The 72,089-nt window shown below is 44.0% G+C and overlaps 1 long non-coding RNA gene across 1 annotated transcript; it reads right to left on the reverse strand.

Annotated features, from left to right (window-relative positions):
- Positions 1-4,977: 4,977 nt before the first annotated feature.
- On the reverse strand, positions 4,978-39,879 carry LOC137618712 (uncharacterized). The gene is made up of 3 exons (XR_011039818.1): positions 39,501-39,879; positions 14,757-14,885; positions 4,978-6,625 (listed from the first exon to the last, which is right to left on the reverse strand). It is a non-coding gene; the product is annotated as an uncharacterized lncRNA (long non-coding RNA).
- Positions 39,880-72,089: the final 32,210 nt, after the last annotated feature.

Here is a 72,089-nt window from a genome sequence, read left to right on the forward strand (position 1 = left end):
GTTCGAACCTGTCTGACATAAGGAATCTTAGTACCACGTCTAAATTCCAACCAGGTGTAACCAAACGACGCTCCTTCGTGGTCTCAAAAGACTTAAGGAGGTCCTGTAGATCTTTATTGTTGGAAAGATCTAAGCCTCTGTGACGGAAGACTGATGCCAACATGCTTCTGTAACCCTTGATAGTGGGGGCTGAAAGAGATCGTTCTTTCCTCAGATATAAGAGGAAGTCAGCTATTTGAGTTACAGAGGTACTGGTCGAGGATACGGATACTGACTTGCACCAGTTTCGGAAGATTTCCCACTTCGATTGGTAGACTCTAAGGGTGGATGTTCTCCTTGCTCTAGCAATCGCTCTGGCTGCCTCCTTCGAAAAGCCTCTAGCTCTCGAGAGTCTTTCGATAGTCTGAAGGCAGTCAGACGAAGAGCGTGGAGGCCTTGGTGTACCTTCTTTACGCGTGGCTGACGTAGAAGGTCCACCCTTAGGGGAAGTGTTCTGGGAACGTCTACTAGCCATCGAAGTACCTCGGTGAACCATTCTCTCGCGGGCCAGAGGGAAGCAACTAGCGTCAACCTTGTCCCTTCGTGAGAGGCGAACTTCTGCAGTACCTTGTTGACAATCTTGAACGGAGGGAATGCATATAGATCTAGATGTGACCAATCTAGTAGAAAGGCATCTATATGAACTGCTGCTGGTTCCGGGATTGGTGAGCAAAATATTGGGAGCCTCTTGGTCATCGAGGTTGCGAAGAGATCTATGGTTGGCTGGCCCCAGGTGGCCCAAAGTCTCTTGCATACATCCTTGTGGAGGGTCCATTCTGTTGGAATTATTTGTCCCTTCCGACTGAGACAATCTGCCATGACATTCAAGTTGCCTTGGATGAACCTCGTTACTAGTGATATGTCTAGACCTTTTGACCAGGTGGGGAGGTCCCTTGCGATCTCGTACAATGTCAGAGAGTAGGTCCCTCCTTGCTTGGAGATGTACGCCAAAGCCGTGGTGTTGTCCGAGTTCACCTCCACCACTTTGCCTTGAAGGAGAGACCTGAAGCTTTTCCAGGTCAGACGTACTGCCAGTAGCTCCTTGCAGTTGAAATGCATTGTCCTTTGACTCGAGTTCCATAATCCCGAGCATTCCCTACCGTCTAATGTCGCACCCCAGCCTACGTCCGATGCGTCCGAGAAGAGAACGTGGTTGGGAGTCTGAACAGTCAGGGGAAGACCCTCTCTAAGGTTGATATAGTCCTTTCACCAAGTCAGACAAGACTTTATCTTTCCGGAAACCGGGATCGAGACCGCTTCTAGCGTCTTGTCCTTTTTCCAGTGAAAAGCTAGATGGTATAGAAGAGGACGGAGGTGTAGTCTTCCTAGTGACACAAATTGATCCACGGATGACAGTGTCCCTACCAGACTCATCCACAGCCTGACTGGGCAGCGTTCCTTCTTCAGCATCTTCTGGATGGATAGCAGGGCTGGGGCTGATCGTCTTGTTCAGCAACGTCCTCATCAGAGGGTTCCTCATCCGAAACTGATGAGGAAACGGCAACGGAGTGGGCAACGTCTGACTCGCTGAATCCGGTCGCACTGGTGGATGCGTGACGGAGCCGGACGCAATATCATGGAACTGCTGCACAGTCTGTGAACTGTCAACAACCATGGGTGCGCGAGGAAGTACAGCGTCAACCCGAAACTGTCTAGACTGTCTGGGTTGTGCAGTCAACACCCCACCGGGTTGCTGAGGTTGACGCACTGCGTCACAACAAGTCACCTCAGCTGGTTGTTGAACGTCCTGAACGTCAACAACCACCTCCGAGCGTCGCTTAACGTCAACGTGCGACTGGCAACCCACACTGGGTCGCATCGGTGGAGGAACCACCTCAACTGGCAGACGCGAGTAGGTTACCTCAGCGTCAACAGGGCGCACAACCAACCGGTTGGAAGGTTGTTGGCCAGAAGGTTCTTCTCCGCATTTAAGTCCTCTATCAAGGACGCAAGCTTGGACTGCATGTCTTGCAGCAAAGCCCATTTAGGGTCTACGGGAGCAGGTGTGGCAACAGACGGGGTTAGCGACTGAGGCGGAACCATTTACCATCCCTGAAAGCCTTGTTATGTGTGACATAATAGTACAGCAAAACTTCAAAGGCTCGACAAAAGTTGAGAAGTTGACCTGTAAACAACTTGGAGCGTCTCCTGGCTAGGCGCCAGGGCGAGTCTACCAGAATTGAGAAGTCTATCTGGGCAGAGGCATGAACTCCCAAGCCGAGAACTTCTCTCGTGTCCTATCAGACTCTCGCTCTATAAGCCAGTTTAAAAGAAGGGAAATCAAAGGCTGTATCCCTAAAACTCCTCCTGGTGCAATAACCAGTCGCCTAGCCAACGTAACGCTCTCTAGGAGAGCGAGAGAGCACTAGCTTAAAAACAACGGCTTCGAAGTAGCTAGGCCTAGTGTAAGTTCTGACGTTTAGGCGAACGAGGAGCAGCAGTTACAAGATCCGGACGAAGATCCTTAAAAAATCATCATGATTTAATTAAAGTCCATTGGAGGCTAAGCAGCTTAAGGCTCCTCTCCAAATGACAGAGTCCTCAAGGGAATATCAGTAGGAGGGAGAACAGCACTTTCTCATCTACAGGAACCTTGTCCGATAAAAGCTAGGTTATCTCAGTGAGTCTCTCACTGGTGCATTAGTAGCAGACCAGAAGGCAACGTCATGTAACTGCTTGACAGTCTGTGAATTGTCAACAACTGAACTGTCAACCACAACAGGTGCGTGAGGACATACAGTGTTCACTCGAGACTGCTTTGACTGTCTATACTGAGCAGTCAAAACAACTCTAGAATGCGGAGGTTGACGCACCGCGTCAAAACAAAACAACTTAGACTGTTGTTGTACCTCGCGAACGTCAACGGAAGGTTCCGTGCGTTACTGAACGTCAACATGCGGCTGGCAGGGTACACTGGAACGCATGGGTGGCGGGACTCTCTCAGCTGGAGTGCGGCAGAAGGTCGCCTCAGCGTCCACAGGACGCACAACCGTGTTGGTTGTAGGCTAGAGGTTGGTGCAGTGTCAACCTTCTCCGCACGAAAGTCCCGCATCAATGACGTTAACTGAGACTGCATGGTCTGCAGCAAAGACCACTTAGGGTCTACAGGAGCAGGTGCGGAAACAGACGGTGTGACTGCCTGATGCGGTACCGCTTTGCCTCTCTTAGGAGGTGAGCAGTCGTCGGAAGACTGCAGCGAGTCCGAACTGACCCAGTGGCTACAACTGGGCCGTTGGACTTGCGCGGAAGGGACCGACTTGCGCTTAATAAGCTGCGAAACCTTGGTCTATGGTTTCTTACGAGAAACCTCTTCCGCAGACGAGAAATAAATGGGCTCTCTCGTCTTTGTGTGGGTGGGGCGATCTTGGGTAGATACGCCCGAAACCACGGAGGGAAACGTCTGTTCGTTGATCAAGGCCTGCAAACCCATAAGTCGTTCGATATTACTTCTCCCCTGGGCTTGGGAGCTTGCAAGAGGTCCCGGACTAGGTGAACGACAGGCACGAACAGACGAACCCTCGGACGCAACACTGTAACACTTTGCGCATATCACTTTATCACTTCGATTTTCTGTTTTGCACTTATTTCACTGAAATCGAAACTTTTACTGATTTCTACCTGAAACACGCAATTCTACCCTCATTAAAAGGTAGTAATTGCGAAATCAGTCGTATAATGCAGCTCATTAATACTAGCAAAAAACAGAAAACATATATAAAGATAAAAAATTCAGTGGCTGGGAAAGAGACTAAACACTAGTTCAAATAAACTACGTTTACAATCTCTCACCGCACATAGCCTGGGGACAAGAATAAAACCCTAGAAACGTTTTACCTTCTTCCCCGTACAGCGACTAGGGACGAGAGTAACACGAGAAAAACGTTACCCGCTTGAACGGAACGTTTTCTCTCCTCTCTCTCCCTCCGTCTCTATCTCTCTCTCTCTTTCTCTATTGATTTCGCACCTAAGAGAAGAGCCCAATTATATGTCGTCAAAAAAACATGTTATTTGACTAAAGGAAAAAACTGAAAGGTTTTCCAAATAAAAAGTTCCTTTAAATTAGAATTTAAAACATTTAAGCTAAGAAAGAATGAACAAAACGTCAGAATCGATTTACTCTTACTGCAAAGTGAAACCGTGATACACTCTCTCTCTATCGTAACGATAGAGCGCATGTTGAACGTCCTGAACGTCAACAACTGCGTAGCATAAAAAACTAAACGTTAGTTCATCTTTGAAAACAGTACGAAGACTATCAAAGAAATTCTTTCATAAAACATTAAATTTAAAAAGTTTTAAATTCTTTAAAGGCTAAATACGATATAACGGGCTCAACGTTGATTAACTTTGGTTCCAAGTTAGGACCGCCTACTATCAGGAAAGGTCGCATATAAACAAAACATAAAAATTATCTTTATATGTTTATAATAAATGGAAAGTTAATCGAAGAGGCCTAATAAAGGCGGAGAGATATAAAATATATAGATCTATAACGTGTTAAGCAAAATTACTAAAAACCTAAACACACTTCCGTCTAAGGGAAGGGTCGGCCATTTAAAAGTGAAAGAGAGTCCATACTCTCTTTGTCACCCTAATTAAATCTATCCAAAACGAGTTCAAGTTTTGAGATGAAGATAAAACACCTGCATAGCGAAAGCTCAAAACTAGAATAGTGTACTTCACCAAATAGTTGTGAAAACAAATCCAGTTAGTAACAGCGTATTAGTAGGTCTTGCCGGTAGCCCGACAGAGAGAAAATTGGTTCTTTGTTTACTTGGAGTACTAAGTACCTGCTCGACAGATGGCGCTGTTGATGTACACCCCCACCTGCATAGCGATCGCTGGCGTATTTTGACCGTAGGTTTTTCTGTCGAGCAACATAGTTGCAGCTTATATGATCACCGGCTAAGTTTAATATTGAAAACTGTGGTTTGCCTAAACTGTACATTTAAATACAAAACAAAATAGTTTTCTGAGACCAAATGCTAAATCCCTAAACTAAACTTAACTCTAAAACACCACTGACAGAATCATATCCATTTACTCCACATTTACCCAGAGGCAATACACTGCAATGCTTCAAGTCTCGGTACTGACTAAATATCCTTACATTGTATAGACTGAGTCACATGACTGAGAGAACACAACCTATGAGAGACTGTCGAGAGAAGGTCCCTAACCAGAAGGCATTGCCTCAAGAGTAAATGTGTAACAACATACCATCATTTTACAGAAGGTCTTCACAGATGACTACCTTCACATCTTACTAATACCAACAGTGACAGACCAGTCAGGAAATAGGAGAGCTGGCTGAGAGCTTAGGAGGTTGAGTCAGTAGTCAGTTTAACTCATAAATAATTCTAATAACAAAATTTGATGCTCAAAAAGAATAAATTGTTTGACGTTTAAGTTACAGAGGCTCCTAAGTCCTCATAGGATTGGCCAGGAGAATTTGAGACTAAAAATAATCTTAATTTGAAATATAATTCTTTAGAAATCTATTGAAATAAGATGAATATTCTAGCAAAATTCTTTAAATAGACTCATCAACAAACAATCACTGAAATACATTTGATAAATTCAAAGTTCTAATGATTTCTCAAAATCAATTTCCTCAATGCTTCCCTTCCAATACCTTAGATCACATACCCCAACATTAATGATGATAATATTAAAAGATTCAACTTATTTAAATTTGCATGAGATTTTCAAAGTCAAAACTTGATGAAGGACTTCTGTGTCACTTCCAGAATCACTGAAAACATCAGATCTAAAATGTCAAAACTCTCGATTTGAAAACTGAAGTATTGTTGGAAAAGAAAGATTAACTTTTTCATTCAATGAATTCTATTAAATTCAGCTGAGAAATCCATAGAAATTGAATTGATCTATCAACCCCTCAAATTTTATGGGTCAATCTGTTCTATAGGTTCAAGGCATCAAAGCATTTACCAATGGATTTTTATAAGTTGCATAACAGCTCTCCAAACTTGGCCTAAAAACTTTATAGTATAATGAATGGATATCACAATCTCTCACATTTTAAACTGAATACTATAGATCTTTTTTAATCTGACCTCTTTTTGGGAATTTGTAAATTTTCTTTCTTACACAGAGAATTGAAGCCTTACTGGGAAAGCTGATATGAACCTGATACGGCAGCTTTAGTTACAGCCTCACTGGAGTCCAGAAGTTTTGTACCCTCTGGCAAAATTACCCACACAGACATTACTTCAAAAGTCAATATGTATGAAACTGTATTAAAATATAATTAACTTTACAATGAACCTGTAAATGGGGGCACTGAACCCTTAATTTGGAAAACATCTGTAATCCTGACTGGTCTGACACCATTGCTGTGTAAAAGTTAAGACTTTTGTAAGTATTTTAAAATGTCCAGATGTAAAATGAATCAAACTACACTAAGAACTAATTATATGTGGCTGAGATGGAGTGGTCTGGCTGGAATGTTCTGGAATCCTGGTGCCACAGACAGAGGATGTTAAGGCACCAAATTTCCATCAGTCATGGAAAAATCTGATTTAAAGATTGTTTGTGGTGACAATCCAGAAACAGGATTCACTTCCTGTAAGAGAAAATAAATACATGAATAAAACACTCTTTTGGGTTAGTTACAATAATCAATGGCAGACAGATTTTCAGAAAGCCTTAAGGATTAATTGGAAAATGGTCTAAACTATTAATAAAAAGCTTCAACATTTACTATCGTTAATGTATTTATCACTTTTTCATTATTAGTACCCTAGCTACAACCCTAATTGGAAAAGCAGGATGCTACAAGCCAAGGGCTCCAACAGGAAAGTAAACAAGTGAAGTATAGAAATAGAGAAATGTTCAATATACTATAAATGATATATAACAAGAAGCGTGATAAATTATATTAAGACCAGTAACAACATTAAAATGACAAATTCGTAGATAATTTGTATTTTTCCTAACTATAAAAACCTTAGCTATTTAATAGGGGTATTACTTTCGGCGTAGCTGAAATGACGAGCCATTAATTTTCAACGAGGGTTAACTACCCATACCGCTAGTTAGCGGGGGTAGGGGAGGGTAGCTTGCTACCGCCCCCCCCCCCCCCTTACACACCTGTGATTGAGCTCACTTTGCTTGTAGGTAGGACTTCAAGGGGGATAGGGCTGACGGGCAAGTTTGTTTAAATAGCTAAGGTTTGTATAGTTTGGAAAAATACAAATCATCTACGAATTTGTCATTTGTTCCGTAACTGGAATACAAACCTCTCTATTCAATAGGGGTGACTCACAAATTAGGTAGGGTGTACGTCCCAGCCAATCTGGCTTTTGACTTTACCTGGGGGCGCCTTATCTGAGTATGTCAGTACTAAAAAATTATGAGTCCCTGCACCTCGCCAAAACCTTGCTACGCAAGCTCCGCAGCTTACACAAGCTGTGTGTTGAGGTATATAGAAGTGTGAATGTCCAGGTAAAGTTATTCCGAGTTCTTCAGAAGGAGAAACTGTGTAACTAGGACTTTCCCGATACCACCTCGTCAGGGTAATGGGACGCAACAGTATCAGTCTTGATACTAGGTACACAAGGGAGCATGGTTTACCTGCAGTGTTTTATGGTCAGCTGCGCAGAGAACCCAGGATGCTGCTTCCCCCAAGAGAGGGATAAAGAAAAGAATAAGAGCCAGACAAACCTTTTCATTCATGCAGACTAAAACCGGGTAACAGTGCCCTCAACCTTCTGCTACTTGTCCAACAAGGAGCTTGAGGTCTTAAACCATCTGTTGTGCAACCACCACAGGACTGAAAGAGAATGTATTGAGTCTCCTGTGGGTCACGTCTTGCAGGTAGTGGGATGTGAATGTGGTCAGACGATTCCAAATCCCAGCTTCAAGAACCTGACTCACTGAGAAGTTTCTCTTGAATGCCAGAGACGTAACTATGCCCTTGACATCATGAGCTCTGGGGCGACGGGAAGGAGGAGGGTCTGGATTCAATGCAAGGTCTATGACCTTGCAAATCCATGCTGAGATGGTGTTCTTGGTGACCCTCCTCTTGGTCCTTCCTGTACTGGTGAAAAGTGCAGGCACACATGGACGGGTTGCGGCTGTTCTCTTAAGATATAGCCTCAAACTCCTCACTGGGTTTAGTAAGAGATGGTCTGGGTCATCTGTTACAGAACAGAGACTAGAAATCCGTAAGGAGTCAAATCGTGGATCCGCTATTCCCGGGTTCTGAGTCTTAGCAATAAACTTTGGAATGAAGCTGAATGTTACCTCTCCCCATTCCCTTGAATGGGCCATTTCATACGAGAGACCATGAAGTTCGCAGACTCGTTTGACCAAAGCCAAAGCTAGCATGAACACCGTCTTCCAAGTCAGGTGGCGATCGGTTGCCTGGCATAATAGTTCATAGGGAGGTCTCTTTAGAGACCTGATAACTCGAACCACGTTTCATGGGGGAGGTCTCACTTCTGACTGAGGACAGGTAAGTTCATAACAATGAGTATGAGTAAGGAAAGTTCTAGCGATGAAGGAATGTCCATTCCTTTCAGTCTAAAGGCGAGGCTTAAGGCTGAGCGATAGCCTTTTACTGCCGAGACTGACAGGCGCATTTCTTCACGCAAATACACGAGGAACGCCGCTATTGTTGGAATAGTGGCATCGAGAGGAGATACCCCTTCCACGACACCAACCACAGAAGACTTTCCACTTTGCCTGGTAGACTGCTGCTGATGACTTACGCAGGTATCCATTACACCCTAGTCACAACTTGTTGCAAAAATCTTCTCCGAGAGAGCAGATGCTGGATAGTCTCCAGGCGTGAAGTCGTAGCGAAGCTACGGCTTTGTGGAATATGTTGGCATGTGGTTGTTTGAATAGATTGTGTTGTGGAGGGAATTCTCTTGGGGGCTCCGTTAGAAGCTGCATGTCTGGAAACTGTTCTGCGTGATGCCATAGCGGAGCTATGAGGGTCATTGAAAGATTGACCAATGTTCTGGCCTTGTTGAGTACCCTCCTCATCAGACAGAACGGGGGAAAGGCGTAAACGCGATGTTGTCCCACCGTTGTTGGAATGCATCTTACCAGAGAGCCTTGGGGTCTGGGACTGGGGAACAATACAGCGGGAGCCTGAAGTTCAGGGCCGTTGCAAAGAAGTCTACAGTCAGAGAACCCCACAAAGTCAGGACTTTGTTGACTATTAGATGATCCAAAGACCACTCGGTACTCACTATCCGAGATGCTCTGCTCAGGTTGTCGGCGAGCACATTCCTTTTGCACGGAATGAAGCGTGCCGACAGTGGTATCGAGTGGATTTTGGCCCATCTCAGTATCTCTACTTTCTAGATGGGATAGATGCTGCGAAAAAGTACCTCCTTGCTTGTTGATGTAAGCTACTACTGTGGTGTTGTCGCTCATCACCACCGGTGAGTGGCCCGCCAGCAACTGTTGGAACTGTTGAAGGGCCAAAAAGACGGCCTTCATCTCTAGGAGATTTATGTGGAGCTACTCTTTTGACTCTAACCAGAGGCTTGAGGTCATGTGGTGCAGCACGTGAGTCCCCCACCCTTTTTATTGAAGCATCTGAGAACAGCATCAAATCCGGGGGGAGGATGAGAAGATCCACTCCCTTTCGTAGGTTCTCGTCTGCCACCCACCACTGAAGGTCCGTCACTTCCGCTGATCCCATGGGGATCTGGATGTCCAAGGAATCGCGAGTCTGATTCCACCGGCACTTAGAGTTGCCACTGGAGGGATCTCATCCTGAGGCGACCATTGGGAACTAGGCGGGTCAGGGTTGAAAGGTGACTGATAAGAAGTAACCATGTTTGGGCTGGAAGTTCTCGTCAGAGAAAAGGTCTTGCGACATTTCTCAGCCTTGTTATCCTGTCATCTGATGGGAAGGCTTTGTGGAGATTGGTGTCTATAATAAGGCCTAGGTATACCAGTCTCTGTGTAGGAAGCAGGGATGACTTCTCGAGATTTACCATGATCCCCAGATCTTGGCAAAGTCTCAGAAGTTTGTCTCGGTGTTGAAGAAGGGTTGACACCGAGTCTGCTAGGATTAGCCAGTCGTCCAGATAAAGGAGGAGACAGATGCCAATCCTGTGTGCCCAAGATGACACTAGGGCAAACACTCTGGTGAAAACTTGAGGTGCTGTGGAAAGACCGAAGCACAGCACCTTGAACTGGTATTTCCTGTTGTCTAGGTTGAATCTTAAGTACTTCCTAGAAGACGGATGGACTGGGATCTGGAAGTACGCGTCCTTTAGGTCCAGTGTACACATAAAGTCCTGAGGTATTACCGCTAGACTGACCGTGTCTGCCGTCTCCATGCTGAACGGAGTTTGTTCGACAAACTTGTTCAGGGCTGAGAGGTCGATGACTGGTCTCCAGCCTTCAGACGCCTTTCTTACAAGAAAGAGTTGACTGAAGAAGCCTGGGGACTCGTCGAGGACCACTTGGAGAGCACCCTTCTTCAACAGGGTCTGGACTTCTGCCCGAAGGGCCTGCCCCCTTGCCGATCCCATGGAAAGGGAGTCTATTGACACTGGATTCCTGGTCAGGGGAGGTAGAGATGCAATGAACGGGACGCAATATCCTAGACGAATCACGGAGATTGTCCAGTAATCGGCCCCGAGTTGCTTCCACCTGTCTGAGCAACTTTGTAGGCATTCTCACACTGGTGGAGACGCAGGGAGAGTGCCTATCTTAGCGTTTGCGGCCTCGGCCGCTCCCTCTAGGATTCTTTCCTCCCCTGAGGGACTTTTTGCCTTTCATGTCCTTGACAGGAAAGGGCTTATTAGACACTGTTGTCTTCACTGCTGGTTTTGTCCTCATGGTCTTGGTTGGACGGTGCTGGAGGTTTATAGGGCTTGGATGTCAAAGCCCTATGGAGGAGGGAGTCTCGATGAGACTTCCTCCACCTCTCAATAGCAAGTTCCACATCCTTAGGCTCAAACAGGTGGGGCCCCTCTAGCGGGGAATGTCTGAGCTTATTTATCTCACACTGGGGACCTATTGGTGAACCTCTCAGACACTGCATCTCGACGTTTTAAGATGGTGGTCGCCCACCAGTTTGAAACTTGGTGGGCGTAAAACTCGATCATGGGAGTGCCTGATAGGAGAAAGGTCTCCATTGCCTTCCTGGTACGTTCCTTGGAGAAATCCTCGTATCGTAACAGGATTCCCAAGCCCCCTAACCAGATGTCCAGCCACGAAGTAGCTTGCATCGCATACTTAGTGACCTTTTCCTGGTTAAGGACTTCGGCCACTGAGAACAAGACCTGCCGGCTGGAGAATCTCTCAAGAGGGACTCCCCTGGTTAGCTCTTCCAGAGAGCTGAACTGGGCTCCTTCAGGATCTCAAAGTACCTCCTCTGCTGTACACGAGGAGGTGGGAGGAGCTTGTTCGTAGAGCCGGCACGGTTGGAGGAGGCAAACTCGGAGGGCTGTTGGGCAATCTTATCCCTGGTACTCTTCAACCCCTGAGACCAGGGCAAGGCTGCACTGGTCTTTGGGGGTTTCTGAGTGCCAAAGACACGGTCTAAGACCGTGTCTTTGCCCTCTTGAGGGGGTATCTCTGGGTCGGAAAACCCATTGAGAACCCTCATTAGAAACAGAACCTGCCAGAATGCATGTTCTGACTCTTGTTGCTCTCCTCCTGATGTTGGACTCGCAACGAAGTCTCCTTCTGTCCCCAAGAGCTATTCTTCGGGTGAGTCGTGGACATTCTTCAAGTGGCTGGCTGTCTCCGTTCTTGTAATCCAGGTGGAGGACTTTGGCAGAGTCTTGGAGTCTTTGGACTCCTTCTGAGGAAGGAGGTAAGACTCCAACATCGAAGGACTGAGTGTTGTGTCCCTCCTGATCTCTGACTGAGGGGAACTCTCTGCGTGAAGGGGGATTTCCTCCAACGGTGGAATGGATGAGTGCCTCTCCTCACACGATTCCCTTGGTGAAGGATGGTCTTCATCAGACAGGAGGGGAGAGTATCCCTGGGAGTCAGCTTCACCATCGGGGAAGTGACCGCGTTGGAAACTCCTCTTTTCCTCTTCAAAGGGGTAGACGAGGCCATGGTTCCGTATCATGAGTCCAGAGCTATAGGCTGCTCTAACGAGCGGCCGGACAGGACAGGCTTGAATGCCTGTGTTACAGTTATGACTAGGGCACTGAACCAAGGCTGTGGACTGACTGATCCCATGAAGGGAAAGGGATGTAAGGTTCCCTACGAGGAGTCACAGTAATAGGTGGGTCCGCCTTAGAAGGCAGTTTAGGGATCCTGAACCCCTCTGCTGGTGCCTGTTTCCCTTCTCCAGCAGGGCGGGCTGCAATGCGTTGGCGGGTAGGGGAATGAGGCAATGGTTACCTTGCCGGGTGTAGTTCCTGCGCCCGTGCCTGTTGGCGCAAGCACGTGAGAATATTGGCGCGGGCGAAAATTGGCGCGCAGGCGAGAGCTGGCGCGCAGGCGAGAGCTGGCGCGCAGGCGAGAGCTGGCGCGCTGGCGAGTGTTGGCGCGTGCGCATGTCTTGGTGCGTGCGCGCGGGAGAGACCTGGCTCGCAAGAGAGCATGGATGTTTAGGAGAGCACTGGAGCGCAGGTTAGCGCTGGATTGTGCGTGTTGGTTGCACGCACGTAGGCGTGTGATGCAGCGTGCGCGCAGGAGTGATGGGACTTCGGTGACTGCTGGCGCGCAGGAGTGATGGCACGTCAGTGACTGCTGGCGCGCAGGAGTGATGGCACGTCGGTGAGTGCTGGCGCGCAGGAGTGATGGCACGTCGGTGAGTGCTGGCGCACAGGAGTGATGGCACGTCGGTGAGTGCTGGCGCGCAGGAGTGATGGCACGTCAGTGAGTGCTGGTGCTCGGGAGAATATTGGCGCGCTGGAACTCATTGACGTGCAGGTGAGTGCTGGCGCGAGAAAGCGCACTACTGCTCAGGAGACAATTTGCGTGCAGGAGAGGGCTGGCGCACAGGAGAGAGCTGACACGTAGGTGCGTGTTGACGCGCCGGAGATCATGGGTGCATAGGAGAGCGCAAGCGCGCAGGAGGGCGCTGCTGCGTGGGTGACCCTGAGCGTGTGAGCGCAGGGTGCGCAGGCGAACGTGGGAGCATGGAGTGCAGGAGAGCGTAGGCGCATGATGTTGCTGCCGTCCATGAGGGTGAGCAGGTGAAGGGGCGTGCCGAAGCGCTGCAGAGTGCTGATGGGCAGGCTGTGCATAATGAGTTGCTGGTGAGCTCTGGTGTCCTGTGATGGCGCGCAGCTGCACACTTTGGTAGAGCCTCAAGAGGCTTTACCTGAGACAGGAATGGTGATGGAAGGTCGGCAGGTCTGAAGGGTGGATGGTCAGGTGATGGGATGTGCCCTTTGCAAAGGCGAGCATCCACCGATGGGGATCGCGAACGATCCGCAGAGAGGTCCAGGACCGAAGTCACAGGACTAGTAGCAGAGCAGTGATGATCGATGGTCGGCTGCAACGAAGCAGACGAACCAGAGAGTGGAGGGCGAGCTTTCCAACGAAGCCCCCCTCTGAGGGCCGTTGGATAGCAAGCTGACCGTGCGCCGCAGCAGTTTTCTGAAGTGAACTTCCACGAGGGGGAGAAACACTCGCAGGAGAGACAGATGTTGGACTTAGTTTCCCCTTCAAAGGATGTTCAGGAACGGGGGAAACTAAGTTGGCAGCAGCCGCTGGGAGGAGTCGGATGACATTAAGTGTGACACCTCTGACACTACAACATGGACGAGGGCCAGAGGATCTACCTCTAATGGCAATGATGAATGCTGAACAGAAGCACCCATTCAGATGAACTGCAGCAAAGCTTCCTCGGAGGGCGGACCCGTGAGCCCCAAGGAAGACCAAATCTGCAACAAAGGGGTTAGTGACAAGGCCTCACCCGGGGGGAGAGGTGGGGCTGCTTCGCTAGGGGAAGCAACACCATCTCTCGAGGACTGGGGATGGCCGACATTAACTTGGTCTACCCTACTACTCGACGGTCTCTCGTAAGAGGCTGAATGAGTAGGAGCTTCGGAGGAGGGTCAGGAGACGGAAGGAGAGGCCTTGGGTTTTCCGGACTTCTTTCACCGCCGCCCAAACCTCTCCTACTAGGAGGAAGACCACTCCCTACACTCATTACACTTATTTACACTATCACACTGTTGACTTCTGCATATAGGACAAAGGGTGTGAGGATCTGTTTCCCCTGCCAACATAAACGTTCCACAAGGGTGGCTGGAGATTCCAGGGCATGGTCACAGAAGTCAACTTCACAACACACACTAGAGAAAAGAAAAAGCAAAAAGATAGATTAATGGCTGCCAATATACGGAGAGGATGAAGAGCGGCAACGTCCGTTCACCATCCAAGCCGAAAACAAAGTGAGCTCAATCACAAGTGTGTGAGGGGGGGGGGGGGGGGGCAGTAGCAAGCTACCCTCCCCTATCCCCGCTAACTAGCGGTATGGGTAGTTAACCCTCGCTAAATTTTAATGGCTCGTCATTTCACCTTCGCCGAAAGTAATACCCCTATTAAATAGCATGGTTTGTATTCCAGTTACGGAACAAAGATCAGTTATACATAAACTATGAAACAAGACTTACTTCAACCTGTTCAACAGAACACCACTTGCAAACAAGTTTGAGTCTTTAAAATTTCTATTTCTTATATCACAAAATATCTTGGCTGAAAATCTCTTGTAGATTACCAGAGTGGATTAGAATTGGAAAACTCACCTGGTACTTGCAGGATTTGCTAAGGGTTCCTAAAGCATTTTGGCTGGCCGTCTTTCTTCATAACTAAGCAGGTGCCAAAGGATGAACTGTGCAGACGACGCATGGAGGGACTTCTTCATTTCACAAAACCTGTAAGATGAAAACCATTTAAACACATTTCACGATGCAGTTGTTTTCATTGTAAAATATAATGTGAACAAGGTTTTACTGGTTGGCCATAAGAGAACTCCTAAGTTTTTTAACTCAGTGATCTGGTTAAACTTCTTAACTAGAAGGCTTTGACAAATAAGAAAAAGTTTCTTTAGTCTGATGAAGTGTCTGAAAGTTATTTTTTGGAGCTAACATTAGAAGCTATTACTTTCATAAGAGCATTATTGTCTTGACATAGTTTAGCAAGATCATCAAATCCAACTCCAAGATTTCTAAATATCTAGACTTATAAGCTGGACCTACAGGATGGACAGACGAGACAGGAAGACAGTAAACGGACAGATAGACCAGGACGTAGAGCACAGGACTTTGAGGGAATCCCCATTCAAAGAAATGGTAGACAAGATACTCAGACATCTCAAGTCATTTCAGGAATATTATATAAGCAGTTCTAAAAGTCCACTTTCAATCCTTCTACTCAAATCTTTTACTGTTTTCTCTCCTTAACTTTTCCTCTTTCTACTTTCTCCAAGTGAACATCATTTCATTTCATGAAATAGAGTACATTCAAAGTACTGTGCTGTAGTACTGAGTACATTCCCTTCATTAAGGTTTTCCATTCAAATATCTTGTGTGTTAGTTACAGCACAACAAGAATCAACACTTGAAAAACACTATCTATAAACTTTTTTTAAGTAAGCCACACATCGTAGCTTATAAAGTGCAATAAGTTGTTCATTATTCTAACTTTTCCATTCTTTTGAATATATTTATCCATCTCAATCTACTTTTCCTACAATTTTCCAAAAAAAAAAGAGACACAAAGTGTAAACCAATTAACGCAAAGTATGACTACATGAGCAAGTTGGTTGGATTTCACAACATCAAAACTACTTGAGAAAATCTTCTCTGACAAAACTCCCCAACAAATCACTGATTAAGAGCATATACATTTCTCTGTTCTTTATCTCCATTTTCTCTTTAACCTCTCAGGGTTTACTATTCTGAACAAATTAGCTTTGCAAGCAACTAGCCTTTTAGGGTCACTCAAAGGAAAGTCTCTAGATTGTGAATAACAGCACTGATAATTTAAAAAATGTGTAGTTTGTTTTTATGCAGACACAAACCTCCGAGTCATTTATATGGGAGTCTTCCTCAGGCAGGAGGAAGCCGTTGGACTGGTCTCTACCTACTGTTGTACTACATCACTGTTAGGTAACCACAAAAATGAGAAAAAAATTACAAATATATGACAATCAGACTGACATAAGGGTTCCTTCGGTGAAGACAATATGATGACTGGAACTTTATGAAGAAGGAATTGAAGAAAGGCAACATTCCACGTTCACACGCTTCATCGCGGAGATTAACTGATGAGGTGACTAAAGGTTGAGCGTCCTGTAAGAGCTTTACCTAGATCAACTATTGTGCTGCAACAATGGGACCCATAGAAAAGGTATCCACCAATCTATGGGGGGGGGGGGGGGGACCTGGCAGAACTTCTCATGATGATGTAAAGACTTTGAGGATAAGAGATAGTGGAACCGAAAAGGGATTGTGTTCTAGGAAATCTTTTCAGTGCATCCTGTGCTCACAAACAGATTAGAGATCTTTGATCGACAAAAAGCCGACGGTAAAAGTCAAATCTGGTGTCGTTTATGGCTAGATTTTGAGTTTTAGCCACAAATTCAGGAACAAAGAAAATAGATAGATTTTTCCAACCCTTGGAATGTGATATATGGTATGATAGTACAAGACATGCAGTTTGCTCACTCTCTTAGCTGGTGGAAATTCTTCATTTAACTTAATGGTAAATCCCTTAACAATTAGTGGACTGGATAAAAGAATTGGATTTGATCCCATCAAGATGTTAACACGTTGACTGCGATGTGCTCCACATATGGTTCACAAGGGACTCTCTGAATGAGCGATGTGTACCCTATGTGGTACACATGCTAAGAATTAAATATTTTTTTCAAGTATCCAAATTTTATCAAAATGGGCTTTTTTTTACCAAAATATTATTGTAATATATTGGAAATTAATTAAAATCAACTAAAACATTAACTAAACATGATATTTTAATTATAAAATAAATTTTTGAATATACTTACCCGGTGAATATATAATAGCTGCTACTCAGCGGCTCGACAGAAAACACACTCAAAAAACTCGCGAGCGATCGCTAAGAAGGTTGCGGGTGTGCCCACCAGCGCCAACTATCGGTCAGATACCACTCTTGAATGTAAACAAACCCTTCAATTCTTCTCGTCCCGCTGCGTCTCTATTGGGGAGGAAGGGAGGGCCTTTAATTTATATATTCACCGGGTAAGTATATTCAAAAATTTATTTTATAATTAAAATATCATTTTTAAATATTTAACTTAGCCGGTGAATATATAATAGCTGATTCACACCCAAGGCGGTGGGTAGAGACCAGAGTTAATTAAGTTTACAGCGTATAAGCTAAGAGTTTTTGACAGTTATCAATATAACAAAACCAAAATATATAGGTACCTGGTAAGGAAGTTGACTTAGACGATTACTCTGCCTTGTAAGTCTGTCTTCCTCACGAAGCCCAGCGATCCTCTTAGGATGCTGAAAGACTTCCAGGAGCTGAAGTATCAAGGGCTGCAACCCATACAACAGGACCTCATCAAACCCCTAATCTGGGCGCTCTCAAGAAATGACTTTGACCACCCGCCAAATCAACCAGGATGCGAAAGGCTTCTTAGCCTTCCGTACAACCCATAAAACAATATTAAAAACATTTCAAGAGACAGATTAAAAGGATATTGGAATTAGGGAAGTGTAGTGGTAGAACCCTCACCCACTACTGCACTCGCTGCTACGAATGGACCCAGTGTGTAGCAGTCCTCGTAAAGAGTCTGGACATCTTTCAAGTATAATGACGCGAACACTGACTTGCTCCTCCAAAAGGTCGCGTCCATGATACTTTGCAGAGATCTATTTTGCTTAAAGGCCACGGAGGTTGCTATAGCTCTAATCTCGTGCGTCTTAACCTTAAGCAAAGATCGGTCTTCCTCATTCAAGTGGGAATGGGCTTCTCGTATTAAAAATCTGATAAAATATGACAAAGCATTCTTTGACATAGGTAAGGATGGTTTCTTAACTGAACACCATAACGCTTCAGATTTACCTCGTAATGGCTTAGTACGAGCTAAATAGAACTTAAGAGCTCTAACGGGACATAACACCCTCTCCAGTTCGTTGCCTACGATCTCTGATAAGCAAGGAATATCAAAAGATTTAGGCCAAGGACGAGAAGGCAGTTCATTTTTGGCCAGGAAACCAAGTTGAAGAGAACAAGTGGCTTTTTCTGTAGAAAAACCGATGTTCTTGCTGAAGGCATGAAGTTCACTGACTCTTTTAGCCGAGGCCAAGCACACCAGGAAAAGAGTCTTAAGAGTGAGATCCTTCAGGGAGGCTGAATGTAATGGCTCAAACCTGTCTGACATGAGGAACCTTAGGACCACGTCTAAGTTCCATCCAGGAGTAGCCAAACGACGTTCCTTAGAGGTTTCAAAAGACTTAAGGAGATCTTGTAAATCTTTATCGTTGGAAAGATCTAAGCCTCTATGCCGGAAGACCGAAGCCAACATGCTCCTGTAGCCCTTGATCGTGGAAGCTGAAAGGTAGCGAACCTTTCTCAGGTGTAAGAGAAAATCAGCGATTTGGGCTACAGAGGTACTGGACGAGAATACAGATACTGACTTGCACCAGTTTCGGAAGATTTCCCACTTCGATTGGTATACTCTAATGGTAGAAGCTCTCCTCGCTCTTGCAATCGCACTGGCTGCCTCCTTCGAAAAGCCTCTAGCTCTAGAGAGTCTTTCGATAGTCTGAAGGCAGTCAGACGAAGAGCGGGGAGGCCTTGGTGTACCTTCTTTACGTGGGGCTGACGTAACAGGTCTACTCTTAGAGGAAGACTTCTTGGAAAGTCTACCAGCCATCGAAGTACCTCGGTGAACCATTCTCTCGCGGGCCAGAGGGGAGCAACTAACGTCAACCTTGTCCCTTCGTGAGAGGCGAACTTCTGCAGTACCTTGTTGACAATCTTGAATGGTGGGAATGCATATAGGTCTAGATGAGACCAATCTAGAAGAAAAGCGTCTATATGTATTGCTGCTGGGTCTGGGACTGGAGAGCAATAGATTGGAAGTCTCTTGGTCATCGAGGTTGCAAAGAGGTCTATGGTGGGTTGACCCCAAGTCGCCCAAAGCCTCTTGCACACGTCCTTGTGGAGGGTCCATTCCGTAGGAATTACCTGACCCTTCCGACTGAGGCAATCTGCTAAGACGTTCAAGTCGCCCTGGATAAACCTCGTTAACAGGGAGATGCCTCGATCTCTTGACCAAATGAGCAGGTCCCTTGCGATCTCGTACAGTGTCAGGGAGTGGGTGCCTCCTTGCTTGGAAATGTATGCCAAGGCTGTGGTATTGTCCGAGTTGATCTCCACCACTTTGTTTCGAAGGAGACTCTCGAAGTTCATCAAGGCCAGGTGGACTGCCAAAAGCTCCTTGCCGTTGATGTGCATGCTCCTCTGACTTGAGGTCCACAGACCTGAGCATTCCCGACTGTCCAGGGTCGCACCCCAACCCAAATCCGATGCGTCTGAGAATAGAACGTGGTTTGGTTTCTGAACTGCTAGGGGAAGTCCCTCTCTTAGATTGATATTGTCGTTCCACCAATTCAGGCATGCCTTTACTGTTGCGGAGATCGGGATTGAGACCGCCTCTAGCGTCTTGTCCTTTTTCCAGTGAAAAGCTAGATGAAACTGGAGAGGTCGAAGGTGTAGCCTTCCTAGCGAGACAAACTGCTCCAGGGATGATAGAGTCCCTACCAGACTCATCCAATTCCTGACTGAGCAACGTTCTCTCTTCAACATCCGTTGGATTATGAGCAGGGCTTGCTCTATTTGGGGGGCAGACGGAAAAGCCCGAAAAACTGGACTGCGAATCTCCATCCCTAAATACAGTATAGTTTGGGATGGAATCAGCTGGGACTTTTCCATGTTGACCAAAAGTCCCAATTCCTTGGTCAGATCCAATGTCCAATGAAGATCCTGCAGACAGCGATGACTGGAAGAGGCTCTGAGAAGCCAGTCGTCCAAGTAAAGGGAGGCTCGGATTCCCGATAAATGGAGGAATTTTGCCACATTCCTCATAAGCTTCGTAAACACGAGAGGAGCAGGACTTAGGCCAAAGCACAGGGCCCGAAACTGGTACACCACATTGTCGAAAACAAACCTCAGAAAAGGTTGGGAATCTGAGTGAATGGGGATGTGGAAGTATGCGTCTCTTAGGTCGAGAGAGACCATCCAGTCTCCCTTTCTGACCACTGCTAAGACTGATTTCGTGGTCTCCATGGTAAACTTTGTCTTCGTGACAAAGACGTTCAGGGCACTGACGTCTAGCACCGGTCTCCAACCTCCTGTCTTCTTCGGTACTAGGAAGAGGCGGTTGTAAAACCCCGGTGATTGAAGGTCCGAGACTTTCACCACCGCTCCCTTCTCTAGCAAAAGAGACACTTCTAGTTTCAGGGCTTGTCTCTTTGATTCCTCTCGGTACATGGGAGAGAGGTCGATGGGGGAAGTCGCTAGAGGAGGTTTGTGTACAAATGGAATTTTGTACCCTTCTCTGAGCAACTTCACAGACTGTTTGTCTGCGCCCCTCTTCTCCCAGGCTTGCCAGAAGTTCTTGAGTCTGGCACCTACTGCTGTCTGAGGCTGCGGGCAGTCAGACTCTGCCACGTGAGGACTTGCCTCCTCTCTTCTTTCCTTTCTTTCCCTCGGCACGAGTACTTCCCCTGCTGGGAGCTCTGCCACGAAAGGGCGGTATAAACCTGGACGCCGGAGTGTCTATCCTTGGTCTTGCAGAAAAGGATGTCGAAGGAGTCCCTTTGCGAGCAGAGGACGCTACCAAGTCATGGGTGTCCTTCTGCACGAGTGACAAAGCTATGTCCTTAACCAAATGTTCAGGGAACAAAAACTTCGATAAGGGAGCAAAGAGTAGCTCAGATCTTTGACAGGGAGTAACTCCTGCCGACAGATAAGAGCAAAGAGACTCTCGCTTCTTAAGGATTCCTGAAGTAAAAGAGGAGGATAGCTCATTGGATCCATCGCGGATGGCTTTATCCATGCAGGACATAATGAGTAGGGAGACATCTCTATCAGCCGATGAGATTTTCCTACTTAAGGCTCCCAAACACCAGTCAAGGAAGTTGAAAACTTCAAAGGCTCTAAAAATGCCTTTCAGCAGATGGTCAAGGTCCGAAGATGACCAACTAATCTTCGAGCGTCTCATGGCTAGACGGCGGGGAGAGTCTACAAGGCTTGAGAAGTCGCCCTGGGCAGAGGCAGGGACTCCCAAGCCGAGAACTTCTCCCGTGGCATACCAGACGCTCGATCTAGACGAGAGTTTAGATGGAGGGAAGGCAAAGGCCGTCTTCCCCAAACTCCTCTTGGTTTCCAACCAATCGCCTAAAAGCCGTAAAGCTCTCTTGGATGAGCGAGATAGCACAAGTTTTGTAAAGGCTGGCATGTCAGCAGGTACGCCTAAAACAAACTCAGACGGCGGTGAACGAGGAGCAACAGAGACGAAGTGTTCGGGAAACAACTCCTTAAAAATTAACATGACTTTCTTAAAGTCCATTGATGGAGGAACTGTTCTGGGTTCATCAATATCTGAAGGATGATCCTCAGGCTGAGGGTCAGCAACGTCCTCATCTGAAGGTTCCTCATCTGACAACTGCTGCGAAACAAGCAAAGGGGTTGGCAGTGCTTAACACGCCGCGTCCACACGCACTGGTGCATTAGTAGCGGACCAGGACGCAACGTCATGTAACTGCTTGACAGTCTGTGAACTGTCAACAACAGGTGCGTGAGGACGCACAGCGTCCACCCGAGACTGCTTTGACCGCCTAGTCTGAGCAGTCAAAACAACTCTAGACTGCGGATGTTGACGCTCAGCGTCAAAACAAGTCAACTCCGATGGTTGGCGAACGTCCTGAACGTCAACAGGAGCATCAGCAAGTTGCCTAACGTCCAAATGCGGCTGAAAATCCACACGAGACCGCATCGAGTGTGGTTCTAAACAAACTGATTGACGTGACTTGGCTACACCAACGTCAACAGGACGCACAAAGGAACGTTTGGGTGGCTGAAGGCCAGGATCTTGATGAGATAAACGGCTAGGCTCAACGGAAACCTTATCGGCAGAATAGTCTTCCATAAGGGAGGCAAGCTTAGACTGCATGTCCTGCAGTATAACCCATTTAGGGTCCACGGGAATGGGTGCGGTAACCGACGGGGTTAACGTCTGAGACGGCACAACCTTGCCTTGCTTAGGCGGCGAGCAGTCATCCGATGACTGCAACGGGTCCGAACTGTCCCAATGACTACATCCAGGACGTTGGACCTGTCCTGAAGGGACCGACTTCCGTTTAAGAGGCCTAGAAACCTTGCTCCACGGTTTCTTGCGTGAAAAGCCTTCGGAAGACGAGGAGAAAATGAGCTCTCTTGTCTTATGGTAGGGGCGATCTTGGTGAGATACGCCTGATACCATAGAGGGAACGTCTGTTCGCTGATCAAGGACTCTCGAACCCATAAGTCGTACGACATTACTTCTCCCCTGGGCTTGGGAGCTTGCAAAAGGTCCCGGACTAGGTGAACGACAGGCACGAACAGACGAACCCTCGGTCGCAACACTGTTCACAACACTTTGCGCACTAATCACTTTACCACTTTCCGCCGTGGCACTCTGACACTTAAGTTCCTTCACGTCAGCCATGAGTTGATTACGATCAGTTGCTAACGCTTCAACTTTTTCCCCCAAGGCATGAATAGCACGTAACATGTCTTGCATAGATGGTTCCTGAGTGCTAGAAGGGGGGTTAGGAACAACCACTACAGGGGAAGGATTAGGTTCAGGGGCATGTGGAGAGGAAAAATCTACAGACCTAGATGAACTCCTCCTAACCCTATCCCTCTTTAGCCTACGTGCATATTTATCGTATTCGAGCCAATCGAATTCCGAAAGGCCCACGCATTCCTCACACCGATCTCCCAATTGACAGGTTTTACCCCGACAATTGGAACACACAGTATGTGGGTTGAGAGATGCCTTTGGAAGACGCCTATTACAGTCCCTAGCATTACACTTCCGAAATCTAGGTAATTGTGAAGGGTCAGCCATTTTGAATTAGTCAAAGAAAATTCCAAAAACAATCCAAGTCATCAACAAATAATCTGATTCAATAAAGAGTTCAAGAGTTTATGTTGAGGAAAAACACCTGCACTGCGAAAGCTCAAACCAAAATGAAGTACTTCACCAAATATGTTGAGAAAACTCCAGGTTCTACAGCGAGAATTGATACGTCTTGTCGTCAAGGTCGACAGAGAAGAATTGGAGGGTTTGTTTACATTCAAGAGTGGTATCTGACCGATAGTTGGCGCTGGTGGGCACACCCGCAACCTTCATAGCGATCGCTCGCGAGTTTTTTGAGTGTGTTTTCTGTCGAGCCGCTGAGTAGCAGCTATTATATATTCACCGGCTAAGTTAAATATTTAAAAACTTAATTTATTACTGAAAATAATCTTCACATGCTGGCAAAAGGGGCATATTTTTTTTTTTCTAATTCTTTCTTTCTTTCAGTAAAAGAATAGAAAACATTATCATTAGATTACATTTATATAAATTCAATAGAAAAATAAATCAGTTTGGTAAACATTTTACTTCTGAAAAAAAATAGTGTCCTTTTCTTGGTGAAAAAATATCCATGTATGATGAAGGATATCTTAGTATTTAGAGTACAAGTACAAAATTAAGATTTCTTTCTGTTTTGCTTCTACATAAGAAAAACCAATAAAATACACAAATTTATATTCTTCAAACTGAATGTTTCAAGTTGAAACAACTGAGACCAAGGAAAGGTTTACCCTCACAATTCTCACATTATGTGTTTACTCTTCGTGCTTTCTTTTGAGCAACAGAACTTCCTTTATTTTGTGACAGTATCTCATAACAGGAACGACAAAGCCTTCTTTTCTTGGCTTTGGGGCCAGGAGCTTCAGTCAGGGAATTTTTTCTGTATGCATATGTACGCTTTTGTGTGTATACAGTGTGTATATATATAAAATAAAGGAATAAGTAGAAATGACAAAGAAAGTAATACTTACATACATACATACACATATATACATACATACATACATACATACATACATACATACATACATATATATATATATATATATATATATATATATATATATATGCATATACATACATACAGTAAATATACATGCATACATATGGTACTAAAAGGAAGGCAAGAATTCAAATATTCTCTGGGATGTTAATTTTTCATCATATTGGGACAATGGGTAATTTGTATATTAGTCTGTTTATGTGTATATATATATATATATATATATATATGTATGTATGTATGTATATATATATATATATATATATATATATATATATATATATATATATATATATACATATATAAATATATATATATATATATATATATATATATATATATATATTATATATATGTATGTATGTATGTATATATAAACTACCAATTTTGTGTGTGTATGTGCCATTCCTTTTTCTGTTACTTCCTTTATCTTATTTTCTAATATTTTATATTATAATATATTCTCTTATACAGACATAAGGAAGAGTTCTTTTCCACATTTTATTCCTCTCTCGCATAAGTGTGAATATATGTATGTATGTATGTATATACATGGAGAGACAGGTACAAAAAGATGGGCTACCATATACAGATGGACAGATATATATGAATAACTGAAGACGACCTAAATAATTTATTTGTATGTAAATACGTTTATCTATGCAAAATACAAATTTATATTGCCAAAAATACAGCCTTTATATATGTTTCCTAATGTGTGTGTCTGTAACATGTATGTACATCTTATATGTATTATATTCAAGTGAATGTTTATATATATATATTTCTATATACACACGTGTGTACTACAAATTTTATGTGCACATATGAAAACATACAAAGGTGTTATATATATGTGTGTGTGTTTGTGTGTGTGCAATCATTCAGGGCGATGTGTGCCTTTTAGTCACACTGAGTATGGGCCACGTCTGATACATGTTGCATACGGTAATTTCCTAGATCAGTCTGAGCGATATGCACCATAACTGATCATCCGAAGTGTGACCATATTCGGTACACAACGCCAGCAGAACTATCTCTAATCATTTTGGGCGACATGAGCCATATATGACCACATCTATATGTCCATATTAGGTACACAACGCCTGTAATGAAGACTTTTATTATGTCAGGCGAAGTGTACCACATAAAGTAACACTTTTTACACTGGCTAAGCACTCGGCTTACCTCACGGATACACCATAACAATTCTCACGTCAATAGCTAGCTGGTTACTGATTTTAATTGGTGTTAAAGAGAACGCCCATTGGGCCGTTTTACAATATTGCCAATCGCAGTCAACGTGTTAAGTCAAATACTCAAAATTGAGAGAATATTTAGGATCGAGTGTGCATACGTAGGTGCGTAAAGTAAGCGTAAACAAAGGAGGAGGAATTGTGTTTACGATTGAGACAACTACGATGATTCGAGAGGGGAGAGGTGTTGCTCCCTTTATCATCATTTGAAAGTCTAATCTCTCCCTTGTAAAAGGTATGAAATTGTCTAAGTTATAATGTACATGTTTTCATAACACTTGATATCTTAAAATAACAGCAAATTATTAAGTCTTGTTATGATGATGTTACAGGAATTGATAATTGCTCAATGCTAAGTTTGCATGTGATGGGAATTGTGCCACCAACCGCCATTCTTTTAATCTTTTAAACCAAGCTTATGAAGTACACTATTACTATTATTACTTGCTAAGCTATAATTTTAGTTGGAACAGCAGGATGCTATAAAGGCAAGGGCTCCAACAAGGAAAAATAGCCCAGTGAGAAGAGGAAATAAATAAAATACAAAAGATGTAATGGAAAATTAAAATGAAGTATTTCAAGAACAGTACCAACATTAAAATAGATCTTTCCTAAATAAACCATAAAAAGAGACTTATGCCAAGGTTTGGATTGTTACACATATACTGAATAAGTCAATTGTCCTAAAGTGAATGGTGGCATCCGAATGTCAATTACAACAATTGACATATCAGTAAGAGTTGAAGGTATTAAAATTATACAGGGACAAGAGGAAAACTTTCTTCAGGGTCAGGTCTCAGTCTGAGGCCCTATCTAAAGGTTCGTAAGGTGCCATCTTGAGGGATCACAGTACCTTTGTCACATTCCAAGATGGGGGTTTGAGTTCCTGAGGTGGGCAGGTCTGTTCAAAGCTCCTGACAAGAGCTGATAACTCCCACAAGGAAAAGAGATTGTGTCCCTTTAGTTAAGAGACTTAGCTTAAGGCTATCGCTCAGCAGATGGGATACTGAGCCTCCTTGGTTGTTGATGTAAGTCACCACTTTGGAGTTGTTGCTTATCAACACCACATTGAGACCTTTGAGGGTCTCTGAAAAGTACAGTAATGCTAGATTCACCACTTTCATTTTCAAGTAATTGATGTGGAAGGTTTTATCTTCTTGTGACCATATTCCTGAAATCTGCTCTCTCTGAAGGTAGGCTCCCCATCCTTGGTGAGAGGCATCCGAAAAGAGAAGAAATTCTGGAGGCAGAATTTGTAGTGGGGTTCTGGCTAACAAGTTCTCTGTCCTCGATCACCATATGAGATCCGCTCTCACTTCTCATGGAACCTCCACTAAAGCTCCAGGAGGGTCTGATGTCTGGGACCTCTGGCTCTTTACAGCCCACTGCAATGAGAGAAGACACATCCTTCCGAAGGGAACCAGCTTCACTAGGGAGGTTAGATGTCCCAGGAGTCTCTGCTGAAAATGAGCTGGGAGAGTTTCCCTTTCGAGAAAAGATTCTGCCACTTGTCTGAACCTCTGCATCCTGTCTGAAGAGGGAAATGCTCTGGCTCGAACAGACTCTAAGTCCATACTCAGGCATCAAAGGTGCTACCGAGTAATGAAACTGGACTTCTCGAGGTTCTACAGGACTCCCAACTCCCTAAAAAATTGAGAAGATCTCTGTGGTGTAATAGCTGAGATCTTGAGTCTGCCAAGAGAAGTCAGTCATCTAGGTCTCTCAACAGCCCGATACCTATGACATGAGCCCAAGCAGTGACAAGGGCAAAGACTGGTAAAGACCTGGGGTGCTTTGGACAGGCCAAAGCACAACACCTTTAAATAGTAGATACTTCCTAGATCTGGGATGGATAAGGATCTGAAAGTAAGCATCTTTCAGGTCTATGGTCAACATGAAGTTGTTCTTTTTAAAAGCTTGAATAACAGTGCATGGGATCTCCATCTTGAATCTTGTTTGGATCACAAACCGGTTCAAGTGGGAGAGGTCTATGACAAGTCTCCAGCCTCCCGAGAGCTTCTCTATCAAGAAGAGGTTGGTGAAGAAGCCTGAGGATCTGCCTGAGACCTCCTCTATGGCCCCTTTGGCCAGCATTTGAGAGACTTCCACCTCTATGGTGGGACTATCAAAGTCTGAGCTAATGGGGGAGGTCAGCCCCTGAAGTGGACGTGATGCTCTGAATGGAGAACTGCCATCTGTCCCAGTAGCTCTGCAGGCATCCCCCTACTGGTGGTAGGTCCGGAGATCTGCCTTCCCTAGCGGGAGCCACAACACCCTCTACTCATCTGTCCAGAGAAGTGAAACCTCCAGCCAGAGTTGGGGTTCTGATCCTGCTTTTTCGGTGCCTGACTGTCTGCAGGCGGCAGGAGCCAGCGCTGATGACCCTGTTTAATTGGAGACTGTTTTGGAGGCTGTCGAGAGGTGGGAATCATAAGAGCGGCTCTTCTCATGAACAAGGATTAGTCGGCTTTTGCCACAGCAACCTCTGTGGAAGGAAAATGTAGGAAAGTCCTCAACGTTAAGAGTTTTGTAGGTATAGCGCATCATTTTGGGACAATTACTTTGAACACCTGGCCAAGACAGTGTCTCTATGAGCGCATCATTTTGGGACAATTACTTTGAACACCTGGCCAAGACAGTGTCTCTATGATCGAAGACAATTTCTCCACAATGATAAGCGTAAATGACCTTTGATGTCGGGATGATAGAAAACTCCAAATCAATCAATCAATCAATCTCCATAAGGAGACCGATCAATGGACCAGGAATTCCAAGGCCTTAACTCCCAGACATTGACATTTCATCAAACTGCTTAATTACGTCAGGATTCTTCATATTTTCTGTAGTAGCAAAGCGTGACATTGCCCCTGACCAGTGGTCTAGCCAGGAGCAGGCCTGAGTAGCTGACATGGCAGCTACTTGCATCTTTTGCATCTCAGATGCTCAAAAGGTGCAGTAACTGCTCTTAACCTGGGGACAAAGAGGGTCTCCTTGACCGTCTAGACGACGTATAAGACTCATAACTTTAAGGAAATCTTACGTCTCATATGTGAGGGTTGGAATCTTAAAGGGGCTACACCAGCAGAACTGGTTCTTGCTCCATCAGGGGTCATCAATGATAGTCAACAATGTGTTATTATACGTGGGCTCCTGCCTAGCAATTATGTGGTGAGGTTCCTGCTTCAGAAAGATAGCGGAGGCTTTCACCTTTCCTTAGACGTGAATGCGTTCACGCCTGTGGATCAAACGGTGAGAAGAGGCCGCTGAAAGAGAATGGGCAGAGCCACATTTATTTACTCCTGCGATAAGCGTCTCTATCCACGTAGGGAAGAGGTTGGACAGCAGGGGACTTTTAGTCTGAACTTGAAATCTGTGATGAAAAAAGATTTATCAGGAGAGGTCTACTTGGAATGTCTTTTTCTGGAATAAAATAATATTGAGGAGAATGGGGGGTCTTTTTCCAATTATTATCATTATTACTTGCTAAGCTACAATCCTAGTTAGAAAAGCAGGATGCTAAAAGATCAAGGACTATAACAGGGAAAATAGCCCAATGAGGAAAGGAAATAAGAAAATAAACTATATATGAGAAGTAATGAATAACAATATAAAATATCGTAAGACCAGTAACAACTTTAAAATAGATCTGTCATATATAAACAATAAAGAGAGAATAGTGTGCCTGAGTGCACCCTCAAACAAGAAAACTCTAACCCAAGAAAGTGGAAGACCATGATACAGAGGCTATGGCATTACCCAAGACAAGAGAACAATGGTTAGATTTTGGAGTGTCCTTCTCTTAGAAGAGGTGAAGATATAGGGTTCTGCCCCCTCTTTCCTTTCATGTCTCTGAAAAGAAATATCTGAAATTGCTACTCTCTCAGTAGCTTGTAGGATAAGACTGTAGGCAAGTTGGGATTAATATTTGTCTGTGCAGACCTTGGTGAAATATTAGGTTTATTTCATTATTTCGTCTAAAAGACAGGATAGGTTCTGAAAGAGTTTTGAACTCATGGGTTAGAAGCAATTTGGGTATAAACCAAAGAAGAAGACGGGGAAGGGGACCCATCCTTCTTAGCTCTCTTCTTGCAACGTGCATGGAACTTCTCCCACTGGGAGGGTGGTCACTGCCATCAAATTTCACAAGGCTTACCATGGCAGTTCAACCGGGAGGGGTGCGGACCAACCTGGACCCACCTTATGTTCCTCAAGGCTGACCTTCCAGACCAGGGCAAGTCAGTATAGTACTGTACCTCAAAAGCCCTTCATCTCACAAAGCACACTGAAAGAAAAAGCCCTGGAGAGAGAAAGAATCCAGCATGGGGTCATGATCGTGGTGTGGGAGATCAGTTATAAATAGAGTGACTCGGCATCTCAGAGGTATAAGTGCACTACCCAACCATGGCACTGCCTGGTAACCATACATGGTTGCCAGTTATACATTTTTCTTTCTGGTTGTAGCAAAACAACTTGGGAGTAAACACATATAAATGACTCGGAAGTTTGTATCCGCACAGGAACAAACTCATGTTATGCTGATGTTGGAAGAAGATGTTAGAATCATGGATAAAAGTGGCTACCCCACTGAAGAAGGAAAAGCTGGGCTTTGACACCAACACACAATAACTGGGCTGAATCCAATGATGTGGAAGCATGTTGTACGCTGGCAATATGACCACAGCAGTCTCCTTGCATTGCCTTGCTTGGGATGTACGACTTCTTCAATGATGATTTCAAAGTTTCCCTGAAAGAAAGTTTATTTCTAAGAATACATTAAAAAATAAAAGTTTAACTATAAAATACAACATATTGTGGTGAACATGACAAATTCGTAGATAATTTGTATTTTTCCTAACGATACAAACCTTAGCTACTTACATGGGGTAATTACTTTGGCGACAGCCGATGACAAGCCATAAAGATTTAACGAGGGTTTCCTACCCCACCGCTGGTTAGCGGGGGGGGGGGGGGGGGTAGGGAGGGGTAGCTAGCTACCCCTCCCCCCTCACACACACCGGTGAATATCCACTTTACTTAGAGGTAGGACTTATCTTGGGGGACAGGGCTGGCGGGCACATAGCTTTAAATAGCTAAGGTTTGTATCGTTAGGAAAAATACAAATTATCTACAAATTTGTCATTTGTTCCGTAACTGAATACAAACCAACGCTATTTACATGGGGTGACTTAACCCTTAGGAAGGGAGGTAAGTCCCCTGCCATACTGGCTTTGGCTTGCCCGGGGGCTCCTAACCCGAGTTCATAAAGGAACTCAAGGGTTGGGGCCCCTGCGCCTCGCAAATAGCTGAGGGGCTGCTGCGGCCTACGTAAGTCGTGTGTGAAGGTAAGCAGTGACATGTCCTAGGAAGTTGACCTGGAGTTCTTTAGAAGGAAATCTAGGCTAGGACTACCCAATACCACCTCGTCAGGGTATGGGGACATGACAGTATTACAACTTAATACTAGGAACACAAGGGAGCATGGCTTACCTGCAGAGGTTCGAGGTCAGCTGTGCACAGGACCCAAGATGCTGTTTTTCTCCAAGGGAGGACAGGATGAAGAAAAGAAAAGGGCCAGACAGATCTTTTCATTCACATACACTAAAACCGGGTAACAATGCCCTCAACCCTCTGCTACTTGTCCAATTAGGAGCCTGAGGTTAGACCAGCTGTTGTGCAGCCACCACAGGGCCGATAGAAAACGTATCGAGCCGTCTGTGTGTCACGTCTTGCAGGCAGTGGGCCGTGAAGGTGGTCTGACGCTTCCACACCTCAGCTTGCAGGACCTGCGTCACCGAAAAGTTCTTCTTTAGGCCAGGGACGTAGCAACGCTAGTGATATCATGCGTCCTAGGGCGCCGTGATGGAGGAGGGTCAGAACTCAAGGCCAGGTGGATCACCTTGCGGATCCAGGCCGAGATGGTATTCCTGGTGACCCTCCTCTTCAATTCCCCGGTGCTAACGAACAAGTTCCGCACCTGGGGGCGGGCTGCAGCTGTTCTTTTGAGATACAGCCTCAGACTCCTGACCGGGCACAGTAGGAAATGGTCTGGGTCATCTGTTACAGAACGAACACTCGAGACCTGGAAAGAGTCGAACCTAGGGTCGTGCACTCCCGGGTTCTGAGTCTTAGCAACAAACTCAGGGACGAAGCCGAACGTTACCTCCCACATCCCCTTGAATGGGCGACATCGTAGGAGAGACCATGCAGTTCACTGACTCGCTTGGCCGAGGCCAGAGCTAGCAGGAACACCGTCTTCCAGGTAAGGTGGCGATCAGAAGCCTGGCGTAATGGTTCGTAGGGAGGCCTCTTAAGAGACCTGAAAACCCGAACCCTTAGGAAGGGAGGTAAGTCCCCTGCCATACTGGCTTTGGCTTGCCCGGGGGCTCCTAACCCGAGTTCATAAGGGAACTCAAGGGTTGGGGCCCCTGCGCCTCGCAGACAGCTGAGGGGCTGCTGCGGCCTACGAAAGTCGTGTGTGAAGGTGAGCAGTGACATGTCCTAGAAAGTTGACCTGGAGTTCTTTAGAAGGAAATCTAGGCTAGGACTACCCAATACCACCTCGTCAGGGTATGGGGACATGACAGTATTACATCTTAATACTAGGAACACAAGGGAGCATGGCTTACCTGCAGAGGTTCGAGGTCAGCTGTGCAAAGGACCAAAGATTCTGTTTTTCTCCAAGGGAGGACAGGATGAAGAAAAGAAAAGGGCCAGACAGATCTTTTCATTCACACACACTAAAACCGGATAACAATGCCCTCAACCCTCTGCTACTTGTCCAATTAGGAGCCTGAGGTTAGACCAGCTGTTGTGCAGCCACCACAGGGCCGATAGAAAACGTATCGAGCCGTCTGTGTGTCACGTCTTGCAGGCAGTGGGCCGTGAAGGTGGTCTGACGCTTCCACACCTCAGCTTGCAGGACCTGCGTCACCGAAAAGTTCTTCTTTAGGCCAGGGACGTAGCAACGCCCCTGACATCATGCGCCCTAGGGCGCCGTGACGGAGGAGGGTCAGAACTCAAGGCCAGGTGGATCACCTTGCGGATCCAGGCCGAGATGGTATTCCTGGTGACCCTTCTCTTCGTTTCCACGGTGCTAACGAACAAGTTCCGCACCTGGGGGCGGGCTGCAGCTGTTCTTTTGAGATACAACCTCAGACTCCTGCCTGGGAACAGTAGGAGATGGTCTGGGTCATCTGTTACAGAACGAACACTCGAGACCTGGAAAGAGTCGAACCTAGGGTCCTGCACTCCCGGGTTCTGAGTCTTAGCAACAAACTCAGGGACGAAGCCGAACGTTACCTCCCCCCATCCACTTGAATGGGCGACGTCGTAGGAGAGACCATGCAGCTCACTGACTCGCTTGGCCGAGGCCAGAGCTAGCAGGAACACCGTCTTCCAGGTAAGGTGGCGATCAGAAGCCTGGCGTAATGGTTCATAGGGAGGCCTCTTAAGAGACCTGAGAACCCGAACCACGTTCCAAGGAGGAGGTCTCACTTCCGACTGAGGGCAGGTAAGTTCGTAACTCCGTATGAGAAGAGACAGTTCCAGCGAGGAGGAAATGTCCATTTCTTTGAGGCTGAAGGCAAGACTTAAGGCTAAGCGATAGCCTTTCGCTGCCGAGACTGAAAGGCGCATTTCTTCCCGCAGATACACAAGGAACTCCGCTATTGCTGGTAAAGTGGCATCGAGGGGAGAGATATCCCTTCCACGGCACCAACCACAGAAAACTCTCCACTTCACCTGGTAGACTCCTGCGGATGACCTGCGCAGGTGGCCAGACATCCTTTCCGCAACTTGTTGCGAAAATCCTCTCTCTTTGAGGAGATGCTGGATAGTCTCCAGGCGTGAAGTCGAAGCGAAGCTACGGCTTTGTGAAAGATGTTGGAGTGTGGTTGTTTGAGTAGCTCGTGACGTGGAGGAAGCTCCCTCGGGACCTCCGTGAGGAGCTGCAGAAGGTCCGGAAACCACTCTGCGTGATGCCATAGCGGAGCTATCAAGGTCATCGAGAGGTTGACCGATGTTCTGGTCTTGTTGAGGACCCTCCTCATCAGACAGAACGGAGGAAAGGCGTACACGTAACGTTGTCCCACCGTTGTTGGAAGGCATCTTGCCAGAGGTCCTTGGGGTCCGGGACTGGGGAGCAGTACAGCGGAAGCTTGGTGTTCAATGCTGTAGCGAACAGGTCCACAGTCGAGGAATCCCACAAAGTCAGGACTTTGTTGGCTATCCGAGGATCCAAAGACCACTCGGTACTCACTATCTGCGTCGCTCTGCTCAGACTGTCGGCGAGCACATTCCTCTTGCCTGGAATGAAGCGAGCCGCAAATGATATCGAGTGAGCTTCGGACCATCTCAGGATCTCTACTGCAAGATGGGACAGCAGTTCCGAAAAGGTACCTCCCTGCTTGTTGATGTAAGCCACCACCGTAGTGTTGTTGCTCATTACCACTACGGAGTGGCCCGCCAGGACTTGGTGGAACTTTTGAAGGGCTGGGAAAACGGCCTTCATCTCTAGCAGGTTTATGTGAAGGTACTTTTCTGATTCTGACCACAGGCCTGAGGCCCTGTGGTTCAGAACGTGGGCACCCCACCCCTTGTTTGATGCGTCCGAAAACAGCATCAAATCCGGGGTAGAGACGAGAAGATCCACTCCCTTTCGCAGGTTCTCGTCTGCCACCCACCATCTGAGGTCCGCTCGTTCCGCAGATCCCATGGGGATCAGGATGTCCGGGGAGTCGAGTCCTTGACTCCACCAAGACTTGAGTCACCACTGAAGGGATCTCATCCTGAGACGACTGTTGGGGACGAGACGGGTCAGGGAGGAGAGATGGCCGAGGAGATGAAGCCACGACTGGGCTGGGAGTTCTTCTCGACTGAGGAAAGGTTTAGCACATCTGCCCCTGCACGACGAGCACAAGACTAACAAGCACAAGGGAAAGCACAAAGGAATATACTGTAAAAGTATAAAGCACAAGGTAAAAGCACTAAGCACGAGGGAGAGCACAACGGGCCATGCGGTAACCACACGGTACACGAGTCGGGGACACAAGGGTCGCACTGAGACAAGAGGAGCGTCGAGATGATATCACAACGCGACCAGAGAACTTACTGGAGATCACGACCCAAGCTCATATGTGGCCTACCTCGGGTTTGCCCTCAGGGCACGTGTCCTGCCGCTAGGCCTACCATTACAGAAAATGGGAGTAGGGTAAACTACACAAAACTCTGGTTGGTTGAGAGGAGGTTCCAGGTAACTCCTAAGAAAGTGTTTCGAGGTAAGTCTCTGCGTTGGAACAACTCGGCATTTGGAACTTGTTGATGGAACCTCTCAGACACCGCGTCCCGACATTTCAGTATGGTATTCGCCCACAAGTTCGAAACTTGGTGGGCGAGAAACTCGATCGTGCGAGTGCCTGAGAGCAGGAAAGTCTCCATTGCTTTCTTGGTATGTTCCTTGGAGAAATCCTGTTTGTACCAGGATTCTCAAAGACCCTAATCAGACATCAAGCCATGAAGTAGCCTGCATGGCGTACTTTGTGACCTTCTCCTGGTTAAGGATCTCGGATGCTGAGGAAGAGATCTGTCGATTGGAGTCTCTCTCTAGAGAGACTCCCTTGGTGAGCTCTTCCAAGGAGTGATGGAGAGAAAGAGCTGGACGAGGCTCCTCCAGAATCTCAAAATATCTCCTCTGTTGGACACGAGGAGGTGGGAGAAGCTTTTTGGTAGAGCCAGAATGTTGGGAGGAGGCATGTTCGGAGAGCTGTAGGGCGATCTTAGCCCTGGCACCCTTCAGCCCTTAAGACCAAGACAAAGCTCCACTGGTCTTTGAGGGTTTCTAGGTACCAAAGACACGGTCTAAGACCGTGTCCATAGCCTCCCGTGGGAGTATCTCTGGGCCAGTAAACCCATTGAGAACCCTTATGAGTCACAACCTGCCAGAATGCATGTTCTGACTCTTTATACTCTCCTTCCGACGTTGGACTTGCAGCAAAGCCTCCTGTCTCCAACCACGAGAGCTCTTCTTGGGATCCCCGAGAGCTCTTCTCGTGGTGGGTCGCAGACATCCCTCAAGTGACCGGCTGTCTCTGAAGACTTAGAAGTCCTAGAAGAGGACTTTGAAAGAGTCTAGGAGGTAGGACTCCAGCATCGAAGGCCGAGATGTCGTGTCCCTTCTGATTTTCGTTGGTGGTGGAGAACTCTCCGTGTGAGGGGAGGCTTCTTCCGAAGGTGAAAGGGAGGTCTTTCCTCACGCGACTCCCTTGGCAGAGGTGAGGTAGGAGAGTATCCGGAGGAAGATGCAGGAGGAGCTAGCCTTGATGGTCTAACAGGAGTCAGATTTACCCTAGAGGAAGTGACCACGTCTGAGACTCCTCTTTTCCTCTTCAGGGGAGAAGAAGTCATTGTTCCTTGCAGAGGGTCTGTTGGAGCTGTAGGATGCTCCGAAGAGCGGCCAGACAGAGGAGGATTGAATGCCTGTACCACTGCCCTGACCATAGCCCTCAACCATGGCTGCTGACTGACTGACGCACTGTCAGACAGATCCTCTGAAAGGAAAGGGACCGAAGGTTCCCTACGAGGAGTCTCTACTGTAGGTGGGTCCGCCTTAAAGGAAAGCAGTTTCGGAATCCTGAACCCTTCCGTAGAGGCCTGTTTCCCTTTCCCCGGTGGACGCACTGAAAGGTGTTTGCGTGGTGGGGAACGAGACAAAGCTGAACTGTCAATGTGAAGTTCCTGTTGCTGGTCAGTGCGCGTGTGCGCAGGTAAGCGCTGGTGCGTTGGCGAGCGCTGGTGCGTTGGCGAGCGCTGGTGCGTTGGCGAGCGCTGGTGCGTTGGCGAGCGCTGGTGCATTGGCGAGCACAAGTGTGCAGGAGAGTGCTGCTGTGCCGTAGAGCGTTGGCACACAGTAAAGCACTGTGCAGCTTCTTCTTTAGAATGCGCAGTAGAGAAAGGGCATGCAGGAAAGCGGCGCGCACTAAGACAATGCGCAGGGTGTTGTGCAGTCCCCTTAGATTGCGCAGGAGGTTGCTGGAGAGCAGCTGGAAGCTTCAGCCCTGGAGAGAACTGGTCAACGATCTCACGCACAGGAGAGTGCTGGCGCATGGTTGAGCTCTAGCGCGCGCGAGAGAGTGCTGGCACGTAGGAGAGTATTGGTGCCCAGAAGAACTCTAGCGCGCGCGAGAGAGAGAGTGCTGGCACGTAGGAGAGTATTGGTGCCCAGGAGAGCGCTAGCACGAGTGCGGGAGAGTGCTGGCGTGTAGGAGAGCGCTGGGACGAGCGCGGGAGTGCTGGCTTGCAGGAGAGCTCTGGCATGCAGTGAAGTGCTGGCCCGCAGGAGATCGTTGGCGTGCAGGAGAGCTCTGCAGCTGTCGTATAAGACAGCATAGGCGAGCCTGAGGCCGAAGTTGCGCGCACGCGCGCTGAGGTTTAGGCGAGCTCTGTTGCGACAGCGATCGTATGTTGGCTGGTGAGCGCTGGCGAGCTGGCAAACATTACTCTCTGTAGTGAGGTTGCGCTAGAAGGTGCTGAGGACGAGCAGGTGAAGGCCCGCGCCGAAGCGTTGTAGAGCGCTGACAAGCTGGAGAGCGTGCGTGCTGAGTAAAGCGTGACAGAGCAGGCTGGCGCTGACGAGATTTTGGTGAGCGTTGGTGCACTGCAGGGCGCTGATGAGCTGGAGAGCGTTGGCGCGCAGCAGCACGCTTAGGTAGGGCCTCAGGAGACTGTACCGGAGACAGGAATAGTGATGGTAGGTCGGCAGGTCGGCTGGTAAGAAGCACAGGAACAGGGATGTGCCCTTTGGATGAGCAAACATCCACTGATGGAGATTGTTAACAATCTACAGAAGAATCCAGGACCAAAGTCCAAGGACTAGCAGCAGCGTTGTCGGGAGAAGGTCCAGGAACGAGCAAAGGTCGAGGGCCAGAAGATGACTGAAGCGGAGACTCCTCTGCGAGGGACGGCTGTGATGACGAGGCTGAAGTGCTGAAGTGGCATCTTTTCCCTGATGGTGAAAGACAACCTCTAAGGTGAAGCGGCGGGTGAACTCTGCGACAGCGACGTCCTGTAGGGCCCCTTGGATGAGCAAGCTGACCATGAGCAGCAGAGGTCCTCCGAAGAGGAGTCTCTATGAGAGAACTTCACCGAGAGAGAGAAACACTCGCAGGAGAGACAGATGTAGGACTAAGTTTCCCCCACGAAGGATGATCAGGAACGGGGAAAACTAAGTCGGCAGCAACAGCTGGAGAGTATAGAGGGCCAGGGGTGTTGACACCACGGCGTCGATGAGCGCAAGAGGATCTACCTACGAAGTTGACGACAACAGCTGCACACTTGCACCCCGGAGGATGAACTGTAGCAAGGAATCTTTGGAGGGTGGACCTGGAAGCCCCAAGGATGACCATGCCTGTAAAACAAAAAACATAGACCTCACCTGGGGGGAGAAGTGGGGCAGCTTCGCTAGGGGAAGCAACACCATCTTTTGAAGACCGGGGTTGGCCGCAATTGAAAAGGTCTACGTTACTACTCGACGGTCTCTCGGAAGAGGCTGAATGAGTAGGAGCTACGGAGGAAGGTCGGGAGACGGAAGAAGAAGCCTTAGGTTTTCCCCCTTCAAAGGAACCTTCGAAAGAGAAAAATCCCGCTTAGACTTCTTCTTCTGTCATCGCCCACACCTCTCCCACTGGGAGGCAGACCACTCCCGACACTCACTACACTCTATTATTATTACTTACTAAGCTACAACCCTAGTTGGAAAAGCAGTATGCTATAAGCCCAGGGGCTCCAACAGGGAAAATAGCTCAGTGCGGAAAGGAAAAAAGGAAAATAAAATATTCTAAGAATAGTAACAACAATAAATATCTCCTATATAAACTATAAAAACTTTAACAAAACAAGAGGAAGAGAAATAAGATAGGAGAGTGTGCTCGAGTGTACCCTCAAGCAAGAGAACTCTAACCCAAGACAGTGAAAGGCCATGGTACAGAGGCTATGGCACTACCCAAGACTAGAGAACAGTGGTTTGATTTTGGAGTGTCCTTCTCCTAGAAGAGCTGCTTACCATAGCTAAAGAGTCTCTTCTACCCTTACCAAGAGGAAAGTGGCACTGAACAATTACAGTGCAGTAACCCCTTGAGTGATGATGAATTGTTTGGTAATCTGTGTTGTCAGGTGCATGAGGATAGAGGAGAATATGTAAAGAATATGCCAGACTATTCAGTGTGTATGTAGGCAAAGGGAAAATGAACCGTAACCAGAGAGGAGGATCCAATGTAGTACTGTCTGGCCAGTCAAAAGACCCCATAACTCTCTAGCGGTAGTATCTCAACGGGTGGCTGGTGCCCTGGCCAACCTACTATGTTACTATCACACCGTTGACCTCTGAAGGCGGGACAAAAGGTGTGGCGATTGGTCTCCACTGCCGACATACAAGTTCCGCAGGGCCGGCCATCGAGTCCAGGCCAGGTGCGCATGGTCGCAGAAGTCAACATACACACACACTAACACAAAGAAAAAGCACAAAAGAATTCATTAAAGGCGAAGGATGAGGAACGGCAACAAACGTATACCATCCGAGCCAAAAGCAAAATTGAGCTACCCTCCCTACCCCCGCTAATTAGCGGTACGGGCAGTTAATCCTCGCTAAATTTTAATGGCTCGTCATTTCAGCTACGCCAAAAGTAATACCCCTAAATAAATAGCGTAGGTTTGTATTCCAGTTATGGAACCAATCTGATTAGCAGTAGATATTAGAATACAGTTCAATACAGTACTGTAATGTATTATAAAATAGTGAGGTCTTATTTCTAAAGCTCAGCAAGAAGTTGATAATGATTATGGGTACTGTATCATACCATACTGTATATAGTAATTATTTTAAAGGAATTATTAAGCCAGACTTTTTAATTGAAGGGCAGAGACTAGAGAATAAGAAAATCTAACGGTCAAGAGGGAAGATAGAAAATGGAAGTAACCTAACCCAAAGGCCACTGAGATAGGACACGGCCTCTTACACATTGGGAACAGTAATCCAGAGGGAACTGTTCTTAATATTAACCCTACTTATATTTCCATAGTATGATATGGTACCCAAAACCCTGATTCCCAAACTCACCAATGAAACAAGAGGAGTCTTCAGTGGATGTCCCTTCAGCCAATACCTGTCTCATTCAGTCTTTGGACAAGAGAATTCAACGCAATGGATTCCATTGTTTCTGGATTTAGCTGATCCTCTTCATTTCTTCTTTCTATAAATGGCAGAATAAGGAACCATCTGCATCTCCATTGAATACAGTATTGACTTTACTAACACCCAAGAAAACGAAAGGGTCTGGAGTCACGGCAATGATGGAACCCGATAAGCTGAGCTGCTATGAGGCTGGATGGCAATTGTCTTAGTCACCTTTGTGGTGAGACTCCTGACAATATGACGGGTGTTATCTCCTGCCACAGCAAAGATTAGGACAATCAGCTTGATACCAGAAAGCGATTACGTCTTCCTGAGGAATATAAAAAAGAAATTGACTTTGTGAAAAAAATAATATGAAATACTGCATACTGTGCTGTGCATGGAATTCACAATCACATAAAAAAACAGCTTAATAAGGAATGAAAATGACAAAACTATGAGGAATAAGAGAGATGTTTGACTCTGCTCAAGGTAACACATTATTGTACTGTACTCTATAGTTTACCATCTGTCTACAAGCAATGCTCAATGGTAATCCAGTATTCATTTTGATATGAAAAAGTCTGAAACATAAGATAAACAAAAATTATAAAGTCTTAGTTTAAATTACTAAGTGAATTATTTTTCAATATAAATCCCAATTGAATAAATGATAATGAAATAATGTACTGTATTATACAACTGTTATTTATTTCCATAAAATCTGCTAAACCATTTGGATTTGTTCTTGAATATTGGGTATATCTTGAACAATAGAAAATTGAAGAAAACTTTGGAGTAAAATTGGAAGAAAGAAAAAGTAACAAAATCAGAGTTTGTTAAGTTAAGTAAAATAAACACAAGAATAAACAGACCATAAATGCTGCGACGCCTAATTGTGCTGAGCACGGTATGTCAAAACCAGCATCTCTCAGAAGGAAACGTCCTTGAAATTGACCAAAACCTAAACTAACCTAACTCTGAGATTTTGTCCTTAGGCTGACAAGGAGATATTCTATAATATTAATTTGTTTATAATTTGAGGTAATTTCATAGCTAGCCTATGTGTAGGCCAAGACAGGTTCAATGTAGGTCATGACAGAAGGTTTTACCAAAGAGAAAAAAAAGCAAAGTGCGAGAGATCAGGTTTCTGAGAATCTTTTGTTTCGTGACGAGATTTTGTCAACTCAGTTGAAAATTGAAAATTCTTATTTGCCTACTTCTGTACAATGCCTGTTTAGCCTAAAATAAAAATAGGAAAACTAAATGCAATTAAACCCAATACCCAAAAATACCACAATTATCGTAAAAGTTACATGGGCGCAGACCCCTACCAACGCTGGTAAAAGTTTATTTAGGGTCAGGGAAACATTTCGAACAGAAAATGTATGTTTTCCTGTATTAAATGAAGTGATTTAACCAAATTTGACCTTCACTTCAATCGCAACCAAACAGAACAACCACTTCGGCTAACTTCTGTGTCAAATGAATTTAGCCGAACTGGTTGTTCTGTTTGGTTGGAATTGAAATGAAGGTCAAATTTGGTTAAATCATGTTAATTACTACAGGAAAACAGACATTTTCTCTTCGAAATGTTTTACCCTAAATATAAAGGTTCTTCAGTGAAACGAAAAATAAAAACACTAAACTCCATACGTACTGGCAAAACTGGTACGTACATACAAATGAACGAACGAACGAATGGGAGCGAATACAACCGATCCGTAGAATGTCAAAATCTAAATGAAAAATAAACTATAAGTACAAAATATAGATAATTTGTGCATTTTTCCATGGATTTATTATACATCCAAGAACACAATGTATAGAGAAGAAAATGTTTGTTTTCCCATTATATCCCATTTTCCCCAATGTGTTTTCCCCAACCAAAAACCCAAAGTTGGTTTTGACTAAGAAAGGTTTCCCCGACCGAAACTATAATAATATCAACCAACCTGTGACTTAAGAGGGTCCTTTAACCTCATGTTCTTGGGGTCCTGAGGTTAAATCTACCCCATAGCCACAATTTATATAGGAAACTCTGTCTATTAATATATGGATAAAACGTCTCTAGGGATTAAATATCCTACAGGATATGGGATATGGGGAGGCCACCCACAGACCTATATAATGGCCTTATACAATAACAATACCCTTTATATGATGACAAGATTACATTGATTATACTAATTATATTCTAAAGCAACATTAAATTAGCAATGTAACTTACTTTAGATTATAATACATAAGAAAAACGAAGAAATTTTTCCTTCGAATAACAACAAATTCTCGATTTCTGGTTATTAAAGAAAATGAGGTTAATAAAGAAAACGGGTTATTAAGAAATTCAGTTGTCATGGTAGACTTCGATAAATCTACATTTAGGTTTCAATTCGTGAATTTTGCATTTTAATTGATTTAATCTAAACAATTGTGTGTCATATTTTAAACATATTATAAATATAGATTATTTCTACCAATATATAAATCTTCAAGCCACTAGGTCCATGAAATAATCTCGTTTTTCAAAGATTTCTTTACCTAAAACAAAATGCTTTATTTTGCTTCAAATCACTTACAAAATATCCTATATGTCAATAAAAGATATATGATTGTTAAATAAAAACAACCAGATACAAAAAGCCTTTAATATACCAGAATTAATAATGAATAAACGAAATATAACGTCTACACATCATGTAGTTTATAGCAAATTTCCCCCAACAATAATTGTACTTGAAGTAACACTAAGTGTTTTCAACCAGAGTTTGCAATATTGCATTAACAAAACTTGCATTGAATAATAGCGAGTTTTGTTCTTCTTGGAGGAAATGTCTGTGAAAAGAATATCTATCAAATCATTAGATTTCTTATATAAATTTTGAAGAAAATGGCAACCTTTTGCAAACTCACTTCCTTTGCATATTAAATAAGAATTAATGTTATTATCATCATTGCTTTCCAATAGCCATTAGGTAAAGCCAGACTTCTATTAACATTAACAGAAATTGCCCCAAGATTAATTGCTTCATTAAATCAAATGTATCAATACATCATTTCTAATAAGAATGATATTTAGTGCATGATTGGACAAGAGATTTTGAAACGAATCTGTACTAAATTAAGGGTTTTAGAAATGATCTATTAGATAAATGTCCAACAAGATATTTGAAGATGTCTTTGTTTCTCTATTGAAATATGTCTTACCCAGAGACACGAATACAGGAATGGGCGAAAAGGAATGAACACATAAGTGAAGGGGATGAAAATGATTAAGAATTTTGGACATAGAAGTGTGAAAGGTGAATGGTAAGGAAAGGGTAGCGAAAGTTTCAACTGATTCTTTCTTTCTCATTAAACAGAGAAGAGAGAAGTTTGAAAGCAAATAAAAGAATTGTGTGTGGAATACATAGAGAAAATGTTGATTGAATAATATATAGATGACTAATATAGAGATCTTTGGGAATTCATGAAACAGAAAATAAGTTGAGAATAATTGAAAGATTTATGATGGAAACAAAGTGTGTGTGTAGGCCTATTGGAATCTTGTAGAAATGAAAGTGGAGATGAGAAAAATGTGTGTTATTGGATTATCTGCATTTTTTTTGTTCAACATCTTTGTGGATGGAGTGATGGGAGATCTCTGAGAGAAGACACAGGATGATGGAACACAGTCAGTTGTGGGATAAGGAAATGAATGGTGAATAGGGAGAGAGGGCTTGTTGGTGATTGCAAAGGATAGTGGTGCTTGGGGATAGTGAAAAGCAACTGAAGAAACTGGTGAAAGAGATTAAAAGCATTTTCAAAGTAGGAATTTCAGAGCAACTTTGAGCAAGGGGACAGAAATTAAAGTAAAGATAGAGTTAAAGTATGTCAAAATAGATGGATGAGGAACAGAATAGTTTTATTTATATATTTAGTTAGGAATGTTATAGGATAGACAGATGTTGTAGGTCCTGTAGGGCACAGGGCTCCCCTGTGTGATAGGATCAGGGAATTAAACCCTAAATTAAAGTAAAGTACAAAGGATGATACGAAGATGACAAAGAGGTAAGTTGAAGAAATAAAGTCAGAAAAGCAGCCGGATGTGTGCAAGAGACAGCTACGATACTCGAGTTGTAATGAAACCCAGATTGGAATGTACGGAGGCAGAGTTGAACCCACTTTTCTTTAGAGAAGTTAAGTGTGGATGTTGAATGGGATGAAAGAAAAAAGGTTGAAGCTGTCGAGATGAAGTTTGCATAATATATGAGATGTAAGAAGAATCAATTTGATGAAAATTTCAAAAAATGGTAAAGGATTGACTGAAGGTGACAGTATTGATCTGAACATTGTGAAGTGGTCTGGTCATGTGGGAAGAATGGATGATGACAACAGGTTTATTATTACTGAAACATTGTTGGAGGCAGGATGAGTGGAGGAGTCCCATCAAAGGATGTGAGAGATGACACTGAGGGACTTGAAGGAAAGGATTGAAGGACCCACAGCAGATGTGCAGGAAGTACTAAAAGATCCCTTGCAAGATGGAGCTGCATAATGGGTCAGTGTCTGTCTCTGTAGGGATTCGATGTGCTATTGGTGAGGTTTCTGTGTGGGTGTTTGAGGTGGATGTTCTACTGCACAGGAGTCTCATCCTTGATTTATCTCTTAGAAAATGAATGAGGCAGTGACAATTGTCTTCTTTTCCCCGAGACAGCCACCACTTAAAAGAAATGACTACTGTACATTCATATGTGTTCATGAAATGATGTTGGTACATCTGCTTACCTTTCATCTCCTCACATTTCTTCATTTCCTTAACTGACAAAATCGTAAAATTCGTTAATTTCACAATATTTTCCTTATTTTGTTAATTTTTATGTTAATTCTTGACATCCCTTCTATCACATAGCTGTTCTCTCTTTATAAAACTTCGAATAATGACAACAAAACTCTTTCCAGGGTCTTAAAACTCGCTATTATATTGACGTATATTTGCTATCAAAGGAAACCATCTTGCCTCCCGTTAAGGCGTTGGCGACGCTGACATGGAAGGCGTCGGTTTGATGACGTCATCAAAACCAAAGCGTCTATTGACTGAGGTCACGTGAGAGAGAGAGAGAGAGAGAGAGAGAGAGAGAGAGAGAGAGAGAGAGAGCGACTCCCATTACAAGATGACTTCAGGTTTCTTTCAATGTAAACAAACCACCTAAACTCCTCTTTCTTCTTACTAAATTAAGTGCGATTAAAATCAGATTCGTTTGATGTTTCTGAACTATTGGAATTGTTATTTTTAATTCTTTTATTATGTAATTATGTATATTTACTTATATTTATCCTGAATTACACCATGTGCTAAACAAGTTTATCTACGAGGCCCCTACCTTAAGTCCATAGTTAGTTTATTTAATAGATCTTGAATAAGTAGACAGAGTCTAGAAGCCCCTACTAGATCCTTTGTGCCATTTAATGCATTAAAGGATTTACCAACTGGTCCTATTAGTTTATCTTGCTTAATCTTGACTAAGTTCTCTAGGTACCATTCGGTCCACAACCTTAGAGCCATTGTTTAGTTTAGATCGTCTACCTTCACCATTGCTCAAAGTCATTACAGAAATACTAAATACAGTTCACCACATTACAACACTTACCCTCCATGACTGTGTCCTTAGATTTGGCCTCACAATCAAGTAGTTGACATCACTAGTATAGGCCATGCAATAAGGTAGGCTTCACCTCTAGGGGAGATTGAAAGCTCACAGGAATTTTCAGGTTTTGGTATTATAGAACCCAAATAAAGGAGCAATTTTTCTTTAAATCAGATGTGGGGAACTTGAGTCATTAAGTCATTTGGAGTAAATACAGCAAGGCCTCTTCACTGTCAATACAGTACATGTGGGATGACACTATTATCATTACCAAAGGATCTTTGCAGCAACTCTTTGCCCTAGAGTGGCACCAATGTTGTCAGATACTTTGACATCCATTTCAAAATGTTGTACAATCACTTGAGAGAGAGAGAGAGAGAGAGAGAGAGAGAGAGAGAGAGAGAGAGAGTTGTACAACCACTCGAGGCACAGAGGGTGGGGGGAGGGGGTTGGAAGGAAGAGTCTGTGATCCCATAACCCTTCCTTCTTGACCCTATAGCAGAAAGGTCATTGATGATTTTTGCTCTATATTTTTCACTTACAAGTATGAGATAATTATATCTATAATACATTGGCTGTGTATGTAGGTATAAATTAATATAAATATGGTGAGGAATTTCGTGTGTGTCCTGGACTTCTAATCTTGTAGTCTGGCAAGCCTAAGCAAGAGTAACATTTAAATCAAGTTAAATCAAATGAGCTCAATGCGATTATGCATAGCTAAGTGGTAAAGTGAGCAAAAGTCTGGGCATTAACTTAATTATTATTCCTGAAATTGAGCTCAGGGAGTTATGATCTTACCTCTCCGTTTACTTGTTTTTTCGAGAGGTTTTCTTGTCAATTTAAATTTCACAAATGCATTTTTTCACTTCAAAATCATCTCCATATGTGATGATATATTCACAATAACTCCGATAAGAATGGTTTTCTTCTTGGCTAAGTAGAATCATGACTGTTTCGGTTTATACATGATGATAGACAAATTGCAACACAATAGCAACATATATCTGTGCCGTGATGGGCAACAGAAAGTTCTCGCCCCTTTTCAACTGCCAAACTTTCCCTCTGGATCAAACAAGTGATTACGCAAAAGGCAGCGCAATTTCTAGAATGGATTTACCACCAAAAACACAATAATTCTTTTTCATTTAAAGGTTTAAAGGCTACTCATGAATGGCAGAGGCAAGGGACACTGACATTACCTTATCAAGCAGGACAATGCCCTAGAGACTGACCCTATATACATGTGATCAGTGTCCAAGCCCCCTCTCCCCCAAAGCTAGGACCAAGGAGGGCCAGGCAATGGCTGCTGATGGCTCAGCAGATAGACCTATAGGCTCCCCCATATGCCTCATCCTTATTTTACAAGGATGGTGAGGTTGCAGCAGCCAATAAAACTAACGAGTCTGAGCAGGACTCGAACCCCAGACTGGTGTTGACCAGTCAGCGGCGTTATCACATAAGCCACCATAACTGATGTACTTTTAATCCATGAAACCCTTAAGAGGTTGAGGCATGATTTCTATGATAGGTACAAAGCTCTGATCTGTGTCTAAACAAAACTTGGCTGTCTGTCCAAGGGAAGGTCCAAATGGTTGGGCCATAAAACCCAATGTTACGTTGACTCTGGGGAGACTCTTCAACGCCATAGATGCAAATGGGGAAACACTTCACAATTGACTTCTTTAGCTGAAAGTAAAAAAAAAGATTGACAACAGAATGGAGTAAAGAACTAATGATAATGTCTACAGTGCAATGCTTGAGGAGAACAGTCATCAACCCCCTCTGACTATATTGATAGACTCTGGACCATATAGCTTGGTAATGGGACCATAGAAGTCATTCAGTTTCCCTAGAGGGAAAATTCAGTAGAAGAAATGAACAAGACCACAAGATGGATGAAATGAAGTCTGAGCAATGAATGGAATACGACACAAAGAATTAATAAAGTCAAGTCAGAAGAGAGTTTTGCTAAAACATTAACAAAACTGTAAATTATTGATTAAAGATGTATAGAATAATCTCTTGGGACAAACTACCTTCAAATATAATTTCGTCTATTGAACCTCCCTTCCCTGAAGCAGGACCCAAAAGAAGTGCCAAAACAGATTGAAATAAAACCTGTTACTTCTGAAACTCTTTAACACAATATAATTAAATGAAAGGCCCCACATTTGCCCAAAACTCTTAACAACCAACATAAGTCTGATTTGCCTCTGAATATTTTCCTGTCAAAACTAAAGATTGGAAAATTTCGATAAATACAAAACATTTCTTAAAGTTAATTTCCCTATTCACAGATACAGAACAATTTTGACTACTGTTCCTTGAAACTCGAAAGGCAACTGTGAAGTCAAAATTGAAAATTTTGAAAATATAGAAAAACAAAAGCTAATGCTAAATACTCTTGGTTAACATTGACCAATGGTAATAAGTGTCTCATTGGAGAAAAAAAAACTGCAAAAAGTTGGAGTTTTTGACAAAGTAGTTACATAAATAACTAGGGGAGCACAATACAATACAAACATAGCTGGAAGAAAAAACTACTTGGTTAAGCAGCTCACTTGCATCAAGCGTTCAATTCAGCGCATTACGGCATGGCGGAGAGAGAATAAAGAAGAAAACAAACGGCCAGACATTGTCACTTCTCATTCTACTCTTGGACAAGATGCTTTTCATCTCATGAGGTACATTGGCTTGATACACAACCACAGATCCTAAAGATAGTCTGGCTTTTCCAGACTAGAGAACTTGCGCTACTGAGTCTTCCTGAAGGATGGAGAGGAACCGATAGCCATGACTCTGTGAGCTTCTTGCACCTTGGGAGGTCCACCAGATGTCTCTCTAGGTGACGAGTAAGTGTGCCTGATGGTATTATGAAGACAGAGAAAACCCTTGTTCTTTAATATCCTCTTCACTCTACCAGCACTGAGAAACAGCCTCTGGTACTCTTGTCTGTAAGGTTGAGTTCTTTTCAGGGAGTGCCGTAGCAGCCTCACTAGTCTGGTCCTGGAGGGTAAAGATGGAGACAGAGGACTCTAACCTGAGTTGTGATGGCTTGGTTCTGTGTCTTGGCCGTAAAGAAAGGAGACCTTCCTTTGCTCCAAATGACTCATGAGATACCAGATACCAAAATTTCAAGAGCATAAAGAACAAATATATAATAAATCCCAATATTATAAGCCAATGTTTCAGATAGAAGCTGCAACATAACAAATGATAGGAAAAGTCTTTTGGAGAGGGGTGGCCCTCCCAAGCCTGCTGCACTCAACAGAGGAGATAGATAAGTTACAATATTAGAAAACAAAACTTATGGATTAATATTGAGAGCTCCAAAGTATACACCAATAACTGTATCGAGTGCAGAAGTTGGGTCCTCCTGCTACTACATCAGAGATATGTACAAAACTCAACTATGTCAAATATATCATGAAAGACAATGAAAATGCATAGGTAAAATAACAATTTCTTGATATGTTTTGAAGAACAACACATGAAAATTAATATCCTGGGTCTCCTCCTCAACATAGAGCATATAGACAAAGTAATAAAAGTGTTGGATTAAAATATATGGGAGGAAATATAAAAAAGAAAAGTACTTTACAAGTTCACTGTAGACAGGAACCACCGTACATAAAGACGGAAACATATCACTTAAGGAGAAAGGGCATACACCAATAAACTGGATCTGCAATGGAAGAAGAAATTGAAAAAGTCAGATCAAAGAACTCTCTTCACTTTCCATTCCCGAGGCCTGAGCTCTCTGGGAGGACAGGATTGCTCCAACTCCTCATGAGCACAGACAATTCCCAGGAAGAGGAAAGGTAACCATTTCACCACTGAGACCGATATCGGCTATCAATTACTAAAATGCTCCGACCCCAGAAGTATCCAATCAATGACCTCAAGATGGCCCACTCTTCCTCTTTCTCTCTGGCACACAGCTGCAGAGGATATTCACAGATATTCAGACGTCCACTTTGCAACGCCTCACAAAAAGCCTTTTGCTGGAGGAGGTACTGAATAATTGCCACCCGTGAAGAAAGAGGGATGCCACTGAGTTGGGATACCTTTGCAGGTGGGACCCATAGAGGAGGTTGGGCCATTGGGTTAGTTCTCTCGGTACCTCGACAAGGAAACAAATTGGTTTGAGGCTACTTGGAATCAATGATTTTGAGTTTTCCTGCCTCGTAACATCAAAGGTCATTGATGCTGAAATCACTTATTATGAATAAACTATGAGAAGCTATTCAACTCAAAACCATAAAAACAAACAGATCAGTATAAAGATTGAGTAGCTCTCATTAAACTGCTTCTGAAATTAATATAAAAAACGGATTTTGACATAGGAAAAATCTATTTTTGGGCGAATGAGTCATGATTTCCTGATGGAAGTTCCTCATTGGCACCTTCTACTTGGGATATTTCTGCAAGTGATATACCAGAGAAATTTACCTCAGAGGTATCACTGGAGTTCTGTCCTCCGGAGTGAATATCCCGAGAGATATCGTGTATAAATCAGGGACGTTTTAATAACAAGCCATGGTTATCCTTCCCCGAACAGTTAACCTTGTCTCCAGGGAAAGGCGAGGGTAGGATACGTGGGCAGGAGAGCTGTTACAACTCCCGGTCTCAATATGCTACAACTAACACGTTTCCTGTTGAACCATTGCAGAAGCAGCCATCGCATGTCACAAGGTCCTACACTGAGAAATGGGAGGGGATGGAATAATAACGGGCGGGCCATCAGGACGACATGGCTATCTCATCCAAAAATAGATTTTTCTCATGTCACAATCCGATTTTTGGGCTCGAGCCATGTCGTCCTAATGGAAGTGTAGCAGAGAATTATCATTCTCAGTTGTGGCCAGAAGATTTTTAACCCTGTAACTCCAAAGATAAAAGCATACTTCCGATAGTATTGGTAACTATGGTACCCAACGATAAGAGTAAGCGAGAAGTTTGTACAAAAGTAGGAACAAAGTAAATCAATAGCACAGTCCCACTCACTGTTAGAAGAACTTTATGTCTTCAGTGGATGAAAAGACCGAAGACTATAAAAGAGTGTTAAAATATTTTGATTCACTATTTTCATTTTATATAGATAGCAGGTCCAAAGGAAGGAAACGCAAAAATGAATAGTAGTCTTTCAATGCTTCCGAAAGTACATACATGTAGTAATAATAATACAACAATATATGCTATATACATATACAGAAAACCAGAGTTTTCAGACCCCAAATTATGCAACAGAGAAGTAAACAGTAATACTCGTGACATAAAAGGAAAATATCACCTGTGAATTGTTATAATATTAAAAAGACATTTGGAACAAAAGATCATAGTTCCTTTGTACAATGTAGACTGAGAAGTCCCAATTACACAGTCCTAAAGAGTTCAAAAGTTCCAGTACAGTCAGGTTATGGCCTAACTAGGAAGGGGAAGGGGCAGAGAAACAACCAAGGGTGGTCTCTAAGGCAGCAGAGAGATTTTAACTAGCGGAGGAGAAAATCTCACCTACCTAGGCCAGGAAAGTTGTCCCACAAGTAGGCCCACTAACAGGCACAAGGAAAGGGGAAGAAGGTGGTGGTGATGGGAGACTCAGAAAATGGTGAGGCGGCATGACAAGAAGGCCCAAAGGCAACATTAGAACAGCAATAGTGTTCCAAATGGGCTGCCGTGATAGGGCATAGAGGACAAGTCCTCACAACCAGGCATAGCCTACCAAAGAGTAAGAGAGAAGCCCAATGATGGTTAAGACGACACAAGGAGGTCTACTAGTCAGCATCAGAACAGGGGTTAAGGCATTCCAATGAGTAAACATAAGTAGCCACAGGGAACAGGATCCCAAGACCTGTGGTGCCTCGCCACACATATACTCTAAGTGGAAAGTGAAAACAGTCTACTTAGGGCAACTGAGAACACTATCCAACTCCCAGAAGGACCTTCAAGACTGCAGATCCCTGCCATGACGAATCGACAGCATGGAAGGATAGACAGCCTCACCCAACTGGTAAGGTTTGGTGAAAGATTAGTGAAAATTACCAGGCATGGCTGCTGGCTAGGGTAGGCTAGCCTAAGAAAATGCTGATAAAAAACACACAAGAAACACCAAGGAATGATGGGGGATACCATAAGTATACCACACTTTAGAATAATAAAATAAAACATATTCCTAAAGTAAAATAACTAAATAACTAAGCGTTTCTGAGCGATTGACACAATGTAATGGCGCCGAAAGCATGCCGGCCTCAGAACATTTAAAGCAGGCCATACAATAAAAATATAGGGTGGAGATACGAAATACTCCAACACACAAAAAAGGGGGTACTCAACTTAGTCAATGAGGAAGAAGCTGATCGAAAATCACTCAAAAAACTCAGAAAACTAACAGAAACTCTCCAAGCAAAACAGCATAGATGGCACTGCAAAGGGGAATGGTTTAAACAGGAAATATGTTAGTTGTAGCACATTGAGATGGAGAGTTGTAATGGCTCTCTTGCCCACGTATCCTACCCTCACCTTTTCTTCGAGACGAGGCTAACTTTATTTAGGGAAGGATAACCATGGCTTGTTATTAACAAGTCCCTAATTTATACATGATATCTCTCGGGATATTCGCTCCAGAGGTTGGAACTCCGTTGATATCTCAAGGTAAATTTCTCTGGAATATCACTCACAGAAACATCCCAAGTAGAAGCTGCCAATGAGGAACTTCCATCAGGACGACATGGCTCCGGCCCAAAAATGCTGCTAATAAGATTAAACGGGATCAAATATCGTCAAGATATCTCAGAAGATGAGTCCAGTTCAAATGGATGCAAGATGAGGCAAATGTGAACACATGAGGAACAGTAGACAGCACAAAACATAAAACTTTGAGCTGGTACACAAATCCAACGAGAACTAAGCAGAGGGGCTTTCTGTCGGACAAATGGATTGGTATTTGAAAATATATGTCCTTGAGGTCTACATACCTGCACTTAATGTCTCTATCTTGAACAAATTTTGCAGAACCACCTTATTCAAATGAGAAAGGTCAATGACTGGTCTTCATCCTACAGTCGACTTCTCCACATGGAACAGCTGACTAGAATCATGGACAACAGAAACATGACTACAAAAGACGCAAAGATGAAAGAGATCCATTTCCGGTTTTCTAATGTACTGGCCGCAATTCAGACCAGATTTACCAGAGCACAGCATCATGTATGCCCGTAGAGTCTCCATCCAAAACCGCCAAGAACAATCACTCTGAAAAGAGAAAGAAAAACTAACTGCCAGGTCAAAAGCAGCAGAGAAATCCGACCATACTGATCTGTGGTTAAAGTCATAGTGAGGGTTGCTCTACCTGGCAAGTGGGCGGAGCCTAGCCACCATCCGATAGGCATTGAGTTTATGCAAAACTGGTTGACACAATCCTTGAAAAACTTGGTACATTTCAAAATATTTAACTAAATGTTTTCACAAAATGAATCATTTACAAAGAGTGGTTCATGAATTTAATGACTAAGTCAACAGATTTTTGATAACACAAAAGATTAAACCATTCAAAGTTTAAGCAAAATCTCTCAAATGAAAGGAAAAGCTTTCACTTTTGGCACCATAATCAGGGCTAGCTAGAGATTGAATGCCAATGTGAGGAGGTGAAAGATTGCTTGCATTAAGCAAACTCTTAGGTGAAAGGCTAGCTTTCACCTCGTGAGGAGGTTCTCCCAGTAACTCTGAAGAACCAGAGCGCTCTCGCGTTGGAACGTGAGAATGCTTCTGAGCTGTCTGGATACATGAACTACGTGGCTAGGACAGCAGGTTACATTAGCTTCTGCTGAGATCCCTGAAGGGTCAGCACTCAGCAGGCTCAGAGGGAGAAAAAGGCAAATATATCTCTCAAGTGAAAGACTAACTTCCACTTTAGTGGCAGAGAGCAAAGCTTAGAGATTTGATCTCTGACCAAGTCAGGCAATTGGTCGCAAAGCAACTGCTTTCAATAAGTGAGGCAGAAACGTTGAATCAACAACACTCGCTAGGATGAAAGTTGCTCGTGTGCATCCACCAACAGATCAGCAAACACAGAACAGATGGAATTTTGATCCAAGACTTCAAAGAAATCTAACTCCATGGCAGTAAAGGTAAGCATCTATGTTGCTTACCTTTACCCAACTTAAAACAGTTAATGGAGTCCTGAGTATAATCAACTTGCCGGTCAAGGAATAAAATCCTTGAGACGCAATCATCAACGGGAAAAAATCCCAAGAGTTAAGTTTCATTTGTCATAACCAGTGAAGTAGAAGGAGAATGAATGACAGTCTGCTGAAAAAGAAGCCAAGGGATGTATAGAGTAACAAGACGGAGGAGACCTTTGAGTTTGGATGAGACATATGATACAGTAATGATGATACAAAAGCAGAAGGTTTTATACAAGAATTTCAGAGAGGAAATGAAGAAATCAAAGCACATTGAGATAAGGACCAAAGTGTAGGCAGTGAAGTTAAAAGAAGAGCTGGAAGAGATGAGACAGAACATCTCAGGAAAATAAAATGAGTAGCAGCACTTTTTTTTAGGTCATTCAATCCACAGAATTATATTGAGGAAATATCCTTGAGTAAGGAAAATAGGAAGAAAGTATCATTCAACAGGAGGGATGGGTCAAACATAACATTAAAAGAAGAAAGGGAAAGATAGATGAAACATTTTGGTAACATCATGAATACGATATTAGAGGATAATCTAATTGATAAATACCAGTTAATAATTCTTTTGCCCTTTGGTAGGAGGTGTAAAATACTAATACTGTATATTCTACATGTAGTAGAAAGGAATAAAAGGACATCTGCTGTCTTGTAGTCTTGCTTTTTAGCAAAACATGAGGCCCACTGCCAATAACTGTAGTTGAAGACTACAAAATCATGCGATCGTAACAACCCTCTGCCAAGTGGAGCTGGAACAGACACTGATGCAGGTGAGCACACTAGTGACAGGGGGGTTATTTTACCAAATAGTGAAAGTGTATAATTCCCAGACTCCTTTCGATAGGAGTATGATAGTTAAGGCAAACTCGAAACTTATATTAGTCCTTAAGAGGAACAGTTCAGTTCAATCTTCTTACCAGTCTGAGCATCAAGATCCCAGGTTGCATCCCGAGATATACCCGGTATTGTGCTGGTTGCAGAGAGGACTTCTCATGATTTACCAAAGCTTCCAGATCATAGCAAAACTCGAAGAGTTTGCCTTAATGAAAGAGAAGGATCTCCATCGAGTCTGCGAGAATCAGCCAATCGTCTGGTAACGAAGTAGACGACTGCTGTGAGACTAAGTTGCCACTAGGGAGAAGACCCTCATGAATACCTGTGGGGATGAGGAAAGGCTAAAGCACAGCACCTTGAATTGGTACATCTGGTTGTTCGGGATGAATCTTAGGTACTTCCTTGAAGACGGATGGATAGGGATCTGAAAATATCCAGTTTTATAATGAAGTCCTTTGGTCTGACAGCCTGCGTGATTATTTCTGTGGTCTCCATCTTGAACGGAGTCTGCCGGACAAACTCGTTCAAGGTCGAGAGATTGATGACTGGTTTCCAGCCTCTAGATATCTTTTCTACAGGGAAGAGTCGACTGTAGAAGCCTGGGGACCTGTCTAGGACCTCTTGGAAAGCATTCTTCTCTAGCATGGTCTGAACTTTGGCATGAAAGGCCTGTTCATTCAAGGATTCCTTCACATAGGAACCTGACATCACTGGATGCCAGGTTAGAAGAAGGAAAGAGAGAGTGAATGGGACAAGGTGTACCTCTCGGAGGATGGACCAAGGTTCGGCCCTGTGAAACATCCACCTTTACCACTTACTCTGTAGCCATCCTCCCATCAGTGGAATGGTAAGAGGATTAGCCCCTTAGTGGGACTAGTCATATCTACCTCGTGACCCTCTAGCCTGAGAGGGCTGCTTGGGGCCCAGCTTCTAAGAGACAGCCTGCTTTGAGACATTTGACCTTCTCTTGTGCCCCTGTCATCTTGTAAGAGACAATCTCTGTGGCGGTGGTGCTGAGGAGTATGGACGTGATGTCATTGCCTGAAGGGAAGAGGAGGTCTTGGTTCGCCTTCCTTCACTGCTCTGCAACTGACTCAATGTCCTCCACGTTAAATAGGAGTGACTGTTCATCAAGTGATTGCAAAACTTAAGAGCTTTTCTCCTTGGCACCTTCTTCTAGAATTTTGAGATGACAGCTTCACACCTTCTCAAAACCCACTTGACTCACTGGCTGAAAACATTGTGGGTTAGGAACTACACTGTTCTGGTGCCTAAGAGAAGGAAGGAGCACATCACCTCTCTCTTCTGCTCGGTGAAGTCTTCATTCTTGAAGAAGTATGCCATTGATCCCAACCAATAGTTCAATCATGAAGAGCACTTCTCAACCCACTTCATATCTGCAGCGTCCGCCACTGTGAGAGTCACCAACAGAGATGGAGGTCTTTCAAGGGTCGAATTCTGGCTTAAGGCAAAAATTACATGATCCAGAGGCGATGGATTGTCATTTACAATCTCGCAGTATTTCCTCTTGTCATACAGTATATACAGCTGAGGAAGTAAACGAGATGAGCTTACCGACCTGAGGGATTGGGAAACTTGCACCACCCTACATGGCAAAGCTACCTTAGTCTTGCTGGGGTATCATAAAAGAGTTCAAGAACAGTACCCTTTCCCTCATGGGAAGATCATCTGGATCTCAAAAGGAGTTGATCTTCCTTATGCAGGATAAGACCTGCAAAAAGACGTGGTCCGAGTCATTCTGTTCCAAGAGAGAGTTCATTGGACTACCAGACACCAGCAGCAAGCCATCAGAATGTTCCAAGCCATCGTCAAAGGAATCTTCAATCCCCGAGCTCACATCAATAAAAACTTGGGTGGTCAAAGTAGTCACCTATGAATCTAGCAGGACTTGAGACCTAGGAGGTAAGCCACAGTCCCATGGTCTTGAAGAGGTCAATCTGGGATTGGTAATGCCTTTCTGAGAATCTGGGATCTCAGATGTCGAGTGCTATTCTTCAGAATGGTCTACGTGTCCCATCTCTCTCACGGCTGAGTGGTAAAGGTCGCGAGGAGCAAAGACGACACCTTCCTCCTAGCCTCCTTACGTTGTATGACCTTCGGTGGTATGGGAGGAGGAACTATTACTTCAACAGTTAGAGTGAGAGGTTCGAGTTGATCCAAGTCTATTTCTAGCCCCTGCTAGTCCTAGGGTGATGAGAATCATCTGGGGGTGGATTTGAAAGGATAATGCCCAGTCTCTCCCACTCAGGGTCAATGCCAGTGTTGGAGGCCTTCGAGTCCTGTGTGAGCAGGGAGGCTGGTCTACCCCTCGCTAACTAGCAGTGGGTGGTTATACCTTGCTAAAGTCTTTAGGCTGGTTTCAGCTTTTTCTAAGATACATATTCACTGTAAAGAGCAAAGGGGTTTGTATCAGGTGTTGGAACAAATCATGAATTAATTGACTTTTACATTAATAGCTTTATACATTTCACACAGCTACGTCGACCTTTCTCCACAGTTTGGGGGCCAAAGATTGTGTGTACATAAGAACATATCAATTCCTGCTTATTTAGTTACAGACTGCAGCTTAAATCATTACAGTATACCACTGAAATATAAAGAAACAATTTTGTTGATCATAGGTACAGAGTACAGTAAAGTATTTACTAAATAATATGAACATAGAGGAAAATTATAGGTTTTAATATCAATATAATTGTGTATTCAATTTTGCTTGACCTCATCAGAGATTAACAAGTTCAAATGTAAAGTGAAAAATTGTCTGTTTTCAAAATCCATCTTCAAACAGATCAGGTCACTTATGTAAACAAAACCAAAATTACGTTAATTTGCTGGAGTAAACATAGTGTTAACTAATCACCTAAATTGTTTGCCAATGTGGAGTAAACAGTGTAGCCATGTCCCCTACATTATTACAAGGGAATCATAATAAAATCTATCTTTCACCCAATTGCCCCTGTGACTTCAGAGCTCCATGGCTTATGCTCTTCTTCTTCTTTGAATATTCATTTGTTAACTGCCAATGTTTAAGATTTAGAAGTAAATATCTCAAATTCTAAAAACTTTCTGCCTTGAGACATGACAAATTCGTAGATAATTTGTATTTTTCCTAACTATACAAACCTTAGCTATCTAATAGGGGTATCACACACCTGTGCTTGAGCTCACTTTGCTTGGAGGTAGGACTTCAAGGAGGATAGAGCTGGCGGGCAAGTTTGGTTAAATAGCTAAGGTTTGTATAGTTAGGAAAAATACAAATTATCTATGAATTTGTCATTTGTTCCATAACTGGAATACAAACCACGCTATTTAATAGGGGTGACTCACCCATTAGGAAGGGTGGACGTCCCAGCCAGTACTGGCTTTTGGCTTTGCCCGGGGGCTTGTTATTTGAGTGTGTAAGCACCCAAGAAATAAGGAGTCCCTGCACCTCGCTAGAACCTTGCTACGCAAGGACAGCAGCCTACGCAAGCTGTGTGTGTGAAGGTATGAAGAAGTGTGACTCGTCCTAGAAAGTTGTTCAGAAGTTCTTAGGATGGAAACGTGTAGACTAGGACTTTTCCAATACCACCTCAGGGTATGGGGACGTAACAGTATTAACTTAACCCTTTTACCCACAAAGGACGTATAGGTACGTATTCTATACTTATGCGTAGATAACAGGTCTTGGCAGGCCTTGTATTTGAAATACAACGCTTTACTGTTGTGATGTTGTTCCTTCGATGTCTTGTCATCAATGTAACATGAATAAAAAGTTTCTCTGGGCCCCACAAGGGTCAAGATGGACCTTTAAAGTTTCTTTGAAGAATCAGCTGATATTTCCTGTGTAATAATTTTAGGTTGCATAGGCATTTACACAAATATTACGAAAATAGGGCACTGTTACCAGTGCAAGAGTGTGGTGTTGTTGTTCCTTCGACATCTTATCATCAATGTAATGTGAATAAAAAGTTCTCTGAGGTCCATAGGGGTCATGAATGACCTTTAAATTTGATGTAAAGGAAACAGCTGACCTTTTATGTGCATTTGCTTTAGATTTCATAGCTATTATTATCGAATAATTACGTAAAATGGTTTCGTTGCCATGGTAACACAATGTTTTCATTGTTTTACAATACCCAGATCCCCACAGAGGTCAAGATGGACTTTTAAACTTTCTGTTATCAATCAGATTATTTTTCTTTGTATTTTTGGGGGTTTCATAGTCATTTATACAAATTTTACGAAAAATTATCATCATTACTCCTGCGTGACTATTGTTTGATTGTTCCTTGGATATCGTGTCAACAATGATGAATGAAAAGTTTCCCTGGGCTCCACTGGGGTCTTGATTGACCTATAAATTTTCTTTATAGATTCAGCTCATATTTCATATACAGTTTGTTTAGGTTTCATAGCTATTTACACGAGTAATTACTAAAAATGATTTCGTTACCATGGTAACGATGTGTTTACGTTTGCGCCATGGCGTAGGTAAGAAGTTCCCCGGACTGAGCGTAATGCTCTTTAAATCTCCGTATCTCGGAATTTAAAGGTCCGAAAGCAGCTGATTTTAGTTGTTATGCGATTATTTATGCCTACCATGATTGTTTTTGTATATTTTTTGTTGCTACTTTGCCGAAACTTTGAGTATATTTCTTATTTCTTGTCGTCATCCTTGCTCCCGGGGAAAAATAAGCCTATCTCTGGCACTGTCGAACAGGACAAACAAAGACTTTTAAATTTCCTCGTCTTGTGATTTAAAGGCCTCAAAGCAGCTGATTTGGGTTGCCATGCAGCTTTTATGCTTATCAGAATTATTTTTGTATATTTTTTATTTCTATTTTGCCGAAACATTTAGTATATTTCATATTTTTTTCGGGGAATGTGGACAAAGTCAGCGCGAGGTAGGTTGACTGTGTTGCCGCCACCGGCGCCAGACTCGCCAGCCATGTGAGTCGTGAACAGTTAGTTCAACTCTTGACTTTGTGTGAGGAGGATGTCTTTCATGCGTTATCCGTCAATTTTGTGCTTTTAGAGCCTATTCTAATAAGTGATAGTGCTTTATAACTTCTTAGAATACAGTGAACCCTCGTTTATCGCGGTAGATAGGTTCCAGACGCGGCCGCGATAGGTGAAAATTCGCAAAGTAGTGACACCATATTTACCTATTTATTCAACATGTATATTCAGACTTTTAAAACCTTCCCTTGTACGTAGTACTGTTAACAAACTACCCTTTAATGTACAGAACACTTAATGCATGTACTACAGTACCCTAAACTAAAACAGGCACAAATATTAAAGGCGATTTTATATCATGCGTTTCCTAAACACGCTAAAAAGCACGATAAAAAATGGCAACCAATGTTTTGTTTACATTTATCTCTGATCATAATGAAGAAACAAACTGGAGGTAGAGCTTTGCTTATTACCCAGACATATTTCCCATACTTTTCCCTTAGAACTACATCACATCTTCCTACTTTAGATATATATATATATATATATATATATATATATATATATATATATATATGTGTGTGTGTGTGTGTGTGTATATATATATATATAAATATATATATATATATATATATATATATATATATATATATATATTATATATATATGTATATACATATATATATATATATATATATATATATATATATATATATATATATATATATATATATATTTATATGTATACACATATACTTACCTACATATATACATACATACATATATACATAAATACATGCATACATATATATATAAATATATATATATATATATATATATATATATATATATATATATATATATATATATATATATATATATATATATATTACTGTATATATATGGGTTATGGAAAAAATCCGCGAAGTGGTGAATCCGCGATGGTCGAACCGCGAAGTAGCGAGGGTTCACTGTATTCCTCTTTATATAAGTGAAGGCATTTGTTGGATAAGACCAGCGTGTAAATATAAAATTCCGTGAATGATGGCAGCTCAAGGCAAAAAATTACGACCTCAAATCTTAGAGGTATTGAAGATCGAAGTGAATTCCGTTGTCTCGACATGGTAACTACGATTTGTAAGTTTTTCCAGAGGTTTCATCTTATTTCAGGAATTCTATAGGAGTATATATATATATATATATATATATATATATATATATATATATATATATATAATATATATACATATATATATATATATATATATATATACTGTATATATATATTCATTTGAATATACGTCGATTTATTTTAGGCAGCCACTGTGCATATTTCAAACTGACTTTGCTGAGAGAGAGAGAGAGGGAGAGAAAGGGAGAGAAAGGGAGAGAGAGAGAGAGAGAGAGAGAGAGAGAGAGAGAGAGAGAGAGAGAGAGAGAGAGAGAGAGAGAGAGGGAGAGAGAGAGAGAGAGAGAGAGAGAGGGAGATTGCAAAAGTTTTTCTTTTGGTCATAACTAACCTATGCCTAGAGGAATTTTATTATTTAGTTTTTATTTTTGAAGAAAATTTATTGAACTTTCTTATGACGTGTGAAAATAAGGATAAAGCAATGTAAATAGTGGGTATCGTTAGATGAAGTTAGGCGATGACAAACTTTTTTTTTCTTTTATCGTATACATTTCGTCATAGCCTAACTTCACCTAACGATAGCTACTATTTAGATGGCTTTATCGTTATTTTCGCATATGTCATTAGAAAGTTCAATGAATTTACTTCAAAATAAGAAACAAAACAAAAAGAATTGCTCTGAATATAGGTTACGTATGACCGATAGAAAGAAACTTTTGCAATCTCCGATTTTCGTTACTTGCGCTAAGGAAATTTAGGTTTACAATTGTTGGACGTATACTAATTTCTTTTCATGTTTTCTTTTTTCTAACTACAAACTATTATACACCATTTTATAGCTGAATAAATTTTCTATAAGATGGTATGGTTTTGAAGTTTCTTTAATGAGACCTCTCTTTGCTTTATAGGAGTGTATACGAAAGAAGATAAAAAATTTCGTCATCGCCTAACTTCATCTAACGATAGCTTCTATTTATATTACTTTTTTCATACTTTCAATAAATATATGAAAAACTTCAGTCATTTTCCAAAAAAATGAGACTAATCTGACCTCTCTATGATGAAAATTGAGGCTGTGGGCGTGATTTGAAAAAAATAAGTCGAAAAGCCCTTCAAAACTGAAAATGCCTGGGGCTTAAGGCACGGAAATTTCCAAGTACCCCGGGGGTAAAAGGGTTATTACTAGGAACACAAGGGAGCATGGTTTACCTGCAGTGGTTTGAGGTCAGCTATGCAGAGAACCCAGGATGCTGCTTTCCCCAAGAGAGGGGAGGATGAAGAAAAGAATAAGGGCCAGTCAAACCTTTTCATTCATGCACACTAAAACCGGGTAACAATGCCCTCAACCTTCTGCTACTTGTCCAATAAGGACCTTGAGGTTTTAAACCAGCTGTTGTGCAGCCACCACAGGGCCAATAGAGAACGTATCGAGCCTCTTGTGGGTCATGTCTTGCAGGTAGTGGGCTGTGAACATTGCTTGATGCTTCCACACCACCGCTTGAAGGACCTGCTTCACAGAGAAATTTCTTTTGAAGGCCAGGGACGTAGCTATGTCCCTGACATCATGCGCTCTAGTGCGACATGACGGAGGAGGATCTGAATTCAAGGCCAGATGAATGACCCTACGAATCCATGCAGAGATGGTGTTCTTGGTGACCCTCCTCTTTGTCCTCCCTGTGCTTACGAATAATGCTGGCACATGAGGACGGACTGCAGCTGTTCTTTTGAGGTATACAGTGAACCCTCGTTTATCGTGGTATATAGGTTCAAAACCCGGCCGCGATAGCTGAAAATCCGCAAAGTAGGGACACCATATTTAAGTATTTATTCAACATGTATATTCAGACTTTTAAAACCTTCCCTTTACGTAGTACTGTTAACAAACTACCCTTTAATGTATAGAACACTTAATGCATGTACTACAGTACTCTAAACTAAAACAGGCCCAAATATTAATGTCGATTTTATATCATGCGTTTCCTAAACACGCCATAAAGCACGATAAAAAATGACAACCAATGTTTTTTTACGTTCATCTCTGATCATAATGAAGAAACAGACGCATTTACACATCTGTGTATAGGTTAGTTTTTCCATCGATTATATTGATTATATGTTGATTTTGTTATTACCAATGTTTTACTTAATTTTTCTTAGGACTTCCAAATAAATGAAATGAATGCCATTTATATAATGTTTTTCTTTATGACGCCGCCTGAAACGGAAACCTTCCATTCGTTTACTGTACGCTCCATCTTCGATCGTAATAAACAAACAAAGGCATTAAACGCGCATGATGAAAGTGATAAATAATGATATTAAAAGCTTTTAGTAAATATGTTATTACATATATTATTTACCGTATCTATATAAAATCTTACATACGTAGCAAAGCAGAAATTTTTTTTTTTTTGGCGTTTAATCAACAATAACAAACTGCCGCTAATAACCGAATGATAATTTACGATAATTCTAAACTGTTACTAAAGATGATTCTCCATTCCATATCCAAAATACTTTTCCTAACTTCAGTTATAAGTCAACTTGTACCTCCCTCAATTATGAAACCATCTAAAAAAAAAAAGTAAGAGAAGAAGCAAGTACTAGGCCGATTTTTAAAGTTGTCGAACAATTAAGTTACCGCTATAACGTTCGATGTGACAGTGCGAGATTGGAGAAAGTAAGGAAAATTGAATCATGATTGATTTTCAATATAAATGAAACTTTGTGAAGCAACAAAGATTTAATTTGTTAGTGAGATAGAGGTAAGGAATGAGAGGTAGTGAAAAGTAGCCCACAGAGAGAGAGAGAGAGAGAGAGAGAGAGAGAGTTGTTTTAAATGTAATAAAAAAAAATATGATAGGTTATAACACATTGGTGCTTATGTAATATCAACTGTATAGATGGTTTGAATAAGTTAAGAAATGGTATAAACAATACTTCTTGAGACCGGCAGCTAGACGTCAGCTGATCTGATCACAGACAAAAGTAAAACAAAGAGAAGTCATCAAAAGTACACGCTTTCTTAATGTGCATTAACTATTCAAAGAGTAGCAATTTTCTAGAATAAAATTATGTTTCCCCAAAAAATAGTGGTTTGCTGATGAAATCGGATGCCGTATTTAAGCTACGATTTTACGCTTGTTTTGTTGTAGGATATGTACGCTTATTCGAGATGTGATTTTTGCAACAAAGAATATTATTGGATGCAGTACTACGTATGCATACAAAAGATTCATGGAAAAGATGCACATCCATTACATTTATAGTAGTAGCCATCAGCAGCCTTAAATCCACGATATATTTCTTTTATAATATATACATGCATAATGAAAAAAGTTCGCGAAGTCGTGAATCCGCGATGGTCGAACCGCGAAGTAGCGAGGGCTTGCTGTAGCCTCAAACTCCTTACTGGGCATAGTAAGAGATGGTCTGGGTCATCTGTTACAGAGCGGAGACTAGAAATCTGGAAGGAGTCGAATCGAAGATCCGCTTCTCCAGGATTCTGAGTCTTAGCTATAAACTCAGGGACGAAGCTGAACGTTACCTCCCCCCATCCCCTTGAATAGGCGATGTCATACGAGAGACCATGAAGTTCGCTAACACGCTTGGCCGAAGCTAAAGCTAGCAGGAATACCGTCTTCCCGGTTAGGTGGTGATCTGATGCCTGGCGTGATGGTTCATAGGGAGGTCTCTTAAGAGACCTGAGAACTCGAACCACGTTCCATGGAGGAGGTCTCACTTCCAACTGAGGGCAGGTAAGTTCATAACTACGTATGAGTAGAGAAAGTTCTAGCGATGAAGAAATGTACATTTCTTTCAGCCTGAAAGCTAGACTTAAGGCTGAGCGATAGCTTTCACTGCCCAGACTGAAAGGCGCATTTCTTCCCGTAAATACACGAGGAACTCCGCTATTGTTGGAATAGTGGCATCGAGTGGAGAGATACCCCTTCCACGACACCAACCACAGAAGACTTTCCACTTTGCCTGGTAGACTGCTGCAGATGACTTTCGCAGATGTCCAGACATCCTGACAGCAACTTGCTGCAAAAATCCTCTCTCAGAGAGGAGATGCTGGATAGTCTCCAGGCGTGAAGTCGTAGCGAAGCTACGGCTTTGTGGAAGATGTTGGTATGTGATTGCTTTAGCAGATTGTGCCATGGGGGGAGTTCTCTTGGTAGCTCCGTTAGGAGTTGCAGACGGTCCGGGAATCATTCCGCGTGATGCCATAGCAGAGCTATGAGGGTCATTGAAAGATTGACCGATGTTCTGGTCTTGTTGAAAACCCTCCTCATCAGACAGAATAGGAGAAAGGTGTACACGTCGATGTTGTCCCACCGTTGTTGGAAGGCATCTTGCCAGAGAGCCTTGGGGTCTGGGACTGGGGAGCAGTACAGCGGGAGCCTGAAGTTCAGGGCTGTTGCGAACAGATCCACAGTTGGAGAACCCCACAAAGTCAGGACTTTGTTGGCTACTAGATGATCCAAAGACAACTCAGTACTTACTATCTGAGATGCTCTGCTCAGATTGTCAGCGAGCACATTCCTTTTGCCTGGAATGAAGCGTGCCGATAGCAGTATCGAGTGGATTTCGACCCATCTTAGTATCTCTACTGCTAGATGGGATAGCTGCTGCGAAAAAGTACCTCCTTGTTTGTTGATGTAAGCCACTACTGTGGTGTTGTCGCTCATCACCACCACAGAGTGACCCGCCAGGTATTGTTGGAACTGTTGAAGGGCCAAGAAGACGTCCTTCATCTCTAGATTTATATGGCGATACTTTTCTGACTCTGACCAAAGGCCTGAGGTCGTGTGGTGCAGTACGTGGACCCCCAGCCTTTGTTTGTAGCGTCCAAAAACAGCATCAAATCCGGGGGAAGGATGAGAAGGTCCACTCCTTTTCTTAGGTTCTCGTCTGCCACCCACCACTGGAGGTCCGTCAGTTCCGCAAGTCCCATAGGGATCAGGACGTCCAGAGAATCGTAACCTTAAATCCACCGGGACTTGAGTCGCCACTGGAGAGATCTCATCCTGAGGCGACTATTGTGAACTAGACGAGCCAATGATGAAAGGTGACTGAGGAGACGTAACCACGATTGGGCTGGAAGTTCTTCTCGTCTGAGGAAAGGGCTTGCGACCTTTCTCAGCCTTGCTATACTGTCATCTGATGGGAAGGCTTTGTGGAGATTGGTGTCTATAACCATGCCTAGATATACCAGTCTTTGAGTGGGAAGCAGTGAGGACTTCTCGAGATTAACCAGGATCCCCAGAACCTGGCAAAAAATCAGAAGTTTGTCCCGGTGTTGAAGAAGGGATGACACTGAGTCTGCTAGGAATAAACAGTCGTCCAGATAACGAAGGAGACGGATGCCAATCCTGTGTACCCACGAAGATATCAGGGTGAACACTCTGATGAAAACCTGTGGTGCTGTGGAGAGACCGAAGCACAGCACCTTGAACTGGTACTCTTTGTTGTCTAGGCTGAATCTTAAGTACTTCCTTGAAGACGGATGGACTGGGATCTGGAAGTACGCGTCCTTTAGATCCAGTGTACACATGAAGTCTTGCGGTCTCACTGCTAGTCTGACAGTGTCTGCCGTCTCCATGCTGAACGGAGTTTGTTTGACAAACTTGTTCAGAGCTGAGAGGTCGATGACTGGTCTCCAGCCTCCAGACGCCTTCTTTACAAGAAAGAGTCGACTGAAGAAGCCTGGAGACCCGTCGAGGACCTCTTGGAGAGCGCCCTTCAACTGGGTCTGGACTTCTGCCCGAAGGGCTTGCCCCCTTGCCGATCCCATGGCAAGAGAGCTCAATGAAACTGGATTCGTCGTCAGGGGAGGTAGAGATGTTGTGAACAGGACGCGATATCCCTGACTGATTACGGAAATCGTCCAGGAATCGGCCCCGAGTTGCTGCCACCTGTCTGAGCAACTTTGTAGGCATACCCCCACTAGTGGACATGCAGGGGGACTGCCAATCCTAGCCTTTGCGGCCTTGGCTGCTCACTCTAGAATTCTTACCTCCCCTGGAGGACTTTTTGCCTTTCCTATCCTTGACAGGAAAGGGCTTAGACACCCCTGTCTTCGCTGCTGTCGTTGACTTTGCGGTCTTGGTCGGACGGGACTGCTGGGGTGCTGGAGGCTTATAGGGCTTAGATGTCAAAGCCCTATGAAGGAGTGAGTCTTGGTGAGACTTCCTCCACCTCTCAGCAGCCTGTCCCACATCCTTAGGCTCAAACAGGATTGTTCATTCTAAAGAAGAATGCCTGAGCCTATTGATCTCGGTGCTAGGGACCTTCTGATGGAATCTCTCAGCCACCGCATCCCGACGTTTCAGGATGGTGTTTGCCCACAAGTTTGAGACTTGGTGGGCCAGAAACTCGATCGTGCGAGTGCCTGAGAGAAGGAACGTCTCCATAGCTTTCCTGGTACGTTCATTGGAGAAATCCTCAGAGCGTATCAGGATACCTAAGGTCCCTAACCAGATCGTGGCTTGCATATCACACTTCACAACCTTCTCCTGGTTAAGGATCACGGTTGCCGAGAACGAGCGGTTGGAGGAGGACAACTCGGAGAGCTGTACAGCGATCTTGGTCTTGTAGAGGACTTTGGTAAAGTCTTCAAGTCCTTTGACTCCTTCCTGAGAAGGATGTAGGACTCCAACATAGAAGATGGCAAGTTCTTTCCAGACCCCAATTGGGAAGACTTCTCAGCGCGAGGAGAGGTTTCCCTCATTGGTGTGATGGGGGAAACTCTCACCTCACGTGATTCCCCTGAGGACGGGAAGTACTCGTCCGACAGGGAAGGAGAAAAGAGGGTCTGGGGGATGAAGGAACCTGCCTCAAAGGCTTGCGTGGAGTCAACTTAGCCCTTGGAGAAGTTACCGCGTCCGGAACTCCTCTTTTTCTCTTCAGAGAGGTAGAGACAGCCAAGGATCTGTACCCTAATTCAGAGAAAACAGGCTTGAACGCCTGTGTAAGTGCTCTGATTAGAGCACCGAACCAAGGTTGTTGACTGACAGACGCGCTGTCAGACACCCCCTTTGAAGGGACAGGGATAGAATGATCCCTGAGAGGAGTTCCCATGGGCGGGTTCGCCCGAAAAGGAATAGGGATCCTGGACCCTTCTGGATGTTTCCCTTCCACCGCAATACGCGCTGTTATGCATTTGCGGGGAGGGGAATGAGGCGATGGTGACCTTGCCGTGCGTTGTCCAGAAGCCTCGCACGCGGGAGGATATAGACGCTCACGCGGGGGCGTGTAATGGTGCTCGCGCGATGGAGAATAACAAGGGTCGTGCACAGGAGACTGCTGGTGCGCGTGTGGGCGCGCGGGCGACTGCGAGGATGCGCGGGAGACTGAGGCCGCGCAGGAGCGTGCGGGGGAGACTGTGGGCGCACAGGTGAGCGCGCGGGGGAGACTGTGGGCGCACAGGCGAGCGCGTGGGAGAATATTCGCGCGAGCGTGGGCACGCAGGATCAGGGCGTTGAACGCGCGGCCGCACAGGCGAGAGATCGTGTGCCCCTGGAGAAGTCGTAGGGCGAGCGCGCGCTGGAGAGATACCCCTGGCGCGCGGGCACGCAGTTGATGCCTGTGCTGCTCGTGGGCGCGCATCAGAAAGGTGGTTCGCAACTGTAAGAGAGGATGGGCGAGGGTGCGCGCGCATATCCTCGTGGACGCGAGCAAAGAAGACTGTGCGTGTCGGCGCGATGGAGAAAGCTGGCGCGTAGGCGAGTGGGAGAAGTCAGTATAGACTTCCCAACAGCGCCCAGATCTGAAGATCGTGGGCGTGCAGGAGAGATGACTGCTGCGAGTGGGCGCTGGCACGCAGGAGAGCGCTGCTGCGCAGGAGATCACTGGCGTGCAGGAGAACGCTGGCGCGCAGGAGAGCGCTGGCGCGTAGGAGAGCGCTGGCTCGCAGGAGCTTGTTGGCGCCCAGGAGGTTGATGGCGCGCAGGAGAGGGATGGCACGTAGCTGGGCGTGGGCGCGCTTGCTCAGGCAAAGCCTGGCACGCAGGTTAACGTAGGCATGTATGCTCTACTTTGCCGGCATAACGCATGAGGGAAATAAGCACGCGTTGGCGCATACGCCCTTGATGCCCTGTATTAAGGTTAAAAGATGATGCCTGACGAGCGTGGAGGTCAGGTTTCGTCGGTGCGTAGCGCGCATCAGCACTCAGGAATGGTGACGGCAGGTCGGTAAGTCTGACAGGTGGAAGGTCGACGTGTCCTTTGAAATGACAACCTTCCACCTAAGGGGATCGTGAACGATCCGCTGAGAGGTCCAGGACCAAAGCAGGAACAGTCGGTGATCGCTGATAAGGCTCCTCTGCGGGGGACTGCAACGAAGATGTAGAACCAAAGAGGCGCCTACTCACTGCAGGTGAAGGAAGGCCTCTCTGGCGAAGAGGAAGGCGAGCGTTGCGACGAATACGCCCTCTGGGGGCCGTGGGATCAGCAAGCTGACCTTCTGCAGTCCTCCAAAGAGGAGTCTCTGTAAGTGAACTCCCCCGAGGGGGAGAAACACTAGCAGGAGAGACTGTTGGACTTAGTTTCTCCCTTGTTGGTTGAACAGAAACGGGAGAAACTAAGCCTTCAGCTACTGTGGGGTTTGAAGAGGCAGAGGTAGTAGGTGATACAGGATTGGATACCTCTGACACCACAACGTCGACAATCGACAGAGGATCAACCTCTGCCGGAGGCGGCGATTGCTTGACAGCGGCACCCAATCGGATGTAGTCAAGTAAGACTTCCTTGGAGGGCGAACCCTCAAGCCCCAAGGAAGACCAAAGCTGGAAAAGAGGGATTAGTGACAAATCCTCCACCGGGGGAGAGGTGGAGCTGCCTCGCTAGGGGAGGCAATGCCATCTCTCGAACCCCGAGCTTGGAAAACAGTACAAAGGTTTACGCTACCACTCGACAGTCTCTCGAATGAGACCGACCGAGTGGGAGCTTCGGAGGAGGTTTGAGCAACGGAAGAAGAGGCCTTGGGTTTTTCTCCTTTCCAAGAAACCTTCGAAGGAGAAATATCCCGCTTGGACTTCTTCTTCCGTCGCCATGAAAACCTCTCCCACTGAGAGGTAGACCACTCCCTGCACTCACTACACTTATTATCACTGTCACACCGTTGACCTCTACAGAAAGGGCAAAGGGCGTGAGGGTCTGTCTCGACCGCCGACATGAATGTTCCACAGGGGCGGTCGGGTAATCAAGGGCAGGTGCGCATAATAGCAGAGGCCAACTTCACACACAAAACTGTCAACAAGAGAAAGCAAAAAAAGCATTAATGGCTGCCAATGAGCGGCAAGGATGACAGTGGACACGTCCGAGCCGAGAGCAAAGTGAGTTCAAGCACAGGTGTGTGTGAGGGGGGTGGGGGGGGATAGCAAGCTACCCTCCCCTACCCCCGCTAACTAGCGGTTTGAGTAGTAAACCCTCGTTAAATTTTAACGGCTTGTTATTTCAGCTACGCCGAAAGTAATACCCCTATTAAATAGCTAGGGTTTGTATTCCAGTTACGGAACAACTGTCCATTTAATAATACTGAAGTGTGAAAGGAACTAAAGTGTAAATTGAATAAGGACATTTCTTTAAAAATAATTTATTCAATTAAAAACTTCACGTGAAAAATACAATATCTCAAATTAATAATTATTTGTTTTAAGTAAAGAATAATACAACATACACTTAAGTTACATACATGTAAGCAATACAAAAATAGAAGAAATATTCAAAGTCAATTTACAACTATACAGACACAAAAACATTCCCTTTTCTTTATAGTCTAACTGACAAAAATATTCATTTAGGAAGAACTTCAAAGTAAGGTAACGTTTTGCACTTAGGAAGTCTGAACTTTCTCTTAGAATTCAAATTGAAAAGGAACCTTTCTATCAGCAAAGACACCATCAGGCAAGAAAGCTAGTGTCAAAGTTTGACAGAATCTCACTGCACAAGAAGAGAATGCAAGATAATCACAGTGCCTTTTGCACTGCTAGCTTTGGCAAAGGTAGGAAGAAAAAACTGGTGAGGGATACAGCCCAAAAAGGGGCTCTCAGCAGCAGAGGGACACATACATATTTGTTCTCTGATATCCTGTGTTTGCAATAAATTCTTTCCTTGAGGTTTGTCTCTTTACTGATACATTAACTTAATGGTCTTTCTTTGACTTGTGTTTGGATTTAAGATACAAATATGAGGAGGAGGAGGAAAAAAGGTTATTAAATTTTTCAAGATACAAACAATATGCAGGATTGGAGAATGAAGCAAATGGTACAGGTGGCCAACTGCATGCACGACAGGAGAGAATCACCATAGCAAATGGTGAGGTCTTTCTTAGAGGTTATTCATAAGACAGTGGTCCCAACTGCTATCTTTGAAGAGGTAGGGTGAAGTGGCAAATTCCACTGAAGTGGCAAATTCCACAAGAAGCAGATGAGGAAGGCTACTGAAAGAGAGTGAACAATTACTGCCTCTGCTCGTGAGATTGTAACATCTCGCGTCCTTGAAATTGGCAATGATCGTGAACTTATATAAACTCTAGGTCAAGCCAGTAATCATCCTGTTTGTGGGAATGATAGTACATGTGGAGAGAGACTAAGAGGTGTCTGCGAGGAAAAGGTGCTCACTGCTTATGAAAACTGATCTGAAGAGTCAACCATCATAGGAGAGCTCCTTATGGTAGCTCATTGTCGCCTGCTAGTTCGGGAGTGTGAAGAGAAGGTCACCAAATTGCTGGCAAGCATCCTGGCAGGAGAGGAATTAGAGCAAGGGTATGTATCTTAACCAATAGACCTTGTGGCTCATCTCTAATGAGATTTGGCACTGGTAGCAGGAGCGTGTCCCCTTGTACTTTGTATTTTACCTCAACGCCTTCCCAATGGAAGGGTGTTGCTATAACATTGTTCCTCCAACAAAACCATGCAGAGGAACCAGACTGAGATTGTGGAGAATCAGACTTATCAGTCGTCCTGTGCTTCTGTAACTTCTTCCTTGACAGAGCCACATCAGAAGATTCTGTTGTGATCTCAGGAACCCTTCAACGGGGACCCGATATGGCAGCAGGTATTGACATTACCGGCATGCACTGATTCTCTCTCCCAAAAGAGAGAGAGAGAGAGAGAGAGAGAGAGAGAGAGAGAGAGAGAGAGAGAGAGAGAGAGAGAGAGAGACGGCAACTCATAGATCAGCCCTCCTTGACCTCTTTGAAGATGAAAGATAGAACTTGAAGTTCATCTTCTGCAGTCAGAGATCGGCAGAAACTGAAGGTCACGTACACATGAGGGATAGGAGAGCATCAGACATGCAACCCAACAGGAACAGGTATACAGTATTTGATAAAGGCAGTTAGCACAGATACTGTAACACAATTACGCTACCTGGTGTATAGGGAAAGCCTACTCGCCAACTACTACCACTACTACTACCTGAAGTCATCATTTTATGAAAGGTCAAAGGTTTGTATGATGTGTAGCAATAAACCAATAATAGAAGTTGAAATACAAAACAAATTCAGCGCAATAATAAACCAATTGAGTTAAATTTAACTAAGTACAAAAATCCTTAAAGAAAGCTGCAGTACAGTAATTATGTCCCTCTTCCACCACATACTGCAAAAGAGATCAGCAGACAAATGCAAATAAAACACTTTTGTTTTCTGTTGTTCAAGTATTTCCTCTAACCATTTAATCTCCACAAATACAGTTAAGGTTCCTAACTGTCAAATGTTCCTAAGCAACAAAGGATGTGAATAATTAGGGAGTCAGAGGTACAGTACAACGAGGAGGTGCATAACCAG

The sequence above is a fragment of the Palaemon carinicauda genome, chromosome 25 (assembly GCF_036898095.1).
Source record: "Palaemon carinicauda isolate YSFRI2023 chromosome 25, ASM3689809v2, whole genome shotgun sequence".
In the NCBI taxonomy this organism is placed as follows: Eukaryota; Metazoa; Arthropoda; class Malacostraca; order Decapoda; family Palaemonidae; genus Palaemon; species Palaemon carinicauda.